The sequence below is a fragment of the Pocillopora damicornis genome, chromosome 12 (assembly GCF_964200805.1).
Source record: "Pocillopora damicornis chromosome 12, jaPocDami1.2, whole genome shotgun sequence".
In the NCBI taxonomy this organism is placed as follows: domain Eukaryota; kingdom Metazoa; phylum Cnidaria; class Anthozoa; order Scleractinia; family Pocilloporidae; genus Pocillopora; species Pocillopora damicornis.
In genome coordinates this window covers 11,425,591-11,496,159 of record NC_142681.1, presented here as the reverse complement: position 1 = coordinate 11,496,159, position 70,569 = coordinate 11,425,591, and the positions used below count along the sequence as shown (strand labels likewise).

The 70,569-nt window shown below is 38.1% G+C and overlaps 8 protein-coding genes and 2 pseudogenes across 9 annotated transcripts; 5 read left to right on the top strand and 5 right to left on the bottom strand.

The window, feature by feature from the left end:
* The first annotated feature begins 924 nt into the window (after positions 1–924).
* Positions 925–4,557, top strand: LOC113682838 (uncharacterized). The gene is made up of 9 exons (XM_089188645.1): positions 925–1,067; positions 1,175–1,213; positions 1,915–2,008; positions 2,179–2,213; positions 2,528–2,600; positions 3,207–3,244; positions 3,704–3,779; positions 4,143–4,228; positions 4,465–4,557. Exons 1-8 carry the CDS (start codon positions 994–996, stop codon positions 4,200–4,202), a joined length of 489 nt encoding a protein of 162 aa, XP_089044771.1. The 5' UTR covers positions 925–993; the 3' UTR covers positions 4,203–4,228; positions 4,465–4,557.
* A 6,365-nt stretch (positions 4,558–10,922) lies between these two features.
* On the bottom strand, positions 10,923–14,039 carry LOC113668531 (uncharacterized; annotated as a pseudogene).
* Positions 14,040–23,749: 9,710 nt separating this feature from the next.
* Positions 23,750–25,107, bottom strand: LOC113678028 (substance-P receptor-like). Its single transcript, XM_089189523.1, has one exon. It carries the CDS (start codon positions 24,942–24,944, stop codon positions 23,934–23,936), a length of 1,011 nt encoding a protein of 336 aa, XP_089045649.1. The 5' UTR covers positions 24,945–25,107; the 3' UTR covers positions 23,750–23,933.
* A 5,419-nt stretch (positions 25,108–30,526) lies between these two features.
* Positions 30,527–35,536, top strand: LOC149036469 (uncharacterized). The gene has a single exon (XM_089188660.1). The coding sequence runs from the start codon at positions 30,564–30,566 to the stop codon at positions 31,230–31,232; it is 669 nt and encodes a 222-aa protein (XP_089044786.1). The 5' UTR covers positions 30,527–30,563; the 3' UTR covers positions 31,233–35,536.
* On the bottom strand, positions 35,097–38,424 carry LOC149036468 (uncharacterized). 2 transcript variants are annotated; one of them, XM_089188662.1, is made up of 2 exons: positions 37,993–38,424; positions 35,097–36,589 (listed from the first exon to the last, which is right to left on the bottom strand). In XM_089188662.1, exons 1-2 carry the CDS (start codon positions 38,226–38,228, stop codon positions 35,953–35,955), a joined length of 873 nt encoding a protein of 290 aa, XP_089044788.1. In that variant the 5' UTR covers positions 38,229–38,424; the 3' UTR covers positions 35,097–35,952. The 2 variants fall into 2 exon arrangements, with proteins under 2 accessions (XP_089044788.1, XP_089044787.1); XM_089188661.1 differs by having other exon boundaries at positions 36,385–36,645; positions 37,997–38,424.
* Positions 38,425–38,534: 110 nt separating this feature from the next.
* On the top strand, positions 38,535–42,608 carry LOC149036467 (uncharacterized). Its single transcript, XM_089189096.1, has 5 exons — positions 38,535–38,753; positions 40,328–40,419; positions 40,938–41,035; positions 41,489–41,598; positions 41,983–42,608. Exons 1-5 carry the CDS (start codon positions 38,535–38,537, stop codon positions 42,328–42,330), a joined length of 867 nt encoding a protein of 288 aa, XP_089045222.1. The 3' UTR covers positions 42,331–42,608.
* Positions 42,609–46,302: 3,694 nt separating this feature from the next.
* On the top strand, positions 46,303–53,862 carry LOC113671133 (uncharacterized; annotated as a pseudogene).
* A 1,004-nt stretch (positions 53,863–54,866) lies between these two features.
* Positions 54,867–55,739, top strand: LOC149036466 (uncharacterized). Its single transcript, XM_089188588.1, has one exon. It carries the CDS (start codon positions 54,867–54,869, stop codon positions 55,737–55,739), a length of 873 nt encoding a protein of 290 aa, XP_089044714.1.
* A 585-nt stretch (positions 55,740–56,324) lies between these two features.
* LOC149036465 (uncharacterized) lies at positions 56,325–60,028 on the bottom strand. Its single transcript, XM_089188587.1, has one exon. The coding sequence runs from the start codon at positions 60,026–60,028 to the stop codon at positions 56,357–56,359; it is 3,672 nt and encodes a 1,223-aa protein (XP_089044713.1). The 3' UTR covers positions 56,325–56,356.
* Positions 60,029–67,510: 7,482 nt separating this feature from the next.
* Positions 67,511–69,073, bottom strand: LOC149036464 (uncharacterized). Its single transcript, XM_089189530.1, has 2 exons — positions 67,743–69,073; positions 67,511–67,645 (listed from the first exon to the last, which is right to left on the bottom strand). Exons 1-2 carry the CDS (start codon positions 69,071–69,073, stop codon positions 67,642–67,644), a joined length of 1,335 nt encoding a protein of 444 aa, XP_089045656.1. The 3' UTR covers positions 67,511–67,641.
* Between the last annotated feature and the right edge of the window lie 1,496 nt (positions 69,074–70,569).

Genomic DNA, 70,569 nt, shown 5'->3' with positions numbered 1-70,569 from the left:
TATTTATGAGAGGTTCAAAAATCCATATATTGTGTGTATACAAGCGTGATAGTACATCAGTGATTCAGAAATATATCTACCGGGATTTGACGTCGTTAGAAGGGAACGTGCCGTGAACGGGAGATCTGGTGGCGGTGTATGTATTTATTTACCAAACAACATAAATTACCATGTCCGAGAAGACTCCAGTGATGATCAACTGGAATGTCTTGTTATCGAAATCACCGCACCGCATTCCAGACCTTTTTTTAATAAATACATAATGTAGACCGCCAAGTTCCCAAAAATAAATTTTTAATCAATTTGAAAACCTGGTGGATAAAATTGATTCGGAACGCAAGGATTTTTTCCTACTTACTCGGAGACCTGAATTGTGACATGTTGTAAATAGATGGATTCGGACGCTACTGTTTTTACTGAAGATTTTTCATCGAGTTTAAATAAAGATACAAAGCTTAGGCATCAGATATCGACATCCCTATACTTAAAGTATGCAGGAAGTTTGTCACCATGAACCTATTTCAACAACCATTTTCAAAGAGTTCTGGAGAAACCAGGAAACATTTCAATGACAAAGAGTTGCAACGTTTTCAATTCATTCCACACCGCCACACACGTAATGAATTACACCTAAATCGAAGAGATCTATGATTGATTCGAGGTCTGTGTTTCAAATTCGCTGCATGTGTATTAGTGTTCGATTAATTTCCCTCACGATATTACAAATACTCGTCAAGGTATAATTGCACCTAATTATATCTTAAACAAAAAGAATTGCAAGGGGAAGTGTGCGTGCATGTGGAATCTAGCAATCGATTTTTTTCATCTCCAATAACCTCTTGCAAAGCTTATTTTAAAACCATCCGTTGGTCTCAGCTTTGTTGTCCAATGATTCTAAACATAGCAAATCGAATTTAACAAGTTGTCTTATTTAATGCGGGCGATCCTTTCGGCCAAAAAGTGTGTAGCTAACAGGCGTGAGAACTGAGCGTGATGGTGTCCTGTACTGTGCTCCGTTGTTTTTGCCTTACCCTTATGTTTGTTCTTGTTGCGCTTGCTTCAAATGGGTAAGAATCTTCCTTTCTGTCCCTCAAAATTCAAGTTATTAAATTTACACACTGGATTTCCACTTAATTATTTCACCGAGAATTGTATGTTCTCTTTTCCTAACCAGGTGCAAATTTCCCAGTGAACTGGAGAATGAACACAAGAGGTGAACTGAAAGAATATCACAGATTTCTAGTCTATATGAAATAAATCTAAGCTTATATAGATAACACGCGAATCCAAGGTGGATGACGCCCGCAGCCGCTCATTCTTCCAGAAATTATCGTTTGAAAGAACTTCATCTTTTATCGTCTGAAAGATCCGCTTATTTTCCTAAAGGAAATAATTGCCAGAAAATGTATATAATAGATGGTGGATACAGCCAGTTTTGGCTTTTTGCTTTAATTTTTCTCTTCCCTTGAGCTAAAATATTTTTCTCCGCCAGGGTTCAAGGAAAGGAGAGCGTAAATTTGGCCTGCGAGTTTCAGATTTCAATCATTTTCCTTTATAATGTAGGATCGAAACGAATTAAAAGAACGTCATTAGAGAAAACAGTTATCTTAAATTGCAACAAAATTGAGCTTTGGTCGCCTAAAAGATAGTTCAGTTTTTTCTCCATCAAACACTAAAAACTGAATAAAAAAGGTTTATTTGCAAAGAAAGTGGTTACTTAAAGGGAGAATAAGGTGAAGGGTTTGACTCTGATGATGACTTTGACTAAGGTTGTCAAAGGATCAGTCACTCCCTTCGAAAACAGTGTCTCTCAAGATTGATCTCACCCGGACGATAAGGCAGGACGTTCCAGCTTTAAGAGAACGTTGACTGCACCATAATCATAATTTAACCAAAATTGTTCATCGATCTTAGCCTGAAAAGCAAGTTTAAGGAGCTTAAGGATAACTTGACGAACACCCGCTCAGCAATAAAGGCAAAGGAAAAGGAAAATCTGTTGACCAAAAAGGTTAGCACAACTTCTACCCTATTGATAAACTTTGGCTGCTCAGATCATAAAGCAACAGGCCCAACTGTTATAGAGCTTCTCTATCCTCTGCTTGTTAATTATGTCGGTTAAGTTGTTATTGTTGTTGGTTTTTTTTTCCTTTTTTGGTTTTCAATTTTTTGACGATACAGATACTACTGGAAAAGATGCAGGCAATCACCACCAAGTAAGACATTGTTTTCATTTATGTTATTTGCGATGGATTCTTTATCTCTGAATTGGTGAGATATTCAAGGAACAGTTTGCACATCGTGAGAACAAATTACGAAGATTAAGAGGGAAAACAATTTGCAGATATGCTTTGCTAAGGTCTGGTTCGAATTCACGCCTTTATGACTGACTGTTGATTGAGACTTAAACTTTTTAACGCCGTAGACATAGTGGGTAAGTTGTAATGCTTCTTTTTCAAGGGAGGGGAGTTAGTCTTAAAGTAAAATGTATGCATCCACCTGAAGTGACTTTCCTTTCTACCAAACACAGCATTGTGGCCTTGGAAAATGATACTCAAGATTTCATGGACAAACTGGAAAAATTCTGTGATGTCTGCCCAAAAGTATGTGATGTTTTAGAGGCCAATTTTTTAGCGAGTCGGGAAGGCCAACAAACGAGAAACACTGTTGAACAGTCTTTTTTGCATATCCCCGTGATCGCTCTGCCATGCTTCATTGCGCTCCTGGGTCAAAAATTTTGTGGCTCCATCAAAACGCGTCCATTTTATCGTTCGGTGCTTGACCCAATTACCCAGCTTTTCTGGTCAAGATGATTAACGAGCTCAACCTTGATTTAGATACCGCCAAGATCAATATCAAGGTTTACTTTATACAAGAAAGTGTATTTTGTTTTTTTGCTCGCACTGATTATGTAGTTCGCAAGTGATTGACAAGTTCTATTTATCTCGAGGCAGCTGAAAAGACAAAATTGCGTGTGAATAATTTGACTCCCGACCATTTTTTGGTGTAATGACAGAAATAAACTAACTTTTTGTTTCTGTGTGGAATGTTATAAACTTCAGTGGCGAGGTAAATATCCACAACTTTCACCGACACTTAAGTGAAAGTTGTGGATATTTACCTCGCCACTTCGCGTCCCGGTTAATATCCACTACTATTCACTCCCAGTTCACAGAACAAGTAATGATTTTTTCCTTGCCCATTTACAGGATCGTTGCCAGTCCATTTTGAATCGGAACAATAACCGGTAAGCGGAATCCCACTGTTTAGCACCAGAAAAGTACCATAATTATGCCGGATTCAGGCTAGTTGCAAACCATCTTTTGGTTTTAATTTCCTTGTAGTAGGCTATAATACCAAAAAAAATATTCCTCGATTGAGGTAGCTAGCAGAATAGTGCACGAGAGATTTTGATGTCGCCTCAAAACCGGTCTTAAGAAAAACAGTGAATTCTGGTAATTATTGCTTTGGGAAAAACAAAAAAAAAAAGAAGAGCGGAATAAAGGTTGGCAAGTGTTTACCAAGGAATAATGCCCATTGCCTCACAGACCATAGCGGCCGAGCCAAACATCTACTGATATGTTTTAGGGAAAACGTTTGGTTGTTACGTGTAAACTGGGAAGTACTAAAGACAGATGCAACTTGAAACCGAAAACAGCCACTTATTTAGTAAGATAATAATGATGCTTTTGCAAAATTCCAACAGCCTGGAGCGAATGAAGAAATTTGGAGATATGATTAAGGAGCGATACGACAAAATAGACGCCGAGGAGTCTGATCAGGTATGCTAGTGAAAAGCAACAAACAATACGAAAAAATGCTACATATATGTTTTGTAAAGTAACACCGGTAAGGAGCTTTAATTAGTATAAGAAGTAATAACAGAACAACAACAACAGTAATGACATTAAAAATAATGATACTAATAATAATAACAATTATCTAAAGGCGCGCTACTTTCTACGATTGATAACTGATTTTGATTAAACGCTACAAAATACAAGAAATTGGAATTTTAACAACTCTCTAGCACTGATTCAGACTCCGTATTTAATATGTTTTGTTTCATTTTCCAATGATTTCTGTTTATGATGATGACTGATGATTGAATGTAAGAGAGTCGTGTTATTTCGTTTTCGTAACAGGTGGGATGGATCCAACATCATTATCCAGTCGGTAATGACTACCTCTTCGCCCTTGGCTAAATGAAGAAAAAGGGGCACTGACAAGGGTAAGCAAGTTATCAACAGTGTTTTTAGAAACAAGAATAAAAAGCATTGGACGATGTCCCTCACAACAAACGTTTTCGAAGAAAATAAGCAACACCTTTTACATTAGTAGTCCGTAGTAAAATCCACACATTTCCAGTTAACAAGGAATCTCTGTAACTTTGTTAAACCTGAATTGACGGAATGGTTGTTCGCCTACTGTGCTTTAATCTATTTTGCTCCTTGTATTTTTCAACAGACATCTTTGGAATTGATGTCACCTTTGCCACTTAGCTGTCAGCTAAGTTTTATGTTGTATGGTCATTACAAATAAAGTGCATGAATTCAGATCTTATCTGCTGCTGAGTTAATCACTATATCACTTCTTTATGCTTTCCACTATCCCTCGAAATCCAAAAAACGATCAAGTACCATGGCTTGGCAACTTTCTCCCCCAGAGGCATTGAGCGTTAGTAGCTGAAAATAGTCAGAAAAACTATGCATTCTCCTGTCGGCTTAGTCAGTAACGGTTTTACAGGTAGGGTGGAAATTTAAGAGCACCAATATTCTTAAAAGAATAACTTTCAGCCTCCAAGAAAAAAGTGGAAAGATAACTATCAGTTTTACCATTATGAACTGTTCCCTAGACTAACTTATACGTTTTCAAGCAGAGTTTTCAGTGTTATTATGTTATGACGTCTAAAACCGGTTTTTCAGAAATAGACTCAAAACCCTGCTAACGGCCACCTCTTTCCGACGGCCATTTTTCCTCTCAACTATTGTATAAAAGAAAAGTCTCAAGATACTTCAAAAAACGTCAAACGCTCATTCAAAGTTTTCAATGAGAAAATTATTGCACGCCTATGGAGAGTCTAAATAAACAAAAATTTATGAGAATGAGACATCCTCATGCACCGATACTTGTAACCCTAAGCAACAACCATATTTTTAGAAATAATTCGCGTGTTGTGAAGTGAAAGGAGAAAGAGAGAAGGACATTTCATCAAGAGCAGACAACACGATCAAACATTTATCGTGCTTGTAATCTCTTCCTCTGGTGCAGCTGGTCATGCCCACAATGTGTAGTTCTAAGTTCCAAAGCTTAATTGAAGGTATTTTATGTCGCATCCAGATTTCGATAAGGAAAATATTGTTTGGGTTACACAGTACGGTGTGATCATTTTCACATAATAATAGAACAAGAATTCTATTTGATACTAGAATTCTAAATTCCACGTTTGTCGTCGCAATTTTGCAATTAATTTTTGAGTTTTAAGTAACATGAATCAAGGTGAACCAACCAGAGAAATGCACGGAAAAAACATTCCTATGATCATGCCGTTCAGGAGATTTTCTGGGTTTTTTCTCGGGCCAAATTTTATTTCCGCTTATTTGGAACGGCTACATAGCTTATCATAGTTGCAAAAATTCTTTCCTCTAAGAAAGACTTAACTTTGAGCATATCCAAAACAAAAAAGGGCACCGTGTCTATTTTTTCGATACAATAGATCTTGAATGCAATTGCCCCGGTCCAAATTATTTTTGTTCTCTCAAGTAACTGTCCAACGAAAGGGTTTCTGTTAAAAAATCGTAATCAACCACAAGGCATTGCGAGCTTAGTCCGCCATTTTCTATGTCATCTAAATTCGAGAAATTTCCAATGTGGTCTATCATCCAAGCGCATCCGAGCGATTTAGGTATATTTTAAGGTCTGAAATTCTGGTAGCAGCCTTCTGAAATCATCAGTGGTATAATCTGGATAGTTGTGTAGCAGTTTCTTGCAATTTTCTTGACAAAATTTTTGTTTGTAACTAGAAAAGTCGAAGGAATCTCGCTTTCCTACACATGGAAGGCCTAAAGCCACGGAGCACACAAAAATTTCAACTTGTAGAATGACAGGAAGGATAGTCCAAGCATCAGAGATCTCACTAATGGCCAATTTGTAAAGATTTTTCTGCACCAAGCTTCGCACAGGATGCATATCACAAGAAGCCAGTGACCAGTTAAAACTTGAAGTATTGACCAGCCTGCATAACACTAAAAGCTGTTGAAGGCCTAAATGTAATAACTGTCCTAAATGCAATAAAATCATAAATGTTATAACTTTTGGTCCCTAATGTAATAAAGTCCTACATGTAATAACATTTGGTCCTAAATGTAAAAAAGTTCAAAATGTAATGTCATTTAGTCCCATATGTAATAAGCCTCCAATGCAATCGTTTAACTCCGACAGTGCATTTTTGTTATAGCGACACCCACATTGAAATGTTAAAGTGACAGCTGTTGCACCAAAAAATCCTCTGACCAGTATTCATGTCACATTGCGAGCTCGCTGATATCAATCAACGTCTTCTTATTTGCTAGACTTAAGTCGAGAAGCATTGCTGCAAACCGTTATACTGACGAACAATTGGCATCAAATGACAGCTAGCAAAATAACGAGTACGCTGACCAATACCTCTCCGTATATCACTGACTCAGACCCTAAAGTACAATAGATTTTGAAAAAATGTGATAACGTAATACTTGAGTGATCAGTGATGGAGTTAACAAGGCATAAACCAAATTACAAACTTGGATAAGGGAGTCCACTGACTTGTAAGTCAGACAATTTGGAGGCTGGGATATACATTTTTTGAACATAGGATATTGCATTTCTAGCCCTCCATGGCTTCACTCCACCTTAGTAATCAGTTCATGTACGATGTAACTATAAGTGGAAACTGTTAAGCTTTCTTTTTTCATTTATTTATTTATTTATCTATTCATTTTCTCCCCTCACGGCGGGGAGAAGAGATGAAGACAAAAAATGAAATAAAAACTTAAGATCTACTGTGGAATATAATGATGTTCTCTCTTGACCAAGCTTATTCGGTCAAGATGGCAGGATATTAACCTCGTTCTTTTTCTGCGTTTTTATGGACCGAGACGAAGGATTCTCTGAAGCAACAGCTGTCACTTAAACATCTCAACCTGCTACCACAACAATGCACTAACGCAGTTAAATGATTACATTGAAGACGTATTACATTTAGGACTTGATTACATTTAGGATCAAATGTTATTACATTTAGGATTTTATTACATCTAGGCCTTCAGCATGAAGCGATTTTAAACTTCCGTTTTCATAGATTAGTTTTGACCAGGATATATTTTGATGACTTTTCTTTGCGATGTGATTTTGAATGAGGTGCCATTTCCCCGTCAGTATGTTTTCAAGGTTAGGTAAAGCCGGATGATATTGCATTACAAAAGGCAACATTTTCTTCTGTGTGCTGTTTTCTTTGTTTTTAAATGACCCTTCTCTACTGGAACACACAACTCCAGACATGTATTTCACCAGAACTTCGTCAGGTATCCTCTATTCCCTTCTTTAGTCGTATTTCAAAGCTCTGTACGTTTTTTATTAAATGTGAATTGCGTCGGATTTGTTTTCAGGATGTTTAACGCTTCTCTCTAAGCGAATCCTTCCTTTACACCACGTAAAAAGTGTTTGCGGGCCGGCATGAGTTAATACGAACGAATTTTTCGCAGTTGTCTGTACGTTAAAAAAAAAACCAGAGGAGTGGTTGACAAGGATCCTTTAAGATGCTTCATCAAAATCATTCCTCAAATATTGAAGATTTTTTTTTATCTAAATCTTACAAAAAGCTTTGAAAAAAATCAAACCATATTTTAGTGGTTCGTTTTATACCCAAACTACTGTTTTAACTTTATTGATTTCGTTTTACTTAAGAGTGTTACGTACGTCAACATTGTTTCGTGCTTGCTACATCAGAAATATAATTTTTTGCGTGAAGAAAACCAAAAGAATTCTTGACTACGTGGCCAATGGATCCTTCTAAGAATATAGAAAATAATGGAAAACTCAAAAAATTGAGCAAGACCTTCCCTTTATTTGGGATAGCTCTTTTTATAATTTCGAATAAACACCAGATAGAGTATTTTCTCTTCTTCTTTCTGTTTAATTTATCTGTCTAAAAGTCTTTCAGCTCTGTTTCCCTCAAGTAATTCTCATTATTTACTCTGTCGGGGTTTTTTCCTTGTTAAAAAACTAAAGAAAAACAACAATTTATCATGGGCTCAAATAATCTTTTGATATGAAGCAAATACAATTATACCAAGCACAATATGTATAAATATAAATGGCTAACTTTTGTATCTAATTGGCAGAAAGGCATTTTTTATTTCTATATTTCACATGGAGTGCGTCGATAGTAACTCTCCGAAAAGAAAAAAATATAAAAAGATAAATATAAAAATGACCTTGATGTGCAAGGTAACAAGGGATCCCCGCCGACAGTCAGCGACCAGTACGTCATAGCCACCACCGTCACATCTAATTTAATTTAAACCTGTTTTTCTCATCCACTTCAAGGCCTGATGAAGGGATTCACTGGCACTTCCTCCTCCAACAAGGTGTTCGTAGAATCGACCCATCAGCTGCTCTGTCTGAAAATGCCTACACGTGGACAGAATATTCTAGATCAATTTCTTTCGAATATGGGTGAGCTATATTGTGAAGCACAACTTCTACCACCGCATGGTCGATCTGATCATCAGTGCATCCTATTCTCTCCTTTAAACCAGCAGCGGCATGGGAAAGCAATATCTAGATCTGTAAGGACGTTTAAGCCTGATAATCTACGTTCTTTAAGGCTTAAACTTAATTTGGAAAGCTGGAGTGCTGTTTACGAAGCATCTGATGTTGATGAAAAAGTTGAGGCATTCAACAGCATAATAACTAATTCTCTTGACACCTGTACTCCCCTGCGTCACGTGCGTTTGCATCCTAGTGACAAGGAGAGGATGACGCCGCATATTAAAGATCAGATAGGTGCTAGACAAAAGGCTTGGGTTAAAGGTGACAAGGAAAGCGTGGAATGGTAGCAGCCCTTATAGTGCTAGAAGCGTAAATTTTATGAAAGGAAGGCCTGCGATATCCGTTATACGAATCCAAGCAAGTGGTTTAAATATATCTACTCGCTCTGTGGTGCCCAGCAGTTATCAAGAACCCCAACTGCGCCTAACTAGGCTGAACTACAGAAAACAGCGGACCTTCTGCTCGATGCTTTTGTTGCTCCTTGGAAGGACCGAGAGCCCACCGCACTGTCAGTCAGCGAGGTTGCCAGTGAATTGGACGACAGACCTCAGCCTGTTCCAAACATTGGGCAAGTTAAAGCCATACTCAAACATGTGAATCCGAGGAAAGCAACAGGTGTTGACGGTGTGCCTGAGTGGCTCCTTAAACGGTTTCACGAAGAACTGGCACCTGTTGTACACGATATTATTTGTGCCAGTATAGTACAGTCCAAGTATCCTACTAGTTACAAGCATGCTTTGGTCAGCCCGGTACCCAAGGTTGATAATCCCACGGATATAGACGATGACTTTAGGCAGATTTCAGTTTTGCCACAAGTCGCCAAGGTACTGGAGAGGATCCAGCTTAAGCTAAACCTAAAGGACCTAAGTCTTAATGCTTCCCAACACGCTTTTACGGCGGACAGATCTACTATGACTGCGCTTGCCAGCATCACACAAGACTGGTATAACGTTACAGATTCTGGAAGTCTATATAATGGCGTGCATGTGGTCTTTGTAGAATTCCGAAAAGCCTTCGATCTGGTGGATCATGGTGTTCTGTTGACTAAAGTCGCGGGCATGGGCATCACCATGAGCTTTTGGAAATGGACTCAGAGCTACCTATCAGGCAGAACACAGCAGGTTAAGCTCCCGGGAGTCCTCTCCAGACATGGTGAGGTGATTGCTGGTGTACCCCAGGGCGGTGTCATTTCTCCTACACTTTTTAATGTGCATGTCAACGATATTGAGGACTGCATCCTCAGGGGAATACCTGTATCCACTTGCAAGTACGCTGATGACTGCACCCTATACGAACTTGTTTTTAAGGACTCTGTCAGTCAAATGCAGGATGCTGTGACTTACTTGGAAAGATGGGCTGTGCAGAATAAAATGGAGCTTTCATTTCATTTATTTCATCTCATTTTATTTTTATTTAAACACGGTCAATTCATCAGCCTAAAAAATACATATCACATACACTAGAATATGTAAAACTCAAACTATATACTATAACACTAAAAGCTGTTTTTCGTGAGTGCCGTGCGTTAGACTGAAAGAATGTCATTGATCTTACGTTTAAATACTCCCAGAGACTCTGTGTTCCTTATATCGCTTGGTAGACTGTTCCATAATGTGGCGCCATTGTAGCTAAAGCTTTCGGTAATAATTAGTGCGCGGTAAGGGAACATTGAGCTTATTTTCAGAGTCCCTTAGGTCATAAGCAGAGTCACGCCACGTAAACTTTGAACACAGATACTCTGGAGCTAGCCCGTGCAGACATCTAAACATCACGGTGGCTTTGTGAATTTCCTGCTGGCGTGTAAGATTTTTCCACCTTAAAAACTCGAGTAGCTCAGTTGCATCAGCATCATAGTTAGAGAATGTCAACACACGGGCTGCTCTATTCTGCAATTTCTGCAGTTTGTCTTGTAGCGTTTTCCCATAGTTACCCCAAACAATGTCACAATAATCAAAGTGAGGTTTTACTAAGGCTTGATAAACGAGATGTAAGGTTGATGCTGGGATCAAGTGCCTAATTCGCTTTAGGGTCCCGATACCAGAGGCGATCTTTTTGGTTAATTTTTCGATGTGACCATGCCAATCGAGTTTATCGTCTATTATTACACCAAGCGATTACGTAGTTGTAACCTGGCTCACTTGAGTATTGTTCATTGTAATTGTTGGTGAAGCTGTGAGAGTATTCAGTCTCTGCCTCGACCCTATTAGCATGAATTCGGTTTTGGTCATGTTCAATGTAAGTTTGTTTGCTTGTAGCCAGTTGAAAACGTTTGCTAGGTCTTCATTTAGACAAAACTGAGCATTCTCAAGATTACTGCCCGCATATGTAAGGTGCGTGTCGTCAGCGTACATTCTTGGTTTACAATTTGATAAGCAATTTGGAAGATCGTTAACATATAATAAGAACAATAATGGACCGAGGATGGTCCCTTGAGGGACGCCGCATGTCAGTGAGTAGCTATTGGAAAGCGACCCGTTCACAGAGCATTTTTGTGTGCGGTTTTCTAGATATGACCGAAACCATTTGAAAGATTTGCCATGTATACCATAATAGTTTAGTTTCGATAGAAGAATCTGATGATCAACAGTGTCAAAAGCTTTCTTCAAATCCAGAAAAATCACTCCATTGATTTTCCCGTTATCAATATCATATGCCCAAGAATCTGTCGCTTCCAACAAAGCTGTTACAGTTGAATGATTAGCACGAAAACCTGACTGGTTTTGACATAGAATATCGTGCTCTTTCAAATAGGCATATAACTGTTCATAAACTATCCTTTCAAACGCCTTCGCCACTATTGGAATCACCGATATTGGGCGGTAATTGTTTACATCACCGCGGTCACCCTGTTTATAAAGAGGGGAAACCCCTTGCATATTTCCAGTCATCTGGGAACGTCCCTTGGTTAATAGATTGATTGAAAATATCACATATCGCTACACAAATAAGATCAGCACATTCCCTGACCAACCTAGCAGATATTTTGTCAAGGCCCGTTGCCTTTGACTTGTCTAGTTTATTTAAAAGTGAAAATACTTTATTTGGATTGGTGGGTTGGAGCTTAAACCGTTTATCTGTAGCGGTAAGATATCTTTGATAGCCACCACTATCGCAATTTATCTCACTGGCAAGTTTTGGACCAATATTAGCAGAGTGGTTATTGAATTCGTTTGATAGCTCCAACGGATTAGTTATCGTTAATCCGTTCACTTTTAGTGACACCACTGACGTTTTCCCAGATTTTCGAGAGGTTAGCTCGTTTATAGTCTGCCAGGTCTTTCGGGAGTCGCTGGTGTGCTTATTAAAACTATTTTGGTAATAAACTAGCTTAGCTGAGCGTATTTGCTTATTGGTTATATTTCTTTGTTTCTTAAATAATGCCCAATCGTTAGGATCATTTGTCTTGCTAGCTTTGATTTTTAATATGTCTCTATTATGCCTAGAGTCTTTCAATTCAGAGGTAATCCATGGAGAACTCCTTGAACGAACACGCATCGTTTTCAGTGGGGCATGTTTGTCAGCAATAGCTAGAAATGTACATTTCCATTGCTGCCACATCACGTTTGGGTTGGAAGACTCATACATTATCCCAACATTGAGATAGGATGTGATAACGAAAATTTTGACGATCGAAATTTCGGAAATTTCTATATGTAATAGAATTATGTCCATTAGACATTCCGTTCTGGGCAAGTTTTCTATATACATACACCATGCTATGATCACTTATCCCGATGTGACACTCCCGAACAAACGATCTTATCTGAGCAGTTGGTATAGATTAAATCAATTAGAGTTGAAGAGGTGGGTGTTATCCTTGTCGGTTCAGAGATGAGCTGCTCGAGTCCGTAGACATCGGCAATACTCCTTAATTTGGATACATCATTGTCATATCGAGTATTGATCATATCACAGTTCATGTCTCCCAGTACAAAAAATTCTACATTTTCACTATCCAATTTTCCAATTAGGGATTCAAAAGGTGAAAAAATGCCAATAGGAGAGTCAGGTGGTCTGTACCAAGTAACAATCACAAAAGGTTTTGAATTTGGCCTATGGATTTCCAAGCAAAGATTTTCTAATGCATCCATATGTAGGTCATTTCGTACAGTAAAGTTGATTGAGGTTTTTACATAGAAGCATACCCCTCCGCCGGATTTTGTAAGTCTATCGCGGCGAATTATTTCGTATCCCGAAATATGAACTTCATGATCTTGAATACTCTCGTTCAGTTTCGTTTCATTTATGGAAACAATATCGATATCATTGTCTGCGAATAGGATTCTTAGCTCGTCTATATGTGTTGTTAATTGATTAATATTGAGTGATGCATCACTCAATATTAACATATAACATAACATATATTGTTTAGTGTGATATGTGACCTGGTGGGTGGCAGTTTAGTAATGAAACAACAAAACAATAATATTTCACTGATTTCACAAATTTGATTCAAAACTAAAATAAACAACAAATTTTGAGCAGATTAATTTGCGTTAAATGGTACTTTGACAACATTAAATGTTTGAGCTCTGTTTACTTCAATTAAACAGTACTTAAACATACAGGAACGTTTTGGACACATTTAATGTGCACTTAAACCTGCATTAAGTTTTAGCCTTAAGATAGTATAAGCCAGGTTTGAGTCCAACTTAAATCTAGGTATAAGTGACTTAAACATCAACTTAAACTTATTAAACCTGAGTTTAAGACAGGATTAATCCATGTTTAAGGACACCTAAATATATCTTTTCTCCATGTGATGCCATTTTAAAACCGCGCAAAGGAGGAAATAGTGAGATAGATTTTTCGGCTCTCTGGTTGCTTAATCGGTCCCGCACGGCATTGACGGAAAACACATTATCTCATTCTAGGTGCGATTTAAAATTATTATAAAACTGCTCATTACCTTTAAAATTTAAGTGCAGTCCACCTTTGTTGAGTACGCTATGAGATATGTTCTCATGAGGGGTTAATTTCCATCCATTTTGATGGCAGAACTTCTTTAGATACTTGTTGGCTGTTTTCACTTCCTGGTCAAGCTTATCTTTTCTGCATACAAGCTCCGACAGCGTGACTATAGTATCGCAGGTGCCCTCGATCTGCCTCGCGAGATCCACAATCGATTCCGCAACAGCCTTTGGTTCCCTGGTTTTAAGATCATTAGTCCCAATGTGTAAAATCGCTTCGTTGGGCGAAGGTTCTAGATTTGGCTTGAGATAGTGATTCATGGCCGTTGTCGTAGCGCCCGAGAAAGGCTTGACTATAACCCTATGGCCCTAGAAAGACCAAAGATATGTGGATCACCTTCAAAAAGTCCTGTCCAATTCCTGCCCCTATTAATATCGGGCCTACTGAACTGGAGAGGGTTTCAGAGTTTAAACTACTGGGTGTATATGTACAGAACGATCTCAAGTGGAATACACATGTCTCAAGTATTGTCAGCAAAGCGTGTAAACGGATCCACTATCTTAGGGTCTGTAGAACAGCCCATCTCTCCAGGGACATTGGTCTTACAACTTACATCTCTAGGAGTAGACCTGTTTTGGAATATGTCTCGCCTGTCTGGGGAGGGCTGCCCATTTACCTCGAAGAAGATCTACAGAGAGTGCAGAATAAATGTCTAAATGTCATTGGTCTCACTAAGGATACTGTTGAGTCACTTGTAACTAGGCGTCAGAATTTGACGAGGAAAGAATTTAAACGTATCCTAGAATCTGAAGCACATCCTTGTAAACGTTTTTTAGAAAAGCCAGTGGATCATGGCCATAATCGAAGATCTTGTAAGACTAACCCAGCGCACCTTAGAATACCTGTATCACGCACTGTTAGGCACAAACAATCATTTGTTCCTAGAGGTGCTAAACTTAACTTGATTTGATATGTATATCATTATATAATATGTAGTGTTTTGAATTTTTATTGTAATATTACCGTAATTCTTATCGCCAAAGGTAATGAATAAAGGTTATTATTATTATTTTAAAAAAAAAATAGGATTGTCGAAATGCTTAGTCAACCAAATCTCTAATGTAAGGCTACCCTTATCTTATGTTAATGTAACCAAATCATAGTTGATGAAGCGAGAATAAATCTAGAAACATTTGTTGAACAAAGCGTTGTTGTTGTCATTCATTTAAGTACTTTGAGACTACTTGAAGTTGGAGTGACCGTTCTACTTTTAAAAAAGGAAAAGCAGATATTGCTTGTACAAGACTTTTCTAAAAACTGTCAAAACTGAATTCTAGAAATGTTTTTACTAAAAGCAAGTTTTTCGAGGTTTTCGCAGAGCGCGTTTGTTATCACTTTTTATTTGTTCCTTTTGTCTTTTACCTCGCGCGTGGCATCTAAGGAAGGTGTGATTTTTTTTTCATCGCTTTAAGATGTGAAAAGAGTGGGAGAGTATAGCAGGTAATTTAAGCGATTGACGAAGGGCTAACACTCGAAACGTCAGCTTTTTTACTCTTTAAGGTGGCCAATTTACATTTTCAATTGAGTTGTTAACACTTAATTACCTGTTTTTAAATTTGTCTAGTGTTTTCAAAGCGCCTTAACGTTAAATTGTCACCATAGGATTTCAATTGAGTTTCTATTAGAAGGCGGTCTATAGCGCGAAAGAAAATTATGGGAGGCGATTGCGCAGCGCTTTATGCAAACTAAGAAAGTAGGATAACTTTCGTAGCGCGAAATTTGATTTCCCTAAAATTTGGTAGATGAATCTGACAACGTCAGTGACGTGATTGAATACACGTAACCTGTTGAGCAAAAAAAAAGAAAGAAACTAGCAGAACATGACTATGCGAAAAAGCATGAATAGGTATCAACTAGACCCTGTGAGCAGGGTAACTGGGATACCTAGATGGTACTGGATCCTTGGAATCAAGTGTAGTGATACTACGGGTGTCGGACTAGTATACTGAAATAGTGCGCTCAAGTCTGGCCAAGGGCATACACCTATTTCAAAACATAGGCATGCTATGCGTGCAAGAGTTCCTTTTTTGTAGGGTGGGTGGATTACTTGAAACATTGTGAGTGATGTCTACATTCTTACAAAAGGAGAGAAGAATATTAATGTGGGAAAGAACGAAAATGTCGAATTACCTCACTCACAGGTATTTTGTGGTAGATTATGTGTGTTTTGCGAATAAATGTAACCAAAAATAAACTGTATTGGTGCCAGACTGCAGACTGGATACAAAATATAGACTGCAGACTGGGTACAAAATGCAGACTAAGAATCTGAAGAGTTTTTACGTCTGGTATATAATAACATGTCATCTTACAGCTTACCGAGCGTCACGCAATCGCTTTTCTGCAATCCGCCTTCACGATTATTTGCACTATTGTGGAATATTCCTGGCCCATTTCTTGATGAAAATCGATCGCAATATTATTTCAAGCCTTCAATATAGTCTTCTTACTTTGCGCGCGAGTTGGTTGGTGTGATGTCTGTACAGATTTTATCAATTAACGTAATAAAAGTAGATGATGTGAACAACAGTGATGATAAAGCAAGCTTAAAACGGCAGAAATCGCCAGAAAATACAACGTATACACAAGGTATGAGTAAGTTTTATTGATTTTACGAGAAAAATGTTCATATATCGAAATATGTATCGTTGTAAATCGACCGTACTTCGTTCCCTGTACTATTCCTTATAACGTGCAGTTCCTCTCGTAACTTAACACCGACTCACACAACGCGTGACGCCTTCATGAATTAATCCTTGGCTTTTTCTCTAGACGCGAGCTTGGGCCGCTTGTGACAAGACAAAAGCGTAAACAATACTTAACATAACAACATTATACACAAAAAAACGCAGAGTTTTGGATCACGTATTTATTAAAAAAGAATATCCATACAACTACAATGAAAACAAACATAAGATTCACCTTTCTGATCGTGAAATTAATACCATTCGTACTGTTATCGTAGATACGTTCCTTGCCATCAAGTGAATCCAACATGTCGTCTTTCTTAACAAGCAGTTTGCATCCCATATAGTTATGTTATTCAGTCTCACGGTAGTAGCGTTGTTCAATAGATTGCATAGAGTATATGCAGTTTGGTTTCAGATTTCAGATTTTGCTTTTTACAACAAGTGAACGTTTTTCAACTAAGACATTGGCATACTTAGCATACAAGGCATTCAAGGCTTTCATGGCTTTCAAGCGTTCGCGACTCAATCCGTTCCAAAATTACCGCTCAATAACATCTGTCAGTGTGGATTAGCCGCGATTAATACGACTTGTATATGCGTCTGTAAGTATTTTGCGCGTTTGCGCTATAATGCTCCAGGAGATCGCAATCCAAATACGTTGAAATACAAAACAACTAACCAAAGAGTTTTATAAGCAAAATCTCGTGTTCGTCATGTGACCCGGCCCTGTCTGTGCATGACAACGTCAATCATCATCAAGATAACACGCGTGATCAGCATGTGAACACCTCATTGGATCACAGTTAGTTGTCATGGTGTTGAGGGATAACACGCGTGATCAGTTTGTGAACACCTCATTGGATCACAGTTAGTTGTCATGGTGTTGAGGGCCCAATGACCTCTGGGTACTATTGCGCAATTTTTCCATTTTGTGGCGGAGGAAAAAAAAAAAAAAAAAAAAAAAAAGACGACAAAAAAACAAATGCATTTTATGACTGGGCTACCACAGGTATCCCAGTAATTAGATGTCGGTTTGTGTAAACACAAAAAAATTGTGGGAGGTTTCAGTTTTTCTTGCTTACGACGCGCGAAATTTAAATATACTCGGATTGAACAGTCGAGTCGAATGGGAGAAATCGACGAGCGTATGCGACTATTTCCACTCGCCATTGTTTTTTTTAACTCCTTCGTTGAATTGAAATACGGAAAGAGAATGATAAAACTACATGAATTAACGACGCGCGAGGCTTCGAACGTTATTACCAGGTTTAAATCACACGCTAGAGGAAGGAGAATACGAACCTTTTTGTGCACATCGGGAACAAAATCTCATTCACGCAGCGCGAAATTTAAATACACGCACATTAAACAATCGAGCAAATGACGATAGTCTTCCATATGATTCAACGGCGTGGTAGGCTTCGGACGTTAATACCAGGTTACACATGCTCTCATCACCTTTGTATCGTACAGTGAGCCTCTCTCCCCTCCTCAAAAGAAATATGAAGGACTATTAAGCATAACTATTGATTATTACTGAAAGTCAAGCTACCTCCTCATTTACTTGTTACCATATTTCAGTCACTGGATTAACGCCTTTCAAGGTAAGACCAGTGATGTGGTTATTTTCGAGCAAATTACCGACCCACTCGGTCCGTTTTCTTTTTCTTTTTCTTTTTTTAATATATTATAACAGTTAGTATTTTTTAATTAGATCGTGCAAATCACACTTGCAACAAAATGAAAAGTTCATCAGTGAGTACAATGGGTAACTTTTCACGCATAGATAGCTTACTGTTTAAAGACAGAAGCTTTAGTTGTACTCATCGATCTCGTGATGTAAATCCAACCGTTCCAAAAGGGATGACGCTGAAGCTTGAAGTTTCCGGTTGAATGTGTCATTTTGGATGCTCAAATCCATAATTAGTTAGAAAAGTGCGACGTGCCAAACCGAATTACAGTCACTTAGTTTTTTGTAGTTTTTGGCTTCGATCATGCAAACCACACCCGCTAGAAAATGTACAGTTTACGAAGACAATGAGTCTATTAACCCGCAAATAGCGTAGATATCCTGGCGGCTGAAATTTTTTGGCCACGTTTTAGTAAGTTCCAGAAGAGAGTGCAGTTCTAGTTTGTAACGTTTGAAACTCTAAAAACCTGTGGCAGCACAAAGAGTCACTTTTAGAGAAAACTAAGGAGAAAAATAGTCACACATCCCATACCAAAAAAATTGATTGAATTTCTCCCTTTTCATATTTAAAATTTCAATCCTTAAACGCACTTCTGACTAAACTTGGCATGCTCCACGGATATCAGCGAATGAACATCTACATTCAAAGCTCATTTGGTGGCCACATTGAATTCCACCAACTGAATTCCAACGTAATTTTATAAATATAAATTCGTGGATAGAAAAGCTAAAAAAACACTGTTTGGGGAAAGCAATCAAAACATGATATTCAAGCGATTTAAATGACCAGAGATGCTTCTCTTTTTCAATCATAGCTTAAAAGTGATGATCAAACCACTTAGCGTGGCATGTGGCCATACTCATTCTAGGATGACTGAAATCCGTCATCTCGCTGGAAAACATTGCCTCTGCACCAATAGCTCCTTGCTCTGTTTGCTCCCAAACCTTCCGCCGCAACAGTCTTCATTCTGATTGGCAAGCCCTTCACTGAACTGACACAGAACTTGTCCTCAGTCGTTATGAAGTTAAACAGTAAATTATTTCGATATCTCCAATTAACCTCTCTTTTCCTCGGTGAATACAACTGTTGATCGTGGAGAAAAGGTAATCAGGTAGGGCTGTGGCCCTAAGTTAAAAAGCGAGTGAGGAAGGCGAAATAAAGGAGTGCAAGAAATGCACAGTTATAATCTCGAATACCAAGCAAACCACTAAGAGATGGGTAGGGTTCAGAGGACGATGATATTTTCGTACCTTGATTTTTTCTCGCATTTTGATACCTGTTATCCTTGATTTTTTTCTAGCCAGGCATGGGAACCTTTGCAAAGGGGCTTAATGGAGGGGAACTCAACTTACATTTCCGATAATGAGAGATTTAAAGTATCCTAGGTGTTTCAAAAATTAGGGCAATACTTTAGCAATTTGCAAATTTTGCAAACTCTTGCCTTCAATACATCACATAAATCCGATATAGGATTTGTAAGATTTGATATCAACGCATGAAGTTTTGCTATTGGTTGGTTTTAGAGGGGTACATTATCACTATACTGTACTTGTTCCTTCTTCGGGAGGAGTGCCAAGGGCTTGTGGCGAATTCTTTCTTCTGTATGTTGAATCATTCCATTTCCATGGTATCTTTCAAGACCTCAGCTATTTATGCAATGTAATATAAACGTTTCAGTTGGCTGAGAAGAGTTTATAGGTGAACTAGCCTAGAAGAAACTACAGCATAATGAGCTAATCGTTTGGAAATATAACATTTGATTGAAAATTCACACTTATATAACTAATAAAATTGTTTCGGATCTGTATTTCAGAAATCCTCTGATCTTCGGGACAAAAATAGCAGCGATAAAAGGTTGATAAATGTTTTTTGCTCTCATCATTAGTAAAATATTTTTATGAATTCATCTCTTCGATGAATCTATGTTGAAGATAGTAAGAAAGTACCTATAATCTACATAAGGAGATGGAAATACTCAGATGTATCATAAAGTTATTATGCATGATGTGTTTTCAGGATCGATCGCCTGGAAGAAGCTCTTGAGTCCAACATTTAACAACAATTGAACTGCAAGTAATCTTTTTAGCAATATTAATTAAGTAATTAGACTTAGGGAGGGTAAGATTTTCGAAAAAGCTCTATCTGATGCTGATTAATTCTATAAAAGAATAGTTGATGTGAATCAGTCCTTGCCAGTTACCAAGTGAGTACATTTTTTTGTTCTGCTTTCACCAGTGAAAAACGTTGGTCGAAGCCGCGAGCTTACCGTCTCTCTTCATTTGGTGGCCTTTACTACTAGCCCGCCGCTAAATGTTGATGTAGCTGCAGAATCGTAATTAATCTGGTTTCAACCTCCTCTAGGTGCGTTCACCGCTGGGTTTCACAAGCACGCGTTCGTCGCTTGTGTTACGATATGGTTTAATACAACCGACTATAAAACTTTCGTGACATCCTCTATTATTGATCTTCACTCCTCCATTCTCTTTCAATTTTCCTCGTTGAAGCTCACAAGAACTCACGTCTATTACCTATTGAAGAAGCTTTTAAAATTACTGATTGCGGTTTGACTCATGAGCATGTTTATATCATGATGTTTATTTCTATTTCCCACATTTTTATTACTCCAGTAAAACAACTGAGCTGCCAGAGGATGAACAACGTGAACAGCCTCCTGCGATAACTGCTCCAGGAGTGGTCGTGGCAAGTGAATCGCCCACGGTAATCTGGTCATAATTTTTTTTTAATGCCAACCAACAAATTGATCTTTCATGGCAAACTGCAGCTTCATATAATAAAGGTGTTCGTTGCTCAGTTGATGATAGCGCCCAATCAATATCTGGGAAATAAATAATACACACAAAATTAAAATATTTCTGGCGGCTTCAATGCGTATACGTTACAATTTGACTAAGTATTCATCATTGTCAGAGTTATTCAAATGACTAGTTAGCGCATTTGTTCTGGCCCTGTGTGTAGTGAAACTAGTTTCAGTTTAATTTGCTTGCGATCGGTCCTTTAGGTTACCCGTGAAAAGCTCTACTCTACTTTTCGTTGTTGCTTTTAGAAGGTTTGAAAATACTGTCTTCTTTGAAGGAGACTCTTAGCATTTTCCATTTGATCAACAGACTCAAGGAACCATGTACCATCATTATGTCGGTGGGAACAACTGTTTGGATGTCCTTTCAAAGAAACAAAATATAAACACTGGCCAAACAGTAAGTACGTTATGAGGAAAGTTTTTAGTGATTTTGGGAAAGTGGAAGACGACACTCTGACTCCCAGGCCAGTTCGAGCTCTCAAACGTTGTCGCGTCCTAATACACATTCCCCTTCATGACATCACAATCTCATGGTGTTAAACATCCACATTAAGAATATGGATGATCCACATTCTTAAAGTCTTCATAAAATATGCGTGTACCTAACTAAAGAATTCATACGAAGTTAGTAGTCGGAAATCAACGCCAGTTTTGAATCGACGTAAGGCTTACATATAGCTCGGTAGGATTCTTCTTTTTTCCGAGTTTAATTCTTCTTGCTTTCATTCGTCTACAGATGTCTTTGGAATTGGTGTTGCTTTGCCACTTCGCTGATAGCCAAGTTTACGGTACATACTTTGTAATGCAAATTGCAAATAGAGAGAATACATAGCCAGAAGTATTAATTCTTTTCCGTTCTTCAAGCTTTCTACCAATTCCTTAAAACGAACAAGTAACAACTGTTATGACTTTTTTTGGCAATCAGAGTCTTTTGACAAAATTGAAGAGATACGTCTAATATCGGAATTTCTTTAGCAAAATTAAGCGCGTGCGCTCGAGCGGAGTGGATATGTTTTTCTTTCCTTCGTTTGTAACTCATCTGAGACATGGTTAACTCAAAAAAGAAAATCAGAAATTGAGAAACGAATTTGCCGAACTGAAGAAACATTTATAAAAGTTAAGTGTGGAAATTGGTAACAGAACCAAAGAAAATGATCGAGCTACGGATAATCATGGCGACGATTCATCGCCAGAGAGCAAGGCCAATCGGTTGAATTTGCATCTGCACAGTGCGATGAGCTCCAAGCATTCAGGAAATACACATCTGAAGAGGTATAGAAAAAGAAACTCAAGTTAAATTCAATCTCTATATTCAAATGCTATATTTCTTCATTTCCGTTTTATTTCCGGTGTAATAAAACAAAGTTAGTTAAGAAAAAAAAATTGACCAGTCTTGATTAGCAGTAACTATCCGCGGGTCAAAGCAATATCTTGTAAATATGTATGAAAAATATAATATGTACGTATGTATGTATGTATAAAATAAATACGTTGGAACTTTTTTTCGCCGACAGACAGCACAGTTGTCTTTCGATGAAGGTGTACGTGATTTTGTTTGTTTGATTGGAATTGTACGTGGCAACAATTTTGTCAACATACAAATTCTGGATAGGAGAAAAGAACTGAAGCAGTAAAGCTATGATTACTTTTCAGGAACAAGGACATGCTCACTCGCAGTGAACGAAACTAACTCACAGTTACAATAATATGACTACGTGAGCAGCTTAATTACTTTTGATGGTATTGAATGATCAACGCGCATAAATATCCGGATTAAAGTTTGACAGTTGGATGTCAAACAAGAATTACTAAGTGATATTAAGATGAAGGCTATATAGCCTTGGTTTAAAATATTTGGACCAGCTGTTCTACTGGGGGAGAATAAATTTGGCAGAAATTAAGTTGCACCCAAAGTCAACTTCCTCATATCTTTGTCTATTTATGATTTTTCAAAGATTGCATCTGGATGTTCACTTAAAAACTTCAGGGTCATAAGTTCAGACACAAAAGATGCTTTTTTGTTTGCAAGAAGGTTGTCTCCGAATTAATGTTGTTTACACTATTTTTGTACGGTAAGCCCTTTTTGGAGTGATTTAAATTTTAATATACATTCTGCCCAACCACTGGCTCTTTTACCTGGTTCATTACCTAACTCCATCAAAGACTATGCCGCAAGGGGGGTAATAACCTTTCGGCCAAAGAAAAATAATTAAGTATTTCATTTTCATCATCAGTTGATGGAAAATTCAGCTATGTTTGTTGATTTCATTTTCTTAAACATTATTACATTTGAGGAAATATGTAATTAAGCTTTTACTGCCCAAGAGAATTAAATTTCCGTTGTACCTTTATAAAGATAAAAAGTTCCCTGAATGCCATTCAAAACTTGAGCATCGCTAACAGCGCTTAAGGTGCAGAGCGGAACTTACATTTCAGAGTAGATTGTCTCATTCGGTCAAAAAGGCTTAAATTGCTCAAACTGCTCATAAAATCCTCAAGGTCATCAAGGAATTTATTTCTCACTCCCTAATAGACACAAAGTTCGGAAAACCGTAGGTTAGGCGTTGGAAAAAATTTGGAATGCTGAATATGAAACCAATAAGGATTGACGAGGTCGTAGATCCAGGTGCAACAGTTATAGAAACATAATTAGGTCAAATAGCATAGCTAATAAATTCTATTACAAAATCAAAGGATGAAAAAAAAAAAAAAAAAAAAAAAAAGGATGTGAAACGTTCGACGTATGTAGGTAAAAACCAATATACAATATCTGTATTGGCTTCGCCGTGTTTATTTTACATCGGGTTTATAGGAATCAGTCCTGTTAATACAAGGTTTTAGTTCTGGCACTTTTTGATCTTTTTAAAATAGGTTAAAAAAGTTTCTAAATGAGCTATATGAAGAAGGTGGTCCAGTTTTTTTCACAAATTCGCTTGTGCTTGCAGACTTTCAAATTCACATAATGGATTCCACTCGATTTGAGGCGAATCGGTGACGCTTTCTAAAAAATACTCGACTCGAGCGACAACAGCAACAACAGTAACTTCGCAGGTTTTCTCGAAATTCTCGGCTGAAAAATGCATAAATTACAGGATTTATCGAAGAGCTTGACATCTGCGCTAAATAACTAATAATTTGCAATACGAAGAACTTTTCATCGAAAACTCCATACACGGTGAGCAAGTCTACAAAGAACTTTGGTCCCCAACAAAATACGAGGCCACAAACGGCAACAATCATCAAGCGAGTGGACTTCACTTTACGTTTAGCAACAGCGATGTGAATTTTACCGTTTTTGCTTCTCTTCCACAAACTAAAAGCAATCTTTGTATAGGCAAAGAAAATATAGATGAAAGGAATAACGAATGCCAGAATAAAGTATGTCGTTCTTGACAGCTTTGTTCTCCAGTCTGCAGGCATGTGACAGAAAATTATTTTTTGGCATGTTCCATTACGCGGACTGGTTCCTTTTGGGCAAAAAACTTCAGTGTATGTCCTCGCGCTAAACAAGAAAGGTATTGACGTTACGAGTGCATAGATCCAAATGGCGGCAGTGAGCATAAGGTACACTTTGGCACTTCTTGGAGCGAGGCTCTTGAAAGGTCGCATAATGTTTCTGTACCTATCCCAGGCAATCGCAAGCATACTGTTAAATATAGCTGCGGCACAAGCGAGATCAAGACTCGTAAGAATCTTACAAGATAAAGAGGTTCCCCTATGGCCATGAATTTTCCAAACCAACGGAATCGTTGTGTGAAATAATAAATGAGTAAAAGACAAGTGGAACACCAGAAAACAAGAAATATTTTGTCGTATTCTTCCGCCTCGAAGCAAGACATACACCACCGTGACGTTAAGAACTGCACCGCTGGTAAACAAAGCCTTGTAGAGAAACCAAATGGTGACAAGGTCTTCCCGATATTCAGCTTTGGCGATTTTTGTCAAGTTCAAGAATGTTAGATTCATTTTTTTTGGCAAAAAATTCCTCTAAAAAATCCCAGAAGCTCGAAGCTTCACATCAAAACTGGCTCAAAACCCACAAATTTTCACAGTGAGGCTTTTTCAGCTTTGTTGAACAGTTTCGTGATCAGCTCACTTCTGAAAGCGGAACAAAAACTCAATAACATATAACGAGAATCAAAGGACAGAAGAAATAAACATTTGACTTAATAAAAAGCTATTTTTATAACAGTGCCGCCAATCAATTCGTAAAAAAAGTAATTTCCAAATGCATGGCCACAGGATGTTCATTTTCTCATTTGCCATAATTTTTGACAGAAGACGTTCAATAAATATATTAAAAAGCTTTTAAAGATTGTCACATCACATCACATTACCTGTATCTCACCTCGGATTTACAAGAGTAGCTGTATAGCTAATTTCTCCGAGAAAGAAAAAAAAACAGAAAACAGAACGTCTGCTTTAAGACTCGCAGTATATTGCATTCACTGAATAGAATATTGGAAATAAAGTAACTTCAGGGTAGAATAACTAATTTACGATGTCTGCATGTTTTTTAAATTAAAGTCTTAACTAATTATCTTCGAACAATAAAGGCTTGCCTGTAATCGACAGATGAACATGAAACTCCTAGGGAGAATACATAAAAGTTTATCCTCAATAATATTTATGAAACTCAGAAGACGGACGAAAAAAAAATCCGAATTTTGCACACCATTGTATTTCAGACACTAGATTCACCGTGAGACTATGTTTACGACTGGTTCACCAAAGGCTAAGAAAACCAGAGAGGCCATCAGACCGGTCAACGGTCAGGCAAGATGGAGGATCGATGTCTCTGAGATTTGTTGAATTTTCCTCGAAATTTTATCGAATCTTAAGTGTTAGTCTATTTGTGCCATATGCAATGTCAAACCTAACAACAGAAAAGCTCGAAAAAATTCTTAATGACAAACTGCGTCCACTAAGTGAGTAGCTTAAACAAGCGTTGAAGTCAGTCTCTTCGCTGAATACAAAATATGAAAACATCCAAGAGACTCAGACGAAGCTTGAAAAGGATAAAGAGGCCCTATCGAAGGAAAATGGAAGCCTTAAAGCTCAGGCATTGAGTACAGCCAATTATTTAAAGTAATGTGGAGTTTATATGAAATAATTCATATTTGTACTGCGGTTGTAGATGAAAGTGAAATGTGATCATCGCAGTAAATTTCCAATTTAAGCAATTGGAAAGAAGAAGCCTGAAAAAAATCAGGGCTTCAACGGGATTCGAACCCGTGACCTCCGCGATACCGGTGCGATGCTCTACCAACTGAGCTATGAAGCCACACATTGGTGGCCTTGGTAGGCTTCTTCTTTCCAATTGCTTAAATTGGAAATTTACTGCGATGATCACATTTCACTTTCATCTACAACCGCAGTACAAATATGAATTATTTCATATAAACTCCACATCATTTCACTGCACGGGAAGATATGAACTCAATAAATTGACCTCGCTCCCAATGTGTGGCTTCATAGCTCAGTTGGTAGAGCATCGCACCGGTATCGCGGAGGTCACGGGTTCGAATCCCGTTGAAGCCCTGATTTTTTTCAGGCTTCTTCTTTCCAATTGCTTAAATTGGAAATTTACTGCGATGATCACAGCACAAGCAGCGGATGAACAAGATATATTATTGCTGAATAACACTGTAAAAAGACAGATGAAGACAGGGTGGTGGGAGAGGACGTCCAAAAAAAGGCGTGCGAAAAGCTGGGTAAAACGATGAAACAGAAAGGAGAAGGTGAGGGTTCGTCAGAGCGGAAGAAGAAAAAGGTCAAGAAAAGGTGGAAATGATACAATAGAGTTTCTGAAGGAAAAAGCAAACATTGATATGGCAATGAAACAAGAAAAATAGAAAGCGAGAAAGGAGGAGCACGAGCGACAAGCAAGGCTTTACGAGCTAGCACTTGCCAATCAACAACTGCAGCAGCAACAGAGCACGACTTACCATTGCAGAAACTGTGCAATTTTGGTATTTCTAGTGCACTTTTGAACTGGTGCCATGATTACCTCACCAACAGAGAAGAAAGAGTTGTGATCGACGGAGTGAAGTCTTCTAGTGCTCCATTCCGTCAGGTGTACGTCAGGGCTCATTACTGGGCCCCTTGTGTTCAGTGATTTTTATGAGTGACCTGCCTGAAGTTGTTACCCCAGGGAACTCTGTGTCATTATACGCTGATGACTGTAAAACATCAAGGGTGATTAACTTCCCAGCTGATCATTTTCTGTTTCAGACCGATATTGATAACATTTACAGTTGGAGTCAGCAAAATTGTATGGATTTTAACGTCAAGAAATGTAAGCTTATGCGAATCTGTAAAAAAAGGTCTCCCTTTCTCTCTGACGTACATTTCGATAATAGCACTCTGAAGTTAACACCTGAATTCTGTGATCTTGGACTGGTCACAAACTGCAATCTCTCTTGGAACAATCACATTAATGAGATAACAAGCAAGGCCAACAAGATCCTGAGACTCATTAAGAGAACTTGTGGAGGTCTTGCTTTAGTTAAGTCTCAACTGAAGTTTTTCTCTGTCGTGTGGTTCCCATATCAAGCAAAAACTGAAGTTGGAACGAATACAGCGTCGAGCAACTAAATTTTTTCTAAAAACCAATGATGAATACCAGCAACGAAGAGAAAAGCTAAGCTTGCTATACTTAGAACAAAGGATGTTTTTGTTTGATGTTTTATTCCTTTACAGAGCTTCAAATGGCCATATAAACATTAACTTATCCATTTACGTCCAGTTTTCACAGAATCCGATCAATACATGCTACGAATAAAAGATGACTGTACACTAAAGAAAAACTATGCAAGAACTAACACAGGACGAAATCACATGTTTCTGTATTTCTGAAACGTGGCGGAAACATGCAACTCCATGTTTCCGTTATGTTTACGTCTTACGGAAACGTGAAAATTAAAGTCAACGTGTTTCCGTCACGTTAACGGAACGGAAATGCCAAGTCACGTTTCCGTCATATTTAAGCCAGCACATTTCCGCCGTTGTTCGTTTCCGTCATGTTTCTGCAAACGGATTTGTAGTTTTTTTGCTACATCTTACCAAAACACAAACGCAAGATGGTTCTTTGAACAACAAGGAATCTTAATGCGACAGCTGTGTTATTTAATCCGGTTAGGCCAAATGAGACAGTTGTGTGACTTAGGTCGGTTGGTGCCAATGAGACAATTGTGTCATTTGATCTGCTTGACCCAAATGAGACGAGTTGCGTCATTTCATCCGGTTACCCGAAGAAGACAGTTGTGTGCACTGAGCTGGTTGGGCCAAACGAGACAGCCAAAATTAGACATTGTATTATTTGAGCCAGTTTAAGGCCAAATGAGACAGTTGTGTGATTTGCGCCAGCTGGGCCAAATGAGACAGTTATGTAATTTAAGTTGGTTGGGCCAAATGAGACCACTGTGTCATTTGATCTGGTTGGCCCAAGTAAGACAAGTTGAACCGGTTGTGCCAAATGAGACAGTTGTGTCATTTAATCTGGTTTGTCCAAATGAGACAGTTGTGTGATTTGAGCCGGTTGTATCAGATGAGACAGTCGTGTGACTTGAGCCAGTTGGGCCAAATGAGATGGGCAAATGAGACAGTTGTGTGATATGAGCCAGTTGGGTCAGGTGAGACAGTTGTGTGATTTAAGTCGATTGGGCCAAATGAGACTGTTGTGTCGTTTGATTTGGTTGGCTCAAATGAGACCAGTTGTGCCAAATGAGACAGTTGTGTGATTTAAGTCGATTGGGCAAAACAAGACAGTTGTGTGATTTGTGTCAGATGAGACGGTTGTGGGATTTGAGCCGGTTGGGCCAAATGAGACAGTTGTGTCACTTGATCTGATTGGGCAAAATGAGACAGTTGTGTGATTTGTGCTGGTTGGGTCAGATGAGGCGGTTGTGGGATTTGAGCCAGTTGGGCCAAATGAGACAGTTGTGTCATTTGATCTGATTGGGCCAAACGAGGCAGTTGTGTGATTTGAGCCAGTTAGGCCAAATGACACAGTTGTGTGATTTAAGTCGGTTGGGCCAAATGAGACCACTGTGTCATTTGATCTGGTTGGCCCAAATAAGACAAGTTGAACCGGTTGTGCCAAATGAGACAGTTGTGTCATTTAATCTGGTTTGTCCAAATGAGACAGTTGTGTGATTTGAGCCGGTTGTATCAGATGAGACAGTTGTGTGACTTGAACCAGTTGGGCCAAGTGAGACATTTCTGGGATGTGAGCTGGTTAGGCCAAAAAGAGACAATTGTGTCATTTGAGCTGGTTAAGCCAAATGAGACATTCATGTGAGTGGAGTGGATTGGGCAAAATGAGACATTTCTGAGACAGCTCTGTGATTTGAGCCAAATGACACTGTGGTGTGATTTGAGCCTGTTAGGTCAAATGAGACAAATGTGTTTTGAGGCATGTGTGTCATTTGATTAAGCTGGGCCGAATGAGACAGCTGTCTGATTTGAGCCAGTTGGTCCAAATGAGACAGTTGTACAAATTGAGCCGGTTGCGCCAAATGACACAGTTGTGTCACTTAATCAAGTAGGGGCAAATTAGACAGTTGTGTGATTTTAGCCGGTTTGGCCAAATGAAACAGTTGTGTGATTTGAGTAGGTTGGATTAAATGAGACAGTCGTGTCATTTAATCCAGTTGAGCCAAATAAGACAGGTGTGCCATTTGAGCCACTGTGGCCAAATAATATAGTTGTGTGATCGAGTCAAAAAGTTGTTATACCAGTTGAGGATGAGCCTACTTAACCCCCCCCCCCCCCCCCCGCCTTCTTAAATAAAAAAAAAACAACGTCAGGTACACAACTTTCTGAATTTCAGGTAGTAGACCTGTAAATTGTCTTTATTAGTTCCACCAGTCACCAACAATACAAAAAAAAAACAAAAAAATTGTCAGTAAATCTAACAGAATCAGAAGAGCAAAAACACCACTGAAAAGCCTAAGAAAGGCAAAAGCGAACGGCGAATGGCTAAGAATAAAATGTACATTTCCTTATTTGTTAACCGAAGTATAGTAAAAGGAACTCATTGATAACAACATTAATAATTAATCCCGTACAAGGCCTTATAACATTGTCAATGTTCAATCAGTGTCACACAACACCAATTACCTAACAACTCTGAACTGCCTTTGGAGGTTTGGATAATTCAAAAGTTATAAACTACCAACTGAGTTTGGTTTGTATAACTGTCAATTTAAAAATCTGAAGTTCTGCCAATCTCCCTCATTTGTAGATGACACTAAGTGAACACGGAAAAAGTTATTTATCACTCTCAAGAGTAATGTTTCTCATAAGTACATCATTATTGTGGTTCGGTATTATCCCTGGTTTAAATTTTCCTTTGTTTCAAACTCATCAACAGATATTATCATATCTAAACACAAAGTACAATATAATTTAAAGCAAGGTTAAAATTGAACCACAACAGCCACACATAGTTACCTAGCTAAACCTTACAAAGGTGCTTAGATGTACTCTAAACACACCTGCATGTATCAGAAACAAAAGCATATAATAAATTTGGTAAATTATATAAAGTACCTCTGCAACATTCTACGAGAAAACGAAGCCATGAAGAACAACATGGATGAATTGAAGGCGACTATTCGAGGGCAGAATGTTGAAATAGCAAACCTTCGAGCATCGCTTAATAAAGCGATAAAGCAGTTTGATGATGCCGAACAAGAGCTGGCCGAAACAAGGAAAATAGTTGACCAACAGGAGGAAGAAATCGCCGAGTTGTACGACCTCCAAGATCATCTAGAACAGTACACACGGAAAAACTCCTTGGAGATCCATGGAATACCGGAACAAGCTTATGAGTCAACAGAAGAAGTGGTTCTAAAATTGGCTAATGCCCTGGAGGTGCCGGTGTGCCAACAGGATATCGAAATATCTCACAAATTAAGCCGGAGAAAGGGAGTTAAGCCGATTATCGTAAAATTTGTTAATCATAAAACTAAAACGAATCTATACAAAGCCCGGACAAAACTCAAAAATGTGAGTTTCTCAAGCCTCTTCCCCGCTTCGACCGCCGCAGCACGAGTTGCCTCCGGCAAGATCTATTTATTCGAGAGCCTCACGTCGTACAGGAAAAAGATCGTCAACAAAGCGAACGAAATGCGGAACGATGGTTCAATCCTAAGCGTTTGGACAATGGATGGAAAGATTTTTATTAAAACGTCGCCCGAAGGTAGGCCTATAAAAATTAATGAATTAGATGATCTGGACTATCTTTAAATACTAGAAGAGAACTCTTACAACAAAACTAGAAAACTGAGGACAACGTCGGACTGTAAGCTAGGAAGAGGGTTAGCTCTTGTAACTAATTGTTGTTGTTGTTTTTTGTTTTTTTTTTTCCTTTTGTTATCGATATCATAAACTACTAATTGTAGCTCTTTATTGACTATGCAAACGCCTGTAAAATTAGATATTTTATCGCTTAATGTTCGAGGAATACGGGACCAGATTAAGAGAAGGAGTAGTTTTTCGTTCTTGAAAGATTTTAAAACAAATATCTACTTTCTCCAAGAAACCTATTCTGATCTAAAAGACGAAAATATCTAGAAAAATGAATGGGGAGGTGAGATATTTTTCTCCCATGGTACTAACCACAGCAAAGGTGTCTGCATTCTAATCAACCCTGCTTTTCATTGTCAGGTGGATTATTGTTATAGCAACAACTCAAGGAGAATTGTGCTAATTACGATTACTTTTGGCTCCCAAAAATTAACACTTTGTAACATCTACGCACCAACCAACCAAACAAATCAACTCGAGTTTATGCAGGAGATAAACAACTGCATAATCGACAAAACAGAACTGACAAATTTAATTGTTGGAGGGGACTGGAATTGTACGCTGTCTAAAAAAGACAAAATTGGAGGAACGGTATGGGCACCAACGAATTACAGGAACTTGTTAGTGACTACAATGGATATGTTCGATCTAATAGACATTCAGAGAGTACGCTATCTAAAGTCACGAAAATTTACGTATGAATCAAAAGCAATAGGAATGAAGTCCAGGATAGACTTCTTTCTTTTGGCCAAAAACCTAACAAAAAGTGTAAAGAAAACAGAAATCTATCCATCAATTGCACCCGACCACAAAGCAATTTATACGTCCTTGTCTTGGTCGTGTGAAACCCCGAGGGGACCCGGACTCTGGAAATTCAATAATACCCTTTTAAAAGATGAAGAATACGTGGAGTGGGTTCGTAAAACCTATTCAAACACCGTAAGATATTACCGTCAAGCAACAAGCAAAGGTCTCCTGTGGGAGCTAATCAAAATGGAAATTAGGAATGCGACTATCTCGTATGCGAAATACAAAGCAAAAGTATCCAGAGACAGGGCAGAGGATATTAAACGCCAGCTCGAACAGTTAGACGACACTATTTGTAATAACTTTTTCTCGCCAGATACTAATCAAATCTTGCTGCACTATGACAACCTTAAATCCGAACTTCAGTCTCTGTACGAAAATAAAGGAAAGCAAGCGATGTTTAGAGCGAAATGTCGTTGGGTAGAACAGGGCGAACGACCAACAAAATATTTTTTCAATATGGAAAAAAGGAATTATAATAAAAAGACCATAAGGAAACTTCGCCTAGAAGATGAATCCACTACAATCAATGATAAACAGATCCTCGACCAAATTGAAGTTTACCTTAAAGACTTGTACACATCAGCAAAAACATTCTCTCAAGAGGAATACGATGAATTTACACAGCATTTGCAAATACCAAAACTTTCAGATGACGATCGGGACAACTTGGAAGGTCCTCTAAGTTATGATGAGTGCAAAAATGTACTAGAATCTTTCCAAAGTGATAAGGCGCCAGGTGAAGACGGATTCACCGTGGAATTCTATAAATTTTTCTACGACCTATTAGGCGAAAATCTTCTGGCATGCTTAAACGAGGCTTACGAGAAAAATGAACTTACCATCTCGCAAAGAAGGGGCATTATTACTTTATTACCAAAGGAAGACGGCTCTTTACTCGACCTGCATAACTGGAGACCGATAACCCTACTGAATGTCGATCAAAAAATCGCTGCGAAAGCAATAGCCAAAAGATTAGAAACGGTTTTGCCGAACTTAATACACCCAGACAAAACAGGCTTTGTAAAAGGACGCTACATTGGGGAAAACATTAGACTTATAAGCGATGTTCTAGACCTAACAAAAGAGCAAAAAATTCCGGGCATTCTTATAGCTCTTGATTTTCGTAAGGCTTTTGATTCTCTCGAATGGCCCTTTATTATGAGAATTTTAGATGCTTTTAATTTTGGTAGCAGCATAAAACGTTGGATAAGTACATTCTATACGAACGTGGAGAGCGCAGTACTGAATAATGGGTACACAACGAATTGGTTCAAACCGTCGAAAGGTGTGAGGCAAGGCTGTCCTCTCTCACCGTACCTGTTCATCCTCTCAGCCGAATTAATGTCCATAAAACTACGCTACGACTCGGGGGTCAAAGGCATTAATTTGTTTGGCAACGAACTTAAACTGTCACAATTTGCAGACGACACAAATCTGTTTTGTGCAGATTTAAATTCCGTGGAAAAAGCTTTAAATACAGTCAATGACTTCGGTAGGATAGCTGGTTTACAGCTAAACATGAAGAAAACAAAAGCGATTTGGCTTGGGAAGTGGGCTAACAATAAAACCAACCCGTTGGGCATGAAGTGGACGCATACCCCGGTTCGGATCTTAGGAATTCACTTCTCGTACGATAAGAAGGGGAATGATGACCTTAACTTTAGCCTGAAATTAAGAAAGCTACAAACAAAATTGGATATGTGGAGTGCTAGAAGCCTCACGCTATTTGGAAGAGTTTTAATAACCAAAACTCTAGGTATCTCACAGATCATTTATTCCGCTTCAAATATTGAAGTTCCTGATACAATCGCAGACACGCTGAAAAGAAAGTTGTTTAACTTTATATGGAAAAAGAAGAAGGATAAGATCAAACGAACCGTGATTTACCAAGATTTAGAGGAAGGTGGGCTACGCATGACAGATGTAGATCTTATGTTTAAAGCCTTGAGACTTGCATGGATCCCTAGACTTTTAAGTGCTGGAGATAAAAATTGGTGCTCTGTGCCAAACCACTATTTCAGGAAAAAGGGGGGCTTAAATTTTCTTCTAAAATGCAACTACGACACAAAGTACTTCCCTCAATTGCCAGCCTTTTATAAGAACATTCTCAAATTCTTTCAAGAATTAAAAATACTTTACGGTTACGACCAGGAAAGTGATGTAGTACTGTATAATAATAAAGAAATTCTAGTAGATGAAACACCCGTTTATCTCAGCAACTGGATGGAGAAGGGAATCGTTTCTATTAAAGACTTGTTGAAGGAGGATGGTAGCTATCTCTCATTCCAGGAATTTAAAGGAAAGTTTTCTTGCAAGACAAACTTCCTCCAGTATTTTCAGATTATTAGTGCCATACCTGACCGGCTACGGTCGAAAGCAAGACAAATAGAATCAGTTAATAATCAGTTTTTCACAAGTAACGATCATCTTTTTCACCTCAACGGAAATTTCACGCTCAACCTTGATAAAGCCAAATCAAGGGATTTCTATAATCTTTTAATTGCTAAAATCCACACTGGAGGTCAGGCAGGTCCTAAAAGATGGAGCGAAATACTTTCTTTGAATGATGAAAAATGGGCAAAGATATTTAAGTCAATACGAAAGCTGTGCAAAGAAACAAAACTAAAAGAATTTCAATTTAAGTTTATTCATAGAATCGTGGTGACAAAGAGAGAACTATTCAAATATGGTATTAAAACTGACGAAGAATGCTGCTTTTGTGGGGAAAAAGACTCAATCGATCACACCTTTATTCACTGTCCCTTTACGAGATCATTCATACAGAAAGTCATTCGGTGGTTTAACACAACGTACAATTCACAGTTCTCTCCAACTACGGAGGAACTTTTATTCGGAATTACCTCCAACTTAAACGAGAATAGTACCACCAAGAAATTCGACTACGTCACACTATTCATGCGTTATTATATCTATAGTTGTAAACTTAACAACAAGCCCATTGTCCTCCACGACTTTGTGAATGCAGTTCACCAAAGGGACCTAATTGAAAATACCGTCAATAACTAGCTCCTGACAAATGCGGTTAAAATATCTCAACTCTCTTTAAAAAATACAAAATGAAATAAAAACAAAATTTAAATAATAAAAAAGTAAATAAATAAAAAACTTAGTGGTACACCTGCCAACAGTGAAACTCTCACCAAAACACTTCAAACAATACTCCTTACGTTCTTTTTCTTTTTTCACTTTTGTTATAGTTCCTCATTTAATGTATCAAAGTCTCAATGCACAAATGTAATTTAGCAGTAATAGCTTTTCAATCAACGTATTGTATTCGGATATGGTAAAGTTATCGTTTTATGTTATTCATATTGTATTATTGAACTTTATTGTAAGTAGACTAACATCTCCCTTTGGAGAGTACGGCGCAATAAAGAGATACTATTAAAAAAATAATAATAAAAAAAAATAAAGTACCTTATAATATGGCCGTGTCTCACAAGGACTGGAAACTATTCCTGAATTTGATTGGCTAAAATCAATACTGACCTTGGTCTAAATTTTCCAAACTATACCGGCATTCAAACCACATTTTAGTGTAAATTAAGGGTACAACTTAAGGGTACAGGGTAAAACTTGGAAACAAAAACAAAAAATATTGACGACATTTTCTTCTAGTGAGAAATATTAAATGGAAGCGCAAAAAGAGAGGACTAGCAAACTTTGAAAAATTTAAGTTCAGCTTGCCACCATGCACAAGCAAAATGTCAGCTAGTACAAAACACTTACATTACATGTAAACAAACAAAATTCTTCTTTTTGTCTGGCCATATAATAACATCTTATCAATCCCTTTTCAAACTCCCCCCCCCCCCTGTTTGTAAGTTAGTTACAACAAAATTCTCCTGGAGATGGGAGACACGATCAAGTATTTCTGTCCTGACAAAAGTTTTTCAACTGACAAATACTTTGAGTGAATCCTCTGGACAGGTAGAAATACAGATGGCCCTGAAGTCTCGTAGCCTCTTGCATGCCAAACTGATAGTGGGTTCTTAAAGCCAAAGTCTTGTTCGGAAGGTTTCAGCCAGTTCACAACTGCAAAAACATGAACATATTGCTTTCTTTGAATTTCCAGACTATGGACTATGTAATAACGTACAATTCCTGGCCTAAACAAGCCAGGGTCAATGCATCCATTTTCAGCGCACCATGATGCTGTTACACGGGCATATGGACATAGTCTTGAGGCTAATGTGGAACCATATCTCTCACCAGCAACTGTTAGAGATGAGTACTTCTTGTACAAAGTAGCCATAGCCGGTGATGTTTCGGCCAATGTTGGATACAGGGTATGATAAACTACACGCAGTGCTGCTAGTTCATCCCGATCCAGGCTGGCAAGCTTGTAAGGGCTTCCAAACTTAATTGATGATAAATCTGCCCATAAAGATTCTTTACCAATTAATGATCCAGTGGAGGCCATCATAAGCTGAGGCAGTTCTGCAATGTTTTCTAAGACTAAGTGTCTGACTCAAGTCAACAACATGTACAGATGGCTCATAGGATGAATCCATGTTTCCATCTATTTTACAAGATACATTATATAGTTCAGTTATTAATTTATACATGTATTTTCTACCCTAAATTACACCAAAAAGCCATTGATATACAGACAGCTGTAACTATAAATGTTTTCCTTTGTTTCTAACAGTTTGAGTCATTTTTTCAGTAGATTATAGAAATTTCCACCAATTTAAAATAATTATTATATAAGCCAATTAGGTTCATTTAATGACCTACATTGTAAGAATGATCAGTATTTCTTTTCATCTACAACTAACAGCATCAATTATTGTGAAAGCAGAAAGGTTTGAGGATAATACGAATTGGCATTGCTGCACTGAGTTGGATTCCTGGCTACTCATGTGCAGTCTGTATGCTTCTTAAACACATTTAATTTAACAATTCACCAAGTTAAAACAAAGAAAATCATAACTGCGAAGGAAGTTTGGATACCCAGGTCTTAATTATTTTGCTGTCAAACAATCCAAATGGTGTTTCATTGCCTATCCAAACACTTGGTATTTCGTCAAAAATACCCCGCCACGCATCACATTTTTAACTCTCTTCTCTTTATTTGGATATCTTGATGAAACACTGTCTCTGGTGTTTGATGTATTTATTATTACATGAAAAAACTCAATTTTGCTGTGTGGCAAACTTTAACATTGTGTCCATCTTGCTGGTATACACACAAACAAACAAACAACTAAACACAAATTTGGCTGTGAAGCAGAAATGCAGAAGATAAGGAAACCAGAAGTGAAATTGCACAGATTGCATGACAATTATTGAGCTTGGTGAGGAGGAACGGGGTAGCAGGCCCTTAACCATGCAGCAGGAAAAACTTATCCTGAAAGACCAGACAGGACTTCTTTAAGCCTTGTTTCCAGTAGACAGACAAACACATAATGCACTGCATGAAAACCATGTTATTTTAGTCTGAATTTTATTTGTTTGGAATACCAATCAGTCAGAATCAATTTGCTTGTAAGCCATTAAATGAAACAAACCTGGCATAAAAAGAATAATTATGTATTTCTTACAATAACTGTGTTTACATGTACTCTACCATCCTTCAACTCTCACATGACTCTCATTCTTGTTTGGCCTATACAAAATTGAATAGAAATTCAAAATAAAAAGGAACCTGACGTGCATGTCAAGGATGGACCTGATTAATTTTGGGGTCGTTTGCTAATCAAAGATCTTACAGGTTTTTATTACAATTTTTTTGACAAATACGCTGTTGTTTTCACATGTAAATGACAAGAGTCATTAACATGTGAAATCAAAACATACACCAAGACTTTTTTTAATAGCTTAGCTTTGAATGCTTCGAATGCACGCAGTCACATGTACCTATAGCTTACCTTCGCTATCACTTGAGCTTGATCCAGGGACATCTGGTATAGGCATAGATGCTTTAACTATCGTTAGATCGGCCACGGTTTTCCATTCTTTGAGTACTGGATTGAAGTACCGTTTCCGATGCTCGTGGTACTGTGAATTGCTAAGTAACTGCTGACAGTGAGGACATCGTTGTCTACATCTTGATCGCCTCTTTTTACCACTTGTTTCGCCGTGTAAACCTTTTCTTTTCATTCTTTGCGATACTCCTGCGTTCTATAACCTAATATACCAATATAAATAACCAAAAACTTGACGAAAACTCTCTCCTCAAACGTGTGAATTCTCGTAAATCTATCTCTTTTCGGCGACGCATGCCGCTGCGGGCTCAGCAAACGGGTTTGTTGCAATTGACGACAATTGTCTGGTGACTGCGTCAAACAGGAGACGAGGCGGGAAATTTGCATTGTCTGGGCATTTGTCAAGTTGTGCGTGATTTCCAGTCGTCGTTCTACTATGTATTTCCAATTTTTTCTCTGTTTTACTCCAACTCAGCAAACCATGGAATCAGCCAACGCAGAAATGGAAGACAGGACAGTGCTTAGTGAAGAAACCCCGAGAGCTGCCCTGGAAGATCGAGATCTCTTGAGGCGATTGCTGGCCGAAGTTTCGGTGATCCGCAAAGAAAATCAGCAACTGAAAAGTCAAGTAACGAATCTTACGACAAAAACGAGAAGGCAACTCTTTGAGAAGTCCAAAGACAAAGATCCTGAGTGTTCGGTAAGTAATTTTGTCTTTCTGGCTAAGCAACTTCGAAGTTACGGTCAAGGATGAGCGTCAGGAATCACAAGACGGTTTACCGTGTGTTGAAAATAGGTGTGAAGTTTGTGCTATGCAAGCTGACGGTAAGCTTAATAATTCCTTCATTGTTTAGCTGAAATCTTATCGTTAAAAGCAAATCAATCATTTTAAAAATTCGTCCAAGAAATAGTCACAAATTTGGTCAGCAAAGTGCGGCTGATCGAAGAGACTCAGAGTGACAGTGTTGTAAATGTTTGCCAAATTGCCCCACTTGTTGGCGACACGCGCGAGCGAACAGCGAACACCGTCGCGCGCGGTGAGGCGGAAAAAAGTTGATCCACATTCAAATTTTTCCGCAGACATATGTCGTCGATGCGTTTGCTTTATTTTACTTTACGCACGTAAAGCCAGGTTACACGCATTAATGTACTTAAAACTATGTGACAGTGAAAATCCAGGCTCATTCACCTCGTACCGACGGGTTATGTAACCTACGTTCACGGACATGAAATTGGCTGGCTTTACATGTGTAAAATAAATAGCCAATTGTCGGCTAGTGTACAACAAGTTGTCTTAATCCACCGCACAGTAGCCAACAACTAGGCCCGACAAGACATTTTCCAAACTAGCACAGCCAGGTAACAAGGCCCGATCTTGTTGCAGACTTGTTTGAATTCCCCGCAAGTAGGCCGACGAAAAATCAGCTAGTGTGCGGCAAGCTGATGAGCTAACAAATTTGACACCAAAATCTATTTTTCTTCGGCAAAATATCGACTAGTGTGCGGGGGCCGTAAACTACAGCGAATATTTGGACGGCTTACGTCTGCGGAAAAAGTTTATCCACATATAGACCACATTGAACGGTTTCCGCAGACCATAAATTTACTCTATTTTATTTTAATGGAAACCTCGGCAGTTGAGGTTAGCTGACGACGAGTTGCGCGAAATATTTTACAAAATTCCTAAATTACAAATTTTACTCGACAAAGGGAATACAACAAAATAAAAGGAAGAAGAAACGGACGCCAATGTTATTGCTAGAAAATGCAGTGACGTCATATAATCCAAGATGGCGGTGCGCGGGAAATTTTAAAGTGATTTCTTCCGTTTATTATCGTTGTTTCATTGTTATGTTTTCCTTTACTCGCCGGGTAAAATTTGTAATCCAGACATAATTTCAATCAACTGAAGGCCAACTCGCCCCAACAGCCGAAGTTTCTTTAGAACATTTCCATTATCGCTATCGCGGCTTTCAACTTTTTCCGAAGGCGCGAGACGTACGTACGTTTGCTCTATTTTATATTAAGCAAGTAAACTAACTTTTAAAAGCTGAAGTATTGAGCTGCTTCCACAGAGCAAAGTCACTTAGATCACTTTGCTCTGATCCGAGGAGGAAGTTACGTTAAAAGCGACAGCTTTTTAAAAGTCCCAATTCCCTACGGCATTTTTAAAACTAATTTTGCTTTTATGAACTTCCAGCTAATAATCAACTTGCTGTTTTTAGTTTGTTTTGACATTGTTTTTTTTTTTTAATTTTTTTACAAAAATACAAGAATGCTGTCAGGAAAGTGTGCAAGGAACTAACAAAGGGTGAAGGACAAAAAGAAGATCAGGAGAATCAGCTTAACTTTGATTTGAGCGTCAGGTAAAACAAAACGGAGCTAATGTATAGTTACAGCTGAGGTGTAGTAGGCCAGCTACAATAACTATTCGCTTTTTCCTCGACTTCAAAAAGAGTTGACCTGTTGTGTGGCGACGATGGAAGAGCTTTTAGTTATTGTTAAACAAGATCTTAGGCTATGCTAGCTTGCAACGTAAAAATAACTAAGTGAATTTTATACTTGTGGGCAACACATAGTATAGGTAGTGCATGCATGCAATTAAGCAAAGACATTACGAGTGTGCTCTCTTTCCTTGGGTTATTATAAAATAAACAAAATTTCTCGACAGGGAAACAATAGGCTCGCCATGGTCTAAAGCAAAACAAACAACAATCGGATAAATAATTCGAAAACTTATCTCATTGGCTGTTTGATTGTTGCACTAAATTACCTGCAGTTATGATTGGCTATACAGTATGTGATCGCTTCTATTTAGTTTTGCTCTCACACCTTTAATTTAGCTGAGTAAAATTCTTAAATTGATATCTTATACCTTATTCAGTTTTAATAGCCCAGAAAATAAGACTATGGCTTGGAGAGTGCTAAAAGAAGTCCGCTCAGTGTACGGCAAGGACAAGTGGACAAAGGCTGTCATTAAGAGTAAGTTGGTTTTTTTAGCACAAGCAAGTAATACCCGTTGGTTTCCTTTTTTTCGCTTTTTGCAATACTACTCTACGTTTAGGGTTAGCGTATATTAGCACAGTAAACTGACTTGAGTGCGTTTATTTGGGATGATCCGAGATTACTCGGATCATGGCCAAATCCACTCTGAACAAGGATTCACCAGTTCCTTTGATGCACAGTGATCCTAATGGTCTCGGATCACCAATCTTGATCCGGATCATCCTATAGAAACGATTGAACTAACTGTATAGCTACTTAAATGAAATACGTATTTTACCAGTAAAGATAGAGAACGCCTTCAGAACTGCAAGAGCGTGCTTGCTGCTGTTTAAACGTTTTGTCGTTCTGCGCTAGTTAAATGAAACGGTCATGCTCTTAATTATTTTTGATGGGACGTGACAGTAATGAACAGCACTGTTTCATTTTTAGGCGCGGTTCATCAATACTGGAAATCTCTTCGGGATGACAGAACAAGAAAAACAAATAAAAAGTTTGAAGAAAATCGAAGTCAAATGAAGCAACAAAATCGATTAAAGAGAGTAAGTATCAGATTGAGAACCATATAAGCAAATGTTCAGGAATGTTGAGCTTGATCCTAGCTATGCAACATCGCGTTACAACTATTTCTAATAAATGAATCCCTGTATTCGAGCTCTTTTCTATGGTTTAACACGATAAATACATATTTTGTCCTTGATAACATGTCATTTAATTAATTGTGTTGCTTTGTCAAAGAAACTTATCAATTTTTATATATACTCTTTGTTTTGTATAATACTCACAATTTAAGTCGAAAAAGAAAAGTGTAATCTTTACCAGAGGGAAGTACATGTATATCTTGTAACAGCAAGGTGTCATTGGTGATAGCCAAAATGCTCCTTGCGCATTTTTTGACACTTCTGTTCTCTGTTTATATCGTTTAGAAACTATCAAGACGCCTTTCAAGCTTAGAGAAGGCTATCTTGTCGGACAACGACAAAGAAAAGGCAAGAGAAATTTTCTGTTCGCCAAATGCCATCGACTTCATGTCATCGGAAGAAAGCGACAACGATGATCCTGCTTCATCTAGGGGTCCGAAACCAAGGAAAGTACGTAAACTGGTGTGGGAGAAAAGTAAACTGAAGAATTTGAAAGCAAAACTGGACGAGGCCTATTTGGAAGGACTTAGCGAAAAGCAGCGTCATGCAAATGCACGTTTGACCAGAACCGAAGAGCCATCTGTACGGCCTTGCCCCACCAATGGCCCTCGTTGGGCAATTCGTACCGAATAATTGGACTGAGAGGTTCCTAAGAATAGACATTATTTTAGAAAACACTATAAAGACGTTCATTGTTCTTGGCAAACTTTATGCCTGTTTTCATTTATAGTGCTCAGAACAGCCAGTGTAACATTTGTTCAAAAGTAATTTGGAATGCGATTTGTTAAATGGTGAAAAGTTTTCTTTCCCAGTCTGACATAGAGACCAAAGTAGATGTATATACTACAAGTATTTTGCGAATAGTAGGCTCTGTAATGAATTGAAGCTCTATTTAACTCCAACCTTATCTTATGGAAGAAAAATAAATGACGCTTTGGCAAAATATAGCTGTAGCATTTCTTTGACTGAAGGGGAAAACGCCATAAAAGGTGTTCTGTAAATTAATTAAAAAGACTTTCCACCTACCATGAGCATTATAAGGGTGCGTTTCGGAAAGAAAGTGGGAAAAAAAGGTTTACCAAAGCTAGAAAGTTTCCGCAAGGGTAAGATAAATTTGAATTAACATGTTTCCGAGACGTAAGCTGTAGCGGAAACATGAAACAGACCTCAGTTTCCGGAACGGTTTCTTGTGCTTCCGCAGGTTCAATCACCTATTCAGTAGCCCAGAAATTGTGTTTCCGCAAATGTAAACCCGAAATTACGAAAAAAAAAGTGGTCCGGTTCAGTTGTATACGCAGCAACGGAAACGCGAGAAAACGTCACGAAACCGGTAACGGAAACACAGGTTATCCGTCGTGTTTCCGGAACGGTTTAACATGTTTCTGCCACGTTTCCGTTTACGGATTCTTGCAATTTCATCCTGTGTAATAATTGCCCCCGCAAAGTTTTTGGCCCCAGAAAGTAAACAGTAGTCAAAGAAAGGAAATTACTGATTGTAACTAGGGATTTGACTTTTGATTATTTTCAGAGTGATACTTACTACAATCGACGTGTTCAAGAGGTACGAAAACGCTGTATGATCATTACGAGGGTGAGTGTCACATGTTTCCTCAGTTGGAACAAAGAAACGTTCAGTCATGTGGAAACGAAAAAGGCACTTTATGAATTCAGTTTCAAGTACCCCAGGAACTTATTCTTGTGCGTTGGATAGTTTCCTTGAGATATCATCCCATCTATTTTTACCCTATTTGTCAACACTAACTGCGCGAAATGAGTTCACAGAACTCCTTTCCAACACATGTAAAAGATACATTGAGTCACAAGGAAATGATAGAATGTTTAGAGAAATAAGGAAACCAATTTGGGTATATTTACAGCAACAGTGCCCCTCGTTTTTGGCAAGGGATTCTATTGCATGCTTCAGTCAGATTTTCGAGGAACGAACCTTTGGTGATCTTTCTTCAGAGGAAATGAATATATTTTAATCTCAGAGAATCTTTGAATCATTTTGTAAGACCTGCCATGACAATGTAGCTCTCAAAAGCTCTATTTTGGTTAACTATGTGACAAGATCAGCATTACAAAAATGTAAATTGGATCACAATTCTTGGCCACATTTTATCTCTGCTATTCAAACTAAATCAAGAAAGTGAAGTTTTATATGAAATAATTCATATTTGTACTGCGGTTGTAGATGAAAGTGAAATGTGATCATCGCAGTAAATTTTCCAATTTAAGCAATTGGAAAGAAGAAGCCTGAAAAAAAAAAAAAAAATCAGGGCTTCAACGGGATTCGAACCCGTGACCTCCGCGATACCGGTGCGATGCTCTACCAACTGAGCTATGAAGCCACACATTGGGAGCGAGGTCAATTTATTGAGTTCATATCTTCCCGTGCAGTGAAATGATGTGAAGTTTTATATGAAATAATTCATATTTGTACTGCGGTTGTAGATGAAAGTGAAATGTGATCATCGCAGTAAATTTTCCAATTTAAGCAATTGGAAAGAAGAAGCCTGAAAAAAATCAGGGCTTCAACGGGATTCGAACCCGTGACCTCCGCCATACCGGTGCGATGCTCTACCAACTGAGCTATGAAGCCACACATTGGGAGCGAGGTCAATTTATTGAGTTCATATCTTCCCGTGCAGTGAAATGATGTGAAGTTTTATATGAAATAATTCATATTTGTACTGCGGTTGTAGATGAAAGTGAAATGTGATCATCGCAGTAAATTTTCCGTTGAAGCCCTGATTTTTTTCAGGCTTCTTCTTTCCAATTGCTTAAATTGGAAAATTTACTGCGATGATCACATTTCACTTTCATCTACAACCGCAGTACAAATATGAATTATTTCATATAAAACTTCACATCATTTCACTGCACGGGAAGATATGAACTCAATAAATTGACCTCGCTCCCAATGTGTGGCTTCATAGCTCAGTTGGTAGAGCATCGCACCGGTATCGCGGAGGTCACGGGTTCGAATCCCGTTGAAGCCCTGATTTTTTTTCAGGCTTCTTCTTTCCAATTGCTTAAATTGGAAAATTTACTGCGATGATCACATTTCACTTTCATCTACAACCGCAGTACAAATATGAATTATTTCATATAAAACTTCACATCATTTCACTGCACGGGAAGATATGAACTCAATAAATTGACCTCGCTCCCAATGTGTGGCTTCATAGCTCAGTTGGTAGAGCATCGCACCGGTATCGCGGAGGTCACGGGTTTGAATCCCGTTGAAGCCCTGATTTTTTTCAGGCTTCTTCTTTCCAATTGCTTAAATTGGAAAATTTACTGCGATGATCACATTTCACTTTCTTAAATCAAGAAAGCTGAATTGTCCTAATTGTGAAACCCCTACAGATGACCCAGTTTTAACCTATAGTTCACAGGCAAAATTTGTCTTTATTGAATTCTCTCCGGAACTTATGGATTTGATACATTTGTGTGAAAATATGCTTGTAGGCTCAAGTGAATATAAGTTAAAGGGGATGATGGTACGTTGTTATAATGGACATTTTACCTGCGCAGTTCTTACTCAAGGGAAATGGACCTACATTGATGATCTTTGTGTAGGTGTTAAAGAATTCTGTACTTTAGCTGCTCTAAAAAGGCAGTTTTCAAAAGGGTGGTTCTTTGCAATTTATGAAGATAGCAACATGGTTTCCAAACCCGAATCATGTGGAATAGTTAATAAACAAATGAAATCCAATATAGATTTCACTGAGATACCCATTAAGAGAAGATGCTTTAAATCTAACATCAATTTTCAAACACCAGTTACGACTATTATGAGGTGCTTACTGAAGAAAGTCATGCCATGCGCATTTATCCTAATTCCAAAACTGAAATAAAGCAGTCTAAGCTACAAAATATCTTTAAAACAAAGGAGGCAAAGAAACGAAAAATTAAACGTTCAAAACTAGAAAAAAGAAAAAGGCAAAGTTAGACTCAACAGTGGAAAAAGCAATTGCAACAGTACAATAAAAACGCACGCAAATGTTTTAAGTACAACTGAGCAATCTGCCTCAACTAATAGTTTCCCTTCATACAAAGTTGCAACAGAAAATGGCGAGTTGTTGAACAGTCAAATTACGCAATCTGCCTTGCCAAACATGCCTTTGAATAATGATAATAACCTGGATAATTTCTCTGTTGTAGTTGACAAAACTCTTCTAATAATTATGAACAAGTGAAAAAAGTGAAGTTAACCTGTAGAGATAATTGCAAGACTGCAAGACGGAATAAAATAGGTGGAAGCCTAACTGAACAATCTGTCTTGGCCAATGATGCTCCTTTACACGAAAGCACAATAGTAAATGACAAGCTATCTACCTATCCTATCCGTAATTCGGAGGAGCCGAACAAAATTGGACTAAACTCAAAAAAAACCAGCCTAGTTATAAGTGAAATACTCCCAACACAATTCTAAAAAAGCCGAAAATAGTTTATTGCATTTTTTATTGAAGTTAAAAGAGCCGAACATAATTCCATGCAACGCTGGAACATAATACTGTAGTTTGGCCGAATGAAATATCAAACACCATAACATAATTTGTTTTCTAAATTTGACCCTAATAACGCTCCATAGTAAATGATGGTAACCTTTCTCCAGAACTATTGTTAGAGAAGATAGAAGAAATTAATAAGGGCAAAGAAGCTGAAACCATTATTTGTGACTATGTAGATTATCTAATGTCAACACAAAATCCAGCTAACCCAGATGATGGAAGTTGGGTGAAGCCAGCAAATCACCCATGTAAACTTCGATTTGAAGATATTCAAAATGATTGGGACAATGATTATGAAAATCTCGTAAATACAATGCAAAGACATACCAATTGCTCTACAGCATATTGTTTGCAAAATAAAGGAGAAAATGATGAAGTAAGTTGTAGATTCAATTTTCCAAAAGAACTTTGTGAAAATACCCATTTGGAGTACGAGACTTTTTAATCTAAAGATGGTAGGGTCCACTATAAGGTTAAGGTAGTGACAAAAAGAATGATAGTCGCTTAAACAACAACCGGCGATTGCAGTTACAGGGATGGAGAGGAAATTGTGATATTCAGGTCATTATAGATTATCACTCTTGCTTAGAATACATTGCAAAGTATGCCTCAAAGGGTGGAAAAAATGTCACAAGTCGCAAAAGATGCCTTAACGTCTGTTTTGATTAACCCTCAAAATGAAGATAATAGTCATAAAGCTATAAGAAAAATAATCATGAGAGCTGTAGGACAAAGGGATATGAGCATTCAAGAAGAAATGCATCAGTTACTTTCACTAAAGCTTGTTAGTTCAACATTCCAAGTTATTTCGTCATCACTTGATGGTTCCCGTAAAGTATCTTTATCAGAAAATGATACATTGGACACTGAAAAATCATTGTTAGATTTGTATGCGAAAATAAATATGTTTGAAGCTGATCATCCTGGAATTTCTAAATGTAATTTTGGACAATTCGCTTCAAATTACTTCAAGGCCAAATTAGGTACAGCGAAACGCACTAATCCAGTTGTTTTGAAAACATTTCCTAATTATTCGTCTAACACCAAGGGTCCAAATTACGGTTTGCTTTGTCGATATCTATTACTAAAGTATAAGCCATGGTGCAATGTTCTTGATGACGCTTGGTGCAATGAGAAAGCTTCTGATTCTGTTTACATTAACCAACGGCACATATACTTACAAACGCCTGATGCCCAATTTTTTGTTCCAAACTGGTCACAGCAAATCAATTCTATTTCAGAATATGTGCAACAACTGGTAAATAACGATGACTACATTGAATCTGACACTGGTGAAAGAGAGGAATGGATGATAATTGCAGATATGAAATTGCAAAGTGACAATGGCAACAAACTTAGTCTGAATTGTCCTTCTGATTTCTATGCACAGGATAGGTTAAAATACACTTCTCAGGAAATTGGAGATATGCCCCACTGGATTACTATGCAAAAAAAAGGCGACAACTTGAGAAAGGAAACAACTCCAACGCGGGTTAATATCAAAAAATTCAATGATGCCCAAAGGATTGCTTATAAGATCACTTTATTTCTGAAAACAAGGAACCACTATTAATGATGATTACTGGACTAGGAGGTTCTGGTAAAAGCTTTGTAATTCAAGCCTTAAGTCAACTTCTGCACACAAAGTGCAGAGTTTGTGCATTCTTTGGAATCGCAGCCTTTTATATCAAAGGAAAAACTTTACACTCGCTTTTGCAGCTTCCCATCAAAAGAAAGAAAAATGGGCCACTAAAATCATCAGCATTGGCAAAACTTCAGCATGATCTTGAGGATGTTAATTATCTCATCATTGATAAATTTTCAGTTATTGGTCAAAATATGTTTGGCTGGATAAATAGACGCTGTAAGCAGGCAACTGGTATTTCTACAGTTCCCTTTGGTGGTATGTCTATTATATTAGTTGGGGATATTGCACAGTTACCCCCAATCACAGACCAGGTTTTGTACCACACCAAACCCAAAAGTAAGTTGGCAGTCGAAGGATACTGCTCGTATAAAAAATTGGAGACAGTTGTGAAGTTTGAAATTAACGAAAGAGCTAGGGGCGCTGATGATGAACAACAGCGATTTAGAGGTCTTCAAATAAGAGCCAGGGATAGTAATTCAACATTTGAAGATTGGAATTTGCTTTTATCAAGGCAACCACACAATGTCATTGATAAAACAAACTTTCAGAATACGGCTGTCAGATTATCCTTTAGTAATGAAAAAGTTGCTAAAGACAACTATGAAAGGTTAGAGCAACTCCAAGAAACTGTTGTGCAAATAAATGCCCATCACAGCAACCCAAGAGCAAAATCCTTAAGTTCTGAAGAAATGGGTGGACTAGAACCAATAATTTATCTATCAAAAAAAGCTAGAGTAAAGCTTACCCGTAACCTTTGGACAGAGGCAGGACTTTGTAATGGTACTATGGGAACTATCAAAGATATAATATTTTCAGAAAGTCACAAGGCTACTATGCTACCCATTGCCATAATTGTACAGTTTGATGATGACTATCTGGGACCAAGTTTTTGTAAAGACACACCTAATTGTGTGCCTATATTCCCTGTCACAAGTTCCTCTAACACTCTTGGCAATAACTTCGAAAGAGTACAATTCCCATTAAAACTCGCATGGTCAATGACAATCCACAAGTCACAAGGCTTAACTCTCAAAAAGTGCTGGATTGACCTAGGATCAACTAAAAAGGTTGCAGGTTTAACATATGTTGCATTATCAAGAGTTCGTAAACTTTCCGACACTGTAATTGAACCACTTACTTTTGAAAGACTACATGCATTAAAAAAAACATCTAATCATAAATATAGACTTCTGGAAGAATCCAGGTTAGAACAATTGGCACAACATACATTGCAAAATAAAAGGGAAAATGTGACATATTTTTATGCATCTCTTACAGTGAAATGGATAACTACGAAAGTACAAAAAAGAAAATGAAGTTTGGGATGTCATCTCCTCCCTCCTCTCCAACCTCTTCATCCTTACTGGGTTTACTGTGGCCCTGGCCAATTGTTTTTAACCACAACATATTTCTTTTTTTTTTTTCAAGATATTTATTGAACCCCAAAAACTTTCTTTGGCTTTCACTGTTTCATCTTGGGCCAGGCAAAAAAACAGGCCGTAACTTCACATACATGAATTTGCTAATATGCAACATATGATGCAATGATTGCATAATACTTATAAGAGGAGATTCAAAATTTACCAGCTGCCTTCAATCAATCCAAACAAAGAATTATTTTGGGCAAATAATATACCTGATGTTAAGCAAAGTTTACATAGAAAATGTAAAATGTAGAAGATGGTAAATTAGTAGACTCAACAGGAACTATAGATATTTCGATTTGGTCAGACCACACTTCTCTGATCAAGGAAGGGGATTTCTTTGAGATCTCCAACTGCACTGTAAAGCACTACTATGGGTTGAAAATCAGTACCACTACAGAAACCATCATAAAGCCAGCCGAGAAGCAAAATATTACCAACGTAAATACAGATGCAACTGCTATCAAACCTCAAATCTGCTGCCCAGAAATACAAAATGTCATCATTGACACTAATGCAATGTGCAACACCAGAGGATGTAAAAGCAAAATCACAGGAAACACAGAATCTAAAGTTATGGTTAGTTGCACAGCCTGCAACAGAGCAATGCTCGTTAAGAACTGTTACGTTGACATGAGCACAACCTTTCAACTGGAAAAGGAAGAGAAGCAATTCAACGTTGTGGCAAACTATGCCACACTCAGCGTCTACCTAAACGAGGACATTTTCCAATACCGAAACAACATAGATGAACTAACAGAAAAACTTCTGTTGCTGGAAAATGTTGACTTCACATTGTCAAAAAACGGTAAATTTATTACCGAGATAGTAAATCACCAACTGCAGCCGCCAACGCAAGAAAAATAAAAAAACGAGTAATAAAACCAAACATTGTTTCACGTTGGTGACCATCATATTTGGACACTGTACCATCTTGACATTTAAGGATAACTTCAAAAGTTCAAACAAAAATACTTTATTTTTAATTATTTTTTATATCAATGTTGTTCCACTTTGAAATTTTATTCATACAACTTTACTTAATATCAGAGTTAAAAACACAATCGTCACTTAGAATAGATTTTGAAAAATATGTTGTATATATAGTTTCGTTCAAATTTCATACTTTTCTCTTTTTTCCACTTTTTATAAGCTAAATATATTGTACATACATGTAGTTCCATTAATTTTTTTCCATTTTGATACCACATCACAATAGTTATATTGACAAAAAGCTCTAATCAATCAAAAAAGATCAATTATTATAACAATATATTGTTGGTTCCAGTTATAATTCATCCACTTATCGTTTTTACAGTTTATAATAATAGAACGTTCTATTCAACAGACCAATTTTTCAATGCCTTTCAAACAAATTCTATTTAAAATTGCCCTCTTAAGGTATAATTTTGTGTCTAATACCTGGTCTATTATGGGCAAAATGTCAGGTTTAAATATAATAATAAATTGTTCTTCAATGCTGTCTATAAATTGTTCTACAATGCCACCTATAACATTCCAATGTTAAAACTCACCCAAGTCCCTACATTCTGCTTCTTCTTGATCATGAAGAACAAACAAATCCTAAGTTAAACCACACAGCAAAAAAACAACATCCCAAGCACTTCCCAAAACTACATTTTGTACACTTGTAGTATTTTGAGATCCAAAATTACTAAAACCAAAGTACTGAGCCGCAATTCCGTAACAACATAACAGAAAAATTACACAACTGTAAACAACAAGCCCAACTCAAAAAAAAAAAAAAAAAAAAAAAAAAGAAAATGGTACTGTTGGGCGGGGGCAGCTCTAGTGAGAACTATAACTAGTTTTAAATATAGCTATTTTAACAGGATTGTAGACATATGGAATTCCCTGCCATACTCAGTTCGTCAGGTACTTTGTATTAGCATTTTTAAGAGGAGTGATACTTAGCTTTCTCCTGGGATTTTGGCGATGGTGTTGTGAAGTATTTTCTGTTCACAGTTTTACCTTTCGGGTTGTCATCCGCACCGTATTTGTTCACCAAATTATCAAAGCCTATTCTTACTTCAAGGAGGTGCAAAGGGGGTGGTACCAATTCTATCATGGCCAAAATCAACAGTTTGACAGTTTGCGCTGATTTGACTAGGTACGGCTTTGTTATCAACGAAGAGAAGTCCCTTTGGGAGCCTGTTCAAGTTATTACCTGCCTCGGTTTTTTTTTTATACTTATCAAGGTCTTATTTCGGTTACCGAGGGAAGGGTTTCAAAGCTCAAGAGTAGCATTGATCCCTTACGTAAGGATAACTGTAAAATTTTAAAAGTTAGAGATGAAGCATCTGTGGTGGGCCAAGTCATCCCGCTCACTCCTTGTGTTGGAAGCGTAGCCAAAATCATGACACGTGCTCAGTACACCGTTGTAAATCAGAAACAGTCATGGGACTCTCAGGTTGACTTGTCGAAAGAAGCTTTTGATGAATTGACGTTTTGGATAGACAACGTCGATTCTCTTAATTTTCGTTGCCTTTCCAACCGCCTGCTAGATTTGTCTATCCTGACGCATCAGATTACGCTTGTAGTTCTTTTACTGAAAAAGAATAGTACCTCGTGCGTTCTTGCTAGAGAAGGAGTAAATGCGAGAGAGTTATGTGCGAAGTTAATTACTGCGTTCATTTGCGACTTCTTTTCAGGCATAAAGAGAGGACAATCGGTAAGCGTGTTTTTCTCTCCCCTTGTTGTTTTCGTTTTATTATTTGATCGATTATTGTTAGGCTTTTGTGCGCTCGTCTTTTCTTGTGTTGTTATGTAATAATCATTTTTATTAGCTTACCTCCGTGTAATATCGCTTAGATTCGGTTTTTTGGCTTGTATTTTAGTTTGACGTGTTTGACATCAGATTATTACTCTACAATAAATCGCATTGGAATCACGGTTATACGTGTCTGGTGTCAAATTTTCAGTTTGTGCATCGACGTCCTTGGGACAACTTTGAATTGCGACATCCCTACGCTGTAAACGCCTTCATTTATAAGGGTGTAGGAACTTTAGTTATTCCTGTGTGTAAGTCTTCCTGTTTTTGGATTTTACGATGTGACGATGGAAAGCACTGGAACGCGTTTGTACACGATTGGGTGATTCTTCCCAAGTTCGAGCATCTTTTTATTAGAGGTAAAGCCAAGAATCACGTTTTTGGCTCGAAGGATTTGTCCTTTAGTGTAGTAGCTCTGCGTCTAAATTTTGTGCAACCTTGGGCGCAGTCTGTTTTGGATTTTTGTACAACCGAAGAAGACAATTGCTCCCTTTGCAATAGATTTTATAATTAGGGTCTTTGGTACCCACCTCTGGAGAAGTCTTTGGGTACTTCCTTTATTAGGAGCGTCGTTTTTGAGCTGGTTCATGCGTTTGCCCACTCTCGTGACTGGAGTTTTCCTTTATTTATGATATTATTACTGGTTTGTCAGCTACCTTTTGATTCATCAATTTAAAGTGGTAGATTTTATTTTTCTTGATTTGCATTTATTATGCACACTTCAATGAGCCTGTTTAAGAATGCCTTCAGGCAGAGGTGTTATAAAATTGAAATGACTCCACTGTTGCACATGCATTCTTGTAGTTTATTTTTTCTTTCTATTGTCTGTGATTGCTTTCCCCTTTTTTTTTTACAGATATTTTTAAGGAAGGTATTTGGAAAGAGACCGAAACTTTTAAGGACCCCCATCTATAGAGCCTCGCTTGAAGGCTTCAGATGTCTGTTTTATCAGCAAGGGCTCTGGCCACCACAAACATGTATCATCGGGCATCCAAGAAATTGATGGACTTTGCTTAAAGCAAATTGAACAGTTCTTTTCTTCCAGTAAAACCTGTTCATGTAGCTATTTATTTACAGCATGTATTAGAATCCACCAACTCCTCTAGCTCCGTCGATACTGCATTCTACGCTATTAAGTGGGCCCACGAGATCGCCGGCATGGCGTCTCCTACTGATAATCAGGCGGTTTCTAGAGTTCGGGAAGCTGCTAAAAGAATTTTAGGGGCTGGGAGACTCAATAGGAAAGAGCCTTTATCAGTTGAAGTCCTCAAAGATATTGTGGAAGGAGCTGATTTGTCCAATGTTCTGCAGCTTAGAAACGCGTGTTTGTACGTGTTATCCTATGCGGGTTTTTTCAGATCTGAGGAGGTTCTTAATATTAGAATGAGTCATACTCCTTTTTATGAAGGGTTCGTGATTATCAAAGTAGACAAAAGCAAGACTGACCAGCTTAGGCAAGGTGACGAGGTGGTTATCGTTCAATCCGAGGGAAATGTTTGCCCGGTTTTCTTACTCAACGAGTCCTTGAAGAAATTAGATATCAGCCCTGACTCTAGTAAATTTATTTTCCGACCGCTTGTTAAAACCAAGTCGTCCTACAAATTGGTTCGAGTTGATAGGCATATCTTGTATGCAACCTTCAGGGGCCAGTTAACTAAAAGTCTGCAGAACATAGTTCCTGATCCCTCTGTATTTGGGACTCACTCTTTCCGGTCTGGAGGACCGTTGAGGGCTGCCAACAGTGGGGTTAGTGATAGAGTTTTTCAGAGGCATGGCAGATAGAAAAGTGTCGTAGCTAAGGATGGTTACGTAAAGGACGACATGTCTTCACGTCTTGTAGTCTCGAAATCTTTAGGAATTTAGTTTCTTTTCTTTTCGGGGTTTCATTCAAGCCCTGTACTTTTTCTTCTAGGTTGTTGTATAACGAATTGTTATATGTGCGGTGCTCGGCCGATACAGCCATAATAAACCTAATGTTTTTTCTAATTCAAGTTGTACTGCGTAGTGGAGCCGAAATTGCACGTTTTCCGCGCTTCTCAATTTGTAAATACTTTGAGGAATGCTATGTATAAACATTTTAAATCAAGACAGTTTAGGGATAAGATTTTTACTCTCCTTTTTTAGATCATTTTTGCTTAGATCGCATGACACGAGCAATAGCCCTTTCCCAAGATATTTCAAATGCAAAGTCGACCGGGAAACCTTAGCTCCAGAGCGAGGCTATGGTAAGTGCACATCCAATATGGCGGCTAAGGAGACAGTTCCTCGGCGAGCGATTTATTGTTGTGTGCCACTTTGCCATAGTTATAGTGGCAAAGTCGTCAATGGAAAGGCGGTAAAACTTCACAGACTTCCAAAGGAGACTAAAGCTAGAAGGATTTGGATTTCTAGGCTCAGAAATGTGCGTCAAAGTTTTTCTGCAAAGTCTGGAACTCGAGCTTACAGCTTGCATTTTAAAGGCGAAGAAGGCCCGAAGCCGTGGTGTCAGTTTCCATCTTTGTTCCCCTCGAAGCCAGTCCAGGAATCCTTACTTCGACGGAATAGACCCTTGCCTAACAGATTGAGGGGATCAACGACATCTTCGAAAGTGCAAACTTGTCAAGAGCTAGCTGAATACTCATCAAGCACCAAACAAGCAGTGTGCAATGGAAACAACTTCCATCACTGTTTCCACGACTATATTTCAACCACGTCATGCAATTTTGACTTCCAGGGATGGATCAAGAGATAAAGGTATTCAGTTTTTTTCCAATTCTACTAACAGTGGTGTTTAAGCTACAGTTGAAATGAAAGATTTTGGAGTTCAAGTGAATCTTCCTCTGCTCACAGCAGAGGACCTGAAAGGAGATGACCTGAAAACCAGATTTTACACCGGATTCGTCAATTTTGGGACTTTCATGGTAATTTTTAACAGCTTATCACTAATAACTGGAAAGCTAAATTACTGGAATGGAAAGGATTCACTAAAGGAAAAGGAATATTTGGAAAATGATGTTAAACAAAAGCCAGGCCTTAAAAGGAAAATGAGACTTTTGGATGAGTTTTTGTTGGTCTTCATGAGGCTACGTCTTGGACTACTGGAGCAGGATCTAGCACAGAGGTTTTGTGTTTCAGTCAGTACTGTTTCACGAGTTCTAATTACTTGGTACAATGTGCTTGCTGCAAATCTGAAACATTTAATTGTGTGGCCTAGCAAAGAAGTTATTGCAACCAATATGCCTGATTGTTTCAAGAAATTTTCCAATACACGGATAATACTAGACTGTACTGAATTTTTCATAGAGATACCTTCATCCCTAGTTAACCAGACATTAACATACTCTAGTTATAAGTCACACAATACATTTAAGCTTCTAGTGGGTATCAGCCCTACAGGAGTAGTCACGTTCTTATCAAAGTTATGGGGGGGTAATGCTTCTGATATGCAGATTGTTAAGGAAAGTGGTCTGCTTGACCTCCTTGAAAAAGGAGACAGTGTAATGGCTGATAAGGGGTTTCTAATTCAAGACCTACTAGATCCACTAGGTGTTACCCTGAATATGCCCCCAAAACGAGACTCAAATAGGCAGCTGTCAAGACAAGAGGTTGAGCAAACAAGGAGAATTGCTGCAGTGAGAATTCATGTTGAACGGAAAATGGAGCAGATAAAGAATTTTTAGGATTTTGCAAGGTGTTATCCCAGCAACAGAATGGCATAATGCAAACAATATTGTGCTAATTTGTGCAGCTCTTTCAAATCTTGAACCACCCCTTGTAACTTTTTAGTAGTGGTTTTCGCCATATTGAAGATAAAATTTGTTTACCCCTCCATCATTTTCAACAGAGAATTGTCATGTGGTCCTTGAACCTGGGCTGAAAATGTTTTGCAATTCCCCTCAATTCTCCAACGTTTGTTTATTTCCATCACTCTGTTTTACACTTTGATGTTCTCAAAGAATGTTTTCTACAACAAAATTTAAGAATTATTTTTTAGATCTTGCAACATGTAGTGGAAACTATTAAGTTACGGGTTAAGTCATTATTCCAGTACTGTTCTGTTGTTTGGCAATCAACGTGTTGACCACTCATTGTTTAGAGTAGTAGGAGAAAGGCGGGTTCTGGCGCACTTTCATCTTTACTATAAATTTATGGCAAACATTCGATAAAGTAGGAGTTTATTCACATTTTCATTTTAGCTATTAATTTATGACAAAAATTCGATAAGTAGTACCTCTTTAACCAACATTGTCAATATTTCACGTGCATATACTATTAAATTATTGTAAACTTTCGATAATTAATACCCGATTGCGTGTGTATTTATTTTGTCTGGTAGAATGGCTCGCTTATCATCATTGGCAGATAATGCGACTTTATTGATCTCTTCCATGAAAATCTCATGACTCCGACTTCGAAGGGTGTTCATTGTCCGATACTGATTTCCACTACCGAACAGACATCTCTTATAGTCATCGAAGCTGATGGTACTCTCCACTACCCCCTTTTTGACTCCCTTACACTTCTTCATCTCACCTCCTCCATCAAACATCTTGTAACTATAAAGCTTTGCCCTCAAACCGACAAACTCCTCAATGATTTTTCCACCCGCCTCATCTTTGAACTTTCCAATAACTTTCTTGTTCACTTGCGGTAACCCAGAAGAATGATCTTTCGGAATGTTACTTGTGTCAAACAGACAATCTACATCATCAATTATATCTTTGTAAAAATCTTCAGTCTGAATCTCATAGCAAAGACTGTCTGTATCAGTGAAAAGAAGCTTTGCTCTATCTCCATACTTAGATTTAACATAGTTGTAATGAAAGTCATACATCAAAACCTTGCTGAGATCGAGGATACACATTCCGAGATAGACAGGTTTGTTGAAATAAACCTCTGTCTTTCTCATCTCTATTGCACAGAGATTCTCGGAGAATATGGTACAATGTTTGAAGTTCGGTCTCTTTGCCAACATTTTCCCCTTCTCTTCTGAGTTGACAAGTCTGACATCAACCCGTTTCCGAATGTTTTCCATCGTCTTGCCGTAGACAGAGTTGTTCATTAGTTTGAAAAAGTCTTTCTCGAAATCGTTGTTAGCTTTGGTTCTCAACTCTGTATTGAGATCGATATATCTCTTCATCCACTCCCGCTCTTCAAACCTGATGATGCGATGAATCTTTACAATCTCTATTCCAAGACTCATGTAAAGCTTCAAAGTCTCATGATGGATGATGTATTTTTTCTTTTCATTCAAGGTGCAGAGCAGCTTTTTTACTTTCCCAACCGACAAATTTTCAGGAGCGAGAGGATAGTCGTCAAAGTGATCTTTTAACTCTTCCTTGACTTCCAAATCGACTTCGAGAATGCAAGGAAAACTCCTCCACTCGTCAAAGTCTTTCTCATCAACCCATCTGAAACCATGTGTTGGTAGACTCTTGCTCATCGCCCAACCGTAGAGGTTGTTTGCGTCAAGATATGTGATGAACTTTGAAGGTTCAGAGGGATCAAACTTCTCACCCATGTATCTATTGTTCGCTTTTGAGTGCCTTGTTGGAATCATGGAAATCCCACCACGAATACCTTTCTCAAACATATGTAACATGTTCGAATCACTCAACAACTCAAGTTCTATCTTTGTCAACTTGAGACAAGCATCCCAAGCCAACCCAGGCGCGGTGTAGTACCAGCAGGGGTCGAGATCGTAGTTCTCTTTACAAACCTTTCGAAAGTTTTCAAAAACATCACACAACAATAGAACATCACTTCGATTATAAAGATTGTGATAGTCTCGCATCGTCTTCATTCCGAAGGTTTTCCACACCCTCTGCGCATGCTCATACTCTTCTTTAGTTATTCCACTACCACTGAGAATAGAGAAGAAAGCTTCGATCGGTGGAAGTTCAGTTTCATCTAATTTATTGATAGAATCTAACCACTCGTAAGGATAGACACCCTTTCTCTTCAAAATTTCAAGCTTCTCCCCATCAAAGTATCTTTTTGTATTCTCAAAAGAGTCACCCTTTTTGACGAGGTTGTTGACAAGCTTTGCAAGGCTGGAAGCCATGAATTTGAAGCTGTCAATAAATCTCAACTCTCTCTTGACAACAACATCTTTGTTTTCTTTCTCGCTAAAAAACCTGTTAACTTCAATGCTCTTTGTAAAGTTGATGTATTTTTCTGTGTTGTTGGGAATGCAATTGATATCACCTTCTGAAACACCGAGATTTCTAACAAAGAGATGTGCGTCATAGTTTGCCAAGTTGTGGAAGACGAAAGGAGTGAATTTTGGTCGTCTAAATCTCAGGTTGCAAATATTATGTGCAGCTCCTCGAAATTTGCCGGTATAATGACAATGATCACGAACTTTTTCATCTCCCATCTCGAAAGCTCCTTCGCATAACCAACAACACTTTGCCTTTTCAAAGACCTCAACATCTTTGTTCGTGAAGATCATCTCTTTTGGAGGATGGTTTTTGTATATTTCCTTAACCTCTTCTTCAAGCATGTCAACAAATATCTGCGCAACATCTTCATCCTCAGACTTTGCTGTATATTCAACCAGCTTCGAATGACTGTCATCGAAAGAACATTTGACAAAGTAACAAAAACTCACCGGGATGTGTTTCTGCTTCTTCTCGGTATAACAATTCATTGGATTCGGTTGAACGGTGTGTAGAGGTTTGATGATCGACTCAAAGTCAGCATAGATGACGAACGGCATATCCATCTTCTTGTGGTGGTTCTTGAAAGAGAGAAAAGTTTCATCCTTTGGCATCTTTTCTCTCACAGCCTCATGATCTCGACAGAGTTCACTGTGTGTGTCAAGCAGTTCCTGAGTTCCGAAATAATTGAGACATCTCTCACAGATAAACTTCTTATTTTTCTTTTTCGATATATCACTCGATACAAGCCTACTCAAATCTTTGATAAGACAGTAATGCTGTTTCTCACCATCACATATCAGAAGAAGATGAATACGAGGCTTGTTGCTCTCAACATTGCTCACTCTCAAGGGTTTGAGCCCTCCTTCGTACATGTAAACGTTGATAGCAAGACCTGGATTCAAAATTTCGAAACGGTGAATATCCTTTACGGTGAGTGGAAACTTTAGATTACTCCAATCCAATCTCTTTGCCTGCTCTCTCAAAACTTTTGTCACACGCTCAGCATCACGCGCAACAGGATTCAAAGCTCTCGTAACACACCATTTGAAACACTCATCATCTTTATTCTTCATGTTTATGATAGCCTTTTTTCTCGCAAGATTATCTGGTAGCTTAATGTATGATGAACCATTCAAAGGAACATATTTCACCGTATGCAAATCTAAACCCTCAATCGAATGGAGAACCCATCCACTTCCCTCTTTCGTAAACTTAGCCATACTCTCTCTCATTTTGTCAACACTTTTCTCATAGATCTCTTCTCTATCAGTCTCTTCAAATACAATCTCTACGAAAGATTTAAAATATACAAGCTTTACCGTAGTCTCACCTGTCGCAATGTTTGTCTTTGACATGTTACACCTCAGAACGAATTCTATCTTGATATTCTTCTGCGTTTGCAGAAAGTTGATAACAATCGGCTTCACAGCCTGAAGAAATCCCATCACCCCATAACCTTTCACCCCATCAATCGTATATTTTCTTGTAAATTGTTTTAATGCAGACTTGCTCTCAACAAGTGTGAAACTGGGCTGATCTCTTTTCTTGTAGAGTTCAGCGATATGTGCTTTGAAATCTTTCAATTTATTATCAACTACAACTCTTGGCACATCCACCTCTTTCAACCACAGCCCCCAATCTTCTACCACTCTCTTCCCATCATCAACAGCTTTGTCGATCTTTTCTACAAGTGTTGGACTCAACATTTCCTGAGATTCTGGTATCTCATGTGTAGGAATAGGAGCATCGAGAAGATCTCTCTCTTTTGCAATCTGACGAAGTTGTACAACAGTATTTTTCTCCATTGCTATTATTATTAAAAAATATTTCTTTAAGACATTTTTTTTAAATTTTTCATCACTCGTTTCAAGTGATGAAGACACACTTTCTCATCAATCCTTACACTTCTTCTTCAATGTGTAACTTTCAAATCTGAGCTTGTATTTTATCCCATCAATAACTATTGTGTTTTTTGTTTCTTCTTTTTTTGAGAAGCATTTATTACCAATTTTTCCACAATTCACGTTGAAATGTTTTGCAGCAGCATATATTGACGGAAAAACAAGTTCTTCTCCTTCTGTATCAACAGGTTGAAGTGTTACTTTTTTCTTCACACCTGTGTATTTTGCACGAGGGGAAGGAGGATTTTTAATTAGCTCAATCAAGCCTTTTTTAGTGAGTCCATAACGACCTTGCAAACCCATCTCTTTCACTCTTTCCAAGAGTGCAGGCTTTGAAAATGAGTCAAGATCATCATCCATCTTCGGTGGAGGATTTTTAATTAACTCAATCAATTGTTTTTTCTTGAGTTTATAACAACCTTTCAAACCCATCTCTTTCGCTCTTTCCATGAGTGCAGGCTTTGAAAAATAGTCAAGATCATCCATTATTATTTATTAATGTTAAAGATTCTTTTAAGACTTTTTTTTCATTTTTTCATAACCCTTGAAGTTCACTCTCATCAACCCATGAGTTGAATTTTTCTGGGTAACCACTCCACTTTACGAGAGCTTTCCCTTTGCTCTTTCGAATAACCTTCTCAATTCGGAAAACATCTTGCTTTGCTCTCAACATCTCTTGTTCGTAGAAAGTGCCTTTGATCTCTTCTCCAAGCAGATCCTTCAACTTGTAAGTGATCGGGTTGGAGTATTGAACCTCGTCAACAACAAAAATCTCCTCTGTCCAATTCGGGGTGAATCCTTTGTCGAACACTTTTCGTTTGAATTTGGTGATACGAACATGATCACCAACAGCAAATTTTGGTTCAGCCATTTTTTGGCTGACTTGTTTCAAATCACCAAAGAGATTCATAAAAACTTCATCCTCATTCTTTTTCTTGGAAGCCTCAACAGGTGACATCTTAATCGATCTATGTTTTCGATTGTTGTACTTCTCGACAATGTTTGGCAGAATGTCCAGATACTGTGTGTTGTTCTGAATGGTAAACTGCTTCCACATCTCAGTTTTGATCGTACGATTCCACCTCTCACAGACAGATGATTTCTCTTCATTCTCTGTCGAGTACATCTCAACACCTTTGCTCTTCATCAAGTCTTTGACATGACTGTTGTAATATTCTGATCCTTTATCAACCCAGAGCCTCTTCGGTACCCGCCCCTCTGTAAATATCTTCTTGAACCCATCAGCCACACTCTCACCCTTTTTATTCTTCAACGGAACAATCCAACCGTATTTACTGAAGACATCCAAAACCATCAGCAGATAACGATAACCTTTGTTCCACTTTGCAAACTTTTGCATCTCGACGAGATCAGAACACCAAATCTCATCAATTCCCTTGACATTAACCCGTCGTTTTCTAAAGTTTCGTCTCACCGGTCTGTGCAACTCATCTGCTAATTCTTCTTGCCACCTTTGACTACTTTTTTTGAGCTTTTTTTCACCATCCCCAGACCAAGCTTCTGTTTTGTGTTGATAACGTTTCTTGCAGCCCAATGACCCCACTGCCTGTCGGAGAATGGTATCTCATCGAGAGCTTTGACCATCTTTCTGTCAGCCACATTCTTACACTTCTTCGGATTACTGCTGTTTGCACAGACACTATAATCAACATCATGTTGCATGGAGACAGCGTCGGTCGGACCTGTGGGTTGGTCATAGATCTCCAAGATCTCTCCTGTCATTGGATCGTATCGAACCTGTTTTTCAAGGGGGTTGTACGGCCCTGTATAATTGTGCCCTGGAAGAGTCCAACCACGTTCTGGTTTTGGTAGTTTTCCGATAGCTTTGTGAATATCGATTAATCCTCCTTTGGTGGTTCCACCACTGATAAACCTTACCTTTGTACTACCACACTCTGCACACGTCGATTTGATCATCGGACGACCGTTTTTTGCAATCTCTCGTCTTTCACTCCCAGGTACGGAATCGGTCTTTTTTCTCTGTTTGACACAATAAGTCTTCATCTTTTGAATAAACTCAATATAATTTTGCTAAATTTTTTCATTGAAATTTTTCATACATGTTTCTTTTATTTTGTCGAGGAAAAGAAATTCAAAAGGTTTAAGTCTTGAGAACAGATCTGGTTCAAAACTATTCTCACTAGCGATTAAACCTCGATGACGAGTCATTGTAGGTTTATACACAATCAGATGAGAACAGTTCAATCTGATGTCGACAGGAGTCTTGTGATATGATTGGCTCAGATACACCGGTGAGATCAAATGATGTCGTCCATCAATGAAATGCTTCAAGATCTTTTTCTGTACGTCATTAGATGCAGCCATGAGATCGTCAAAAATCACAACCTTTCTATTCTCTCCTGGGTACTCTGTTGTGTCAAGAATTTCATCAGGATTCATCACATGCAAAATCTCATACCCGAGTTTCTGTGAATGTTTATGCATAATCTTTTGAAGATCTTGTATCAACTCTTGATGAGTGTTCGGTGCGTAGAGGTAAATCTGATCGTAAACGACAAGCGGTTCTCTCAACATATACATTAGGGTATTTGTCTTTCCACTTCCACTCGGACCAGCTATCAGCATCCTATACTCTTCATCAAGAAAGTCAACACCGGGTACTCTTCTCTTTCGAGTTACACTTGAAGAATGTGTATTTAATTTTGGAATTTTAACCATTTACTAATAGTTATACAAAGAAAATAATTGATAAAAGGAACACTTATCTCAAAAGATAAGTGACAAAGATGCAAAAGCAAAAGGAACACTTATCTCAAAAGATAAGTGACAAAGATGCAAAAGCAAAAGGAACACTTATCTCAAAAGATAAGTGACAAAGATGCAAAAGCAAAAGGAACACTTATCTCAAAAGATAAGTGACAAAGATGCAAAAAGCGAAAGGACCACTTATCTCAAAAGATAAGTGACAAAGATGCAAAAAGCAAAAGGAACACTTATCTCAAAAGATAAGTAACAAAGATGCAAAAAGCGAAAGGAACACTTATCTCAAAAGAAAAAAAATGTATTAAAGAAATGTTTAAGAAGATAATAAGATAAGATAGAAGATAATATTTAAGAATGCAACTCACAAGTCTCAATAAGCTCAGCAAGAAGAATCTCATCTTCCACAATGCTGTTGTTAACAAATATGGTAATAAAAGTATCAAGATTGAGGTGAAGACTCCTGGACGAGAACGAGGACCGTTGGTGATTGAATCCCCTCTTCTCTTCTCTTTCGGTGTGCAAAAGAGTGTGGATGAAGTTGAAAATCTCTTCGGTTACTCAATTTCCGCATGTCTCTGGAGTGAGCACAAAGAAACATCACAAAAAGAGCTTGACTTTTATAATGGATTGAAAAAGATTGAAGAGTTGTGCTATGAACATCTTGAGAAGGAGTGTGGAATTGAAACTGCAGAAATGTTGAAAACCCCTTTGATGGAGAAAGATGAAAGACCGCCCATTCTTTATTCAAAGCTCATTTTCTCCAAGAAGGCGGATAAGATACGCACACTTTTTCACTCAAAAGGGAATGATAATGTGGATCCACTTGATTATCTTGATCAATATTGCAAAGTGAAGATGTCGTTGATCATCGAATCGATCTATATCGGTGATAAAACTGTAACATTACAGATCAAGGTGAATGACATCTTTGTCAAACCACTAGCGATGGCGAGGCAAGTTTTGGTTAGCCCTCCATCTGATGATGAAGATGAAGATTGAAGATAAGGCTACATTTTTTCTTCTTTCGTTTCGAAAGAGGAAAGTAGGGAGTACTACTACTCCTTTTATGCTCCAAAACGTTTTGTGTACTGCTTAAGTACTTTACTCGATTGAAAGATTGGACATAGATCTGTGATTGTATCATCGATGAGTTTCACCTCATTGAGAAACTCTGCACTGTCGAACGGGGTTCCTCTCAGATAGGATCTCAGTTCGGTTAAGATCTTCTCATAGGTTGTAAAGGCGAATTTGCACATATCAATCTTTCTGTCAAACTTCTTCACATCGGTGTAGGCCTTCAGAAAGAGACCAGCACCTGTTATTACACCAAGCGGGATCGGGTTCATAGTCACCCCTCCGACGAGTGACCCGATAATAATGAGTGAGGTGCTTCCCAAACTACAAAAAAGACTCTTTCGTTTGAATTCTATGAAGGTCTTCCTCGAACACCACCACTTCTTGTGATAGTATTTGTAAAAAGCTTTGAGTTTATCAATCGTTTCCTCTCCGATTGAGTAATCGATATGATTGAAGTTGAAAATGGTTGCGTCAGTCATTTTATTATGAGGTGTTCATAATAAATTTTGGTAAAAAACAACTGTTGTTGTTCAATCTTGTTTTGATAACATGATGTAACTGTATCCCAACCCATCAAGCTGTGTATTATTATGGTCTGTCTCTATTTTTAGTGATGTATTTGCTTGGAAATAGAACATTACTGTGTTCATTGTTGTCCTCCATATGGAGGAAGTGTTTGGAAGTGGAAGTGTAAGACCACCACTATTAGTATTTGTTGCCACAAATTCATTACCTAAAATGAACTTTAGATTTGATGCTTGCATACTTGCATAACCATCGATGTATGTGATAAGATACAGACCAGCATTATTGACAATCAGTTTTGTGGTATCACTTGAATTCACCGTGAAATCAGCATTATCACTCTGTTTAACATTGGTGGTGTGACCAATTAAATTATTCACATAAAACGATACCTTTGTTTTGTTATTATGCGATAGTTTTCCTCTGTACCAAATTTTATTTGTTCTCTCATCAACATATTTCTTGGTTGTTGGATTCTTGTCTGCTGTCGGTTCATTTTTGAGAACCGTTACCGGGTAAATGTTGAGTTTATCGTTTTCTATTGACCACCACCGATCGTAAACTTGGACCGGTATGTCGTTATGATAACCCTTTGTACCATAGAGTACAACCCACACAGTTAATTTTTGATCATATGCCTGACCTTGTTTGTATTTGAACACAAGATCCCACATCAAATAATTTGGTGTTGCACTGCTGTATTTTGTTAGATGTACAAGAGATCGTATGTGATTTGAAAATTTATTTGAACGTTGTGTTCTAATTGACTCCACAGAACTCGCAGCTGTGACGGTAGATGAATTATGATCAATTTTATTGGAATCCCACCACACTTCACAGACAACCGTGTATTCTGATTTTGCTGCAGAATACATATTGACCCCGAATCTGCTTGAAAAATAACCTTTTGACGAATCGAGCGACAATTCAAAAGGTTTTACTTTCTTATCGAATTCGTGAAAGTCTTTGGTAGTCATTGTTTTCCCAACGAGATCGTCTTCATCACTAAATTGACTATCATCCATCATGTAATCCAGATCATTTTTCAACTTGGTGCTGACACTATGCGATAATTGAGTGTTCACATGTGTGTCTACATATGTTTTATTACAAAGATCATTACCGCTTGTCGGTGCAGCTGAATTGATTGCTTTATTGTTTCCTAGGTTAAGATTACCGGTCATAGACTGAGTACCGTTTCTTAAAATAACAGCATTACTATCTGCTTTGTTTGCTATACTTGTGTTAAATGTTGTTGTATCGACTTTTTTAGCGAGTTCAGTGTTTAATTTATTCAAATTGATAACGCTGGTTCCACCACTAGGTTGATCTGAAATACCTGTTATCTGTCTGTCAGAACCACTAACACCTGTAAAATTTAAAGGTTTTTTAATATTACCACCCTTGGTTTTGTCCAAGTAGTTTGAAAGATTAAGAGCGTCTCCCTTTGGACCAGCAGGTCCTTGTGGGCCTGTATCTCCTTTTTGTCCTTGTGAACCTGTATCTCCCTTTGGTCCTTGTGGACCTGTGTCACCCTTTGAACCAGAAGGTCCTTGTGAACCAGTATCTCCTTTTGGTCCTTGTGGGCCTGTGTCACCTTTTTGTCCTTGTGAACCTGTGTCACCTTTGTCTCCTTTAGGTCCCTGTGGACCTGGCGGTCCTGTATCACCTTTTGAACCAGTTGGTCCTTGTGATCCCGTATCTCCCTTTGAACCTGTATCACCCTTTGGACCTTGCGGTCCTGCGTCTCCTTTTTGTCCTTTTGGACCTGGTGGTCCTTCGGGACCTTCTTTGCCTTCACCTTTTTGCTTGTGAGTAATTTGATGATAACCGTCAGAGAAACCCATTGTTTAATAATATATCACAAGTTTTTGTGATATATTTTTTTCAAAGATTTATACTTCTTTGAAATATTTTTTGATAAAACGTTCGTTTGAAAAGGTGTCACTGTATGATAGTGGTTCTGTTACTTCGTTGAAGACAGAGTACAAACTTTGATGTGTGAGATGTGGTTTCATCCTTCGACTTATTTCATTCAAGAAGAAGAGACAATAGTAACCACACAAGACGCTTGTAAACTCTTGATAGTGTGCGTTGTTGAATGTGTAACCAACTCGATGTTTTTCGCAAAGCGTCAACACCTCTTGTGGTGGAGCAAGACCGAAACTGTCAAAGTACAAGATGAGATCAGAACCAAAAAACATCGCCACCCAGTGTGAACCAGGCTCATCTGACTCGTTCAGATTGATAACAAAAGAGTGTCGTGGTGTGCAATCTTTTATTTGATCTCTGGATATCACCCCACCGAAGTTTGGAATCTTGAGATACTCTACCCAGTTTTGAATGTCAAAGTTTGTGATTGGTATATTTTTAAAGGGCGGTCTTTTCACAATATGTCTCCGAGGAGTGGTATTCCGTTGAAGGGGGAGTTTTTTCCCAGCAACAGACCTTGTCCTTTCTGCTTTTGTTTCCCTTTTTTTACCCCTCTTCCGATTGTTGGTACAGGAGCATCCATCATAGTCGGTGGAAACCAAACTGGCCTGTTTTGCATTCCCATGCCGGTCGTACCTGGAGCATACCCGTTCATATGCATGCCTCTTCCGGTTCCACTTCCAGTCAACGCTCTCAGAAGTATTGGCACACCGATTGAAGCGAGAAGAGTGCCGAGAAAACCACCACTTTGTCTCTTTGTTGGTTTTATTTTCAAATCATTACCACTCTGCAATGCAATTGCAATGTCTCGTTTCTGCTTTTCGGAGAGTTGGTTTCCAAAAGGTAAAAGCTGTGGAATGTTTGAATGTGGTATCATCATACCAGCGCCGTGACCAGCGCCGAGAATCTTGTCAGTAGCGAAATTGCCCACACTTGAAAGTGCTCCTGTCGTGAGGGATGGAAGAATTTTTGTGGCGATATTCATTGCTTTTGGTAAAAGCTTTGTACCAATATTCAGAAGTGAAGAGAAGAGGCTGCCACCTTTTTGTGCAATCTTTGTTATCTGCGTCTTGCTGATTTTTAGGTCCACTCCTTTTCCAGCAGAGTGTGCTTTATAAATCTTCTTTATCTGTGTCTGTGTCAACATCATCTCATCGGAACCGGTCAGTTCGTTGTGTGAGAGACGTAGAGTGATGGGTGATTTTTCTTTGAAAGCCTTGGCAAGTTTCCTTCTCTGATTATCTGAAAGTGTCACACCATATGCAATGTAACGAGTCGTCATCTTTTTTATTATGTGTATCACATAATAAAAATACAAAAAAAGACAAAGTCAACTTACCTCCTGATGAGCGCTTTTCCACCCATAACTTCAACACTGATTTCCTCCTCATGAAGAATCAATGCATAGATGTGATAGTCTGCGTTGGGAGTGTCGTTGAGACTGTACTCGAAATCTAGACCTGTTGTGAATTTTTTAATATCTTCTTCTTTTCGTGTCAGATCAAAGTAAAGTATTCCATAGAGATCTTGAAACCGTTTCAAATCAATTGTTGAACCGAACAGATTATTACCTACAAACTTTACATAGTCTAGAAGATCTATCCATGCTCTTGTCTGCTCGCTGCCCGGATCAAGCTGTTGATCAGGATACTTTTCACCATTCTGTAGTTGAAGTTGAGCCTTTGTAAAGTACCTCGCATTTGCGATGTTGAACGTGTTGAACACAAACATATTCTGTTCCTGATCGCTAAGCTTGGTTCCATTCAGGGCCCAAATAAAAACATGTTTCGGTCTTTCGACGGCAGTTGTAATTCTGAATTTTCCATTTTTCTGTTGAAGTGGACCCGAAGCAACAATCTGTTCTTTCAGATAAGACCATCTGTACGGTTTGAGAAACTTTTCTATATATGTCTTCTGTCCAAGGTCATTTAATTTAATAAACGGTATCCACAAACGAAATTTTGTCACGATGTATCTGCCAGCCGCAGCAGCATTTGCTCTGAACAACACATTTGCATCATCTTCAAGTCTTACCTCAATAGTAACCTTTGCATTGGGTGGAATGCGTTCTTCCAAAGATTCAAAGAATCCAAATCGGTTGAGTGGTAGATGGATGTTGTTCTCTGCACCTGCGGTGAGAAGAGTCTTTCTTTTTGTAAACCCTTTGTTGTAATTAGTGTTGTCTGTTGGTGTTACCTGTTGCGCATTCCCATCAAGAGCAAGCGTTGTATACTTTCGTATGACTGCGCCGGTGGCTGTGTCGGGGTAGTAAAATTGACGAGGGCCAACTCTTTTCGAATGCTCTTCTGAAAACTCGGTGAGATTCTTTACATTGGTAACGTGATTTGCATTTGATAAATCGAGAACTCTCGCACTCTCAAAATTAGCTTTGATGTTTTCTATCAGACTGAAACCACCATTGATTGTTGCTGCCGCATCAGCCGCAGCAAAAGTTGTGTTGTCCATCTTTGTGATTTTAAAATCCATTTCAAAATAAGCATTGTACCAGTCGGCAACAGTGTCTGATGACGATATTGCGTCAACAGTGAACTTGTATCCATCCTTCTTTTGATATGCGTTATTCGCTGGCGCAGCTTGGAGTGGAGTATCAAGCTCATATGAATAATATTCGTACCTCTTGGAAAGTTTTGCACTTCGTAAAGACGTCATTTTAAATTAGGAAGAGATTTTTTTTTTTACAAAAAAAGTTCATCAAAGTCGTCGAAGAGATCTTCTTCTTTTTTAATTTTATGGTGAAGGTTCGCTGGTGGTGACGGTGATGACCATTTTGACTTTGACTTTTTATCTTTCTGCAATTCCTTCATAAGCTGTTCTCCTTTGTCTTCTTTGTGTGATTGAGGTTGTGTGACTTGAGGTTTGTCTGTTTTTGTGAACTTGTTGTAAATCTTTTCACCGATTAACTGTCCCGTCTTTTCACCGATTTGTTCTGCTCCTTTCTCAAACGCTTTCGTAGCCGCTTTTTTAGCTATCTCCTTTGCCGCTTTCCCTGAAAGCTTTTCGGCTATTTTAGTTCCAACATTTTTGAGAGTGTCAAATATTCCTTCACCCTCTTGAAGGATTTGATCGTTATCGAGATTGTATAAGATGTATTTTCCATCAGCATCTTTTTTCATTTGCTTTCGACCCATTTTATTTCAAGTGTATGAAATAAAATATCTGTTTATTTTTATTTTATAAGAAGTGTTAATGAGACAGAAATTCCGTTGAGATCGATCGGTCTGTTCAGTGAATCAGTGATGTAGATTCGCAAATCTCTGATAGTTCCTGTATTTATTTTGCTGTACTTTTTCTTTCTTGGTTCGATATGGAAAGGGTAAGAGAGTGGGATATTATCAATGCTGAATCGAAACAACACATCCGATTCTTTACCACCGACAACACTTTCTGAAATGATATTTGTGCGAATGTATATGTCATCGACAGATCTTGTTATGTCAGGCAAATTTTCACCATAGCTAGTTGATGTGACTATCTTTTTTGTAAAACCGAGAAGACTAGCAAAATTTCCGGTTTGCAGATCGACTTGAAAACCATTTTCTAACTCCATCAAAACTTTGAAAAGCGCCGGTATAAATCTTATTGTGATACCTGTCTTTGAATGTTTTGCTCCCTCGAGTATTCTCTGAACATAAGCGTTCAGTTCAGTGTATGAAAAATTTCCATCTGGGAGTTCAATGGTGTGCCACGTCGTACCCGAATCGTGACTATATTTCAGTGTGTTATTTTCATAGCTTTCGCTCACATTGTACCAACTGTATGACATCGCGATTTCATCGAGTGCAACAAAATAATCTCTGTTTGCATCGAGTCTCATCACAGGATTAAATCGTGTTGTAAAGTCATGACTCGGTCCTTTGTCTGAATTCAAAGAGCTGAGATATATTGGCGTATCCATCATGTAAAGTATTTCTGAATAAAGGCACTATATTGTTCTTTCGAAATTTTATTTTTCTTGAGGAGGTGATCTAATATTTCTATCGTTTCATTTCTCAACTGAATACTCGAATTACCGGCACTGATACTTCCTGTCAATTTAATGAGTCTCTCTTTCAAATCTTTGAAACTAGATAATATAGCTCCTCCTGCCAGTTTGCTTTTTCCAGACGATTTATGAATAGGAATATTTGCAAGCTTGCTGAGATCAT

What these genes read in the sequence shown, in the direction of transcription:
- LOC149036467 (XM_089189096.1), top strand. Translation starts at nt 38,535, where the DNA reads ATGGAATCAGCCAACGCAGAAATGGAAGACAGGACAGTGCTTAGTGAA. An exon ending in ACAAAGATCCTGAGTGTTCG is followed by an intron (nt 38,754 to 40,327) that starts GTAAGTAATTTT and finishes CAAAAATACAAG; the next exon opens with AATGCTGTCAGGAAAGTGTG. An exon ending in AACAAAATCGATTAAAGAGA is followed by an intron (nt 41,599 to 41,982) that starts GTAAGTATCAGA and finishes TATATCGTTTAG; the next exon opens with AAACTATCAAGACGCCTTTC.
- LOC149036466 (XM_089188588.1), top strand. Translation starts at nt 54,867, where the DNA reads ATGAAAGATTTTGGAGTTCAAGTGAATCTTCCTCTGCTCACAGCAGAG.
- LOC113678028 (XM_089189523.1), bottom strand. Translation starts at nt 24,944, where the DNA reads ATGAATCTAACATTCTTGAACTTGACAAAAATCGCCAAAGCTGAATAT.
- LOC149036469 (XM_089188660.1), top strand. Translation starts at nt 30,564, where the DNA reads ATGAAGAACAACATGGATGAATTGAAGGCGACTATTCGAGGGCAGAAT.
- LOC149036468 (XM_089188662.1), bottom strand. Translation starts at nt 38,228, where the DNA reads ATGAAAAGAAAAGGTTTACACGGCGAAACAAGTGGTAAAAAGAGGCGA. An exon ending in TCAAGTGATAGCGAAGGTAA is followed by an intron (nt 36,590 to 37,992) that starts GCTATAGGTACA and finishes GACTTGAGTCAG; the next exon opens with ACACTTAGTCTTAGAAAACA.
- LOC149036464 (XM_089189530.1), bottom strand. Translation starts at nt 69,073, where the DNA reads ATGACGTCTTTACGAAGTGCAAAACTTTCCAAGAGGTACGAATATTAT.
- LOC113682838 (XM_089188645.1), top strand. Translation starts at nt 994, where the DNA reads ATGGTGTCCTGTACTGTGCTCCGTTGTTTTTGCCTTACCCTTATGTTT. An exon ending in GTTGCGCTTGCTTCAAATGG is followed by an intron (nt 1,068 to 1,174) that starts GTAAGAATCTTC and finishes TTTCCTAACCAG; the next exon opens with GTGCAAATTTCCCAGTGAAC. An exon ending in TTGAATCGGAACAATAACCG is followed by an intron (nt 3,245 to 3,703) that starts GTAAGCGGAATC and finishes AAATTCCAACAG; the next exon opens with CCTGGAGCGAATGAAGAAAT.
- LOC149036465 (XM_089188587.1), bottom strand. Translation starts at nt 60,028, where the DNA reads ATGGAGAAAAATACTGTTGTACAACTTCGTCAGATTGCAAAAGAGAGA.